This window comes from Panthera uncia, chromosome F1 (assembly GCF_023721935.1).
Source record: "Panthera uncia isolate 11264 chromosome F1, Puncia_PCG_1.0, whole genome shotgun sequence".
NCBI classification, from domain to species: domain Eukaryota; kingdom Metazoa; phylum Chordata; class Mammalia; order Carnivora; family Felidae; genus Panthera; species Panthera uncia.
Window position 1 is genome coordinate 16,633,333 of NC_064813.1, and position 71,269 is coordinate 16,704,601.

Sequence of the window (71,269 nt, forward strand, 5' to 3'; positions counted from 1 at the left end):
GACCGCCGGCCGCCTGGCCCACCTTGTAGGCTGTCGTGGGGACAGAGGGGGAGGATACGGATGTGAAGGTGGTCGGTAGCTCAGGGGTCAGATGAAAACCTAAGTGTTGTTATGATAAGAACACAACTTAGGATTGATTCAGGCCCTTGTCACCTTTTATGAGCTGAATTAGGAAGTAAACTGATACAAAGATGATACGTACCTTGGGGGAAATGGTAGAAATACAAGTCAGATGATTCAAGCGGATTTCCAGACAGATGTAATGAAGCACTGAACTGTATATATGTGCCAGGAGGGCCTGGGAAACTCGGGAGTGTGTGCTGGGAGGGGGTGTGGGAGGATTATTAAGGAGACCGACCCTTCCTCAGGAGTGGGGTCCAGCTGGGCTTTGAGGGGCGTTTAGGAGTTGGACCAGGGAGGGCAGAGGCATGGAGGGCAGACCTGTCTGCTGCACAAGCCGTGTGTGCCTGTGGGGACAGCGGGCCAAGAGATGGTGCGAAGGGTACAAGCCAAATTACAGGCTGCAAAGCAAAGCAAGGAGGAGCGGCTCCTTCCCTGTGGTGGGTGGTGGGAAGGACATTGACCTGAGAGCATGAAAGTGGACACTTATGCTTCAGGAGGCCGGGAGGGTTGTCGTGTTGATGCAGGCCCGAGGAGAGGAGAGCAGGCCGTGTGGCAGCCCCGGGAGTGAGGCCATCTGTGAGTGATCCTCAGGAAGAAGGGCTCCATAGAGGGGTACATGGGATTGGCAAATGTGGCTCGGAGTTCGAGGCTGGGGTGGCTAAGAGGATGGCTGAGTGAGGGCAGGGAATATGGGAGAGGGGTGGTCAGGTGCTGGGAGGAGAGCCGACGAGTTTGGTTTCAGATGTTTGGTTATTTTACATGACTGTGTAGCCTCTGAGTGAAAATGCTGGAGGGGAGCAAGCTCTTGGAAGCTATTGGAGAAACAGGCCTGAAGTTTGGGTGACAGGCCAGGAAGGAGAATCTCTTCATCTGTATCATGTCCTCACCTTGGCCGTTTTCAGAGACGAGTGATTTACCTGTGACATAAATGGCCAGATCTTTGGCGTTTTCATGCCCAGAGATTGTCCTGCTGAGCCCAGAGTTCCATCACCGTCTCAGCGGCCGAACTTCAACGTTCACCCCTCATCTCTCCTCTCCCGCAGGGGATGCTCTTACTTACCACAACGGATGGAAGTTTACAACTTTTGACAGAGACAACGATATTGCCCTCAGCAACTGTGCCCTGACACATCATGGTGGCTGGTGGTATAAGAACTGCCACTTGGCCAACCCCAACGGCAGATACGGGGAGACCAAACACAGTGAGGTAGGCGACAGGTGCACTTTTTTTGTTCCAAGCTCTGCCCAAAGCTTTGCGTTCCCAAAGTGACACTCTCCACGCTGGTTTGGCTACCTCTCTCCTTCTGATGCTCCCAGTCGGGGCAGTGGGGCTTGTTCTCCAGGCTCTATGGCCTGGAGGTCAAGGCCTCCCCTGCCCACCCGCTGCAGCCCTTCCCCACTCTGCATTCCTACCAGAGCTGCAAACTTAGTGTAGGTGGGTGGGAGCTCAGGCTGCCCACTGCTGGACAGAGACAGGTGACATGGATTATGCACCATCTGTTTCCGGGCCACCCATGGACACTGTCTTCGTAACAAAATACCATGGGCTGGGTGGCTGGAACGAGACACATTTGTTTCTCAGTTCTGGAGGGTAGGAAGTCCACGATCAAGTTGCCTGCTAGCAGATTCGGTTCCTGGTGAAAGCTCTCTTTCTGTCTTGCGGATGGTGGCCTTTACATTGTGTCCTCCTATGGTGGAGAGAGAGAGAGAGAGAGAGAGAGAGAGAGCGAGCTCTCATCTCTCTTCCTTTTCTTACAAGGGCACTAATCCCATCATGGGGGACCCCACCCTCATGATCTCATCAACCCTGATTACCTCCCCAAGGTCCCACCTCCAGAGACTACCACTTCGGGGGTTAGGACTTCAACATATGCCTTGGGGGCAGGTGGGGACTAACATTCTATTCATAACTTCAGAATTCTTTCTAGTTGTTCTCCCAGTGAAACCACAACTATTTGCCTCAAGTCCTTTGATCACCAGGAAAACAAGTTTTTTCTGTCTTTGACTCACTTTTGGGTCCACTTCATCCAGAGCCACTCAGAGTCTACCCAGAGTGTTGTGCTAAACTTCTCTCTCCGTTTCAGGAGGTGCACCCAGACTGAGTTCTTGATGGCTTCTCTCCCTTTCCTTGCTCTGAAACTTTCCTACCAGTGATTTCTCAAACCTCCATGACCTGTGGACATCATCTCGACTCCTTGCCAGGCATCTCCTGACTGCTCCCACACATCTTCTTGAAAATGGCGTCTTGTTGCCATGAGCTCCTCCCCACCTTGGGTTTCTAACTTCCCACCCTGGGTCTATTCTAGCCTTCAGGAAGCCACCGCTCCCCAGAACTTACCTTATAACCGGTGTCACTGTAAATATTAGCTCATCTCAAGTCCAGGTACAGTTTGATTACTTTGGCCCTGACCAGACCGGGGGGGGGGGGGGCTCCCAATCCTTGTGTGATTTTTCAAAGGGAAGAAGAAATGTTCCCCCAGGGAGGCCAAGGAGGGTGGGTCCATGAATCATGGTGGCAGCATGTGGGCTGACTCAGAAAGCCTGTGATCAGAGATCAAATATTTGAAATGAGCAGCCAGCATGCCCTAAACCATCCCCATATTTGCTAATAAAAGACATTCATCTGGTTAATGTGCTTTTCACAGTCTGCAAGGCATTTAGCTTCTTGTTTATTATTTACCTCACAAATTAAAATATATAAAATTGGTCACTTGGGCTCTTTATTGGCCAGGTTGCAAGGTTATTAAGTGAATTAAATATTATTACGCTCACCAGTCAAAAGACATAAAATGAAATTTAGTTTTCAGCAGGCTATTCGTTACCCCAGAGCTAGTATCTAAACAGTTTAAATTGAAAATGATTTTACACGATTGGCCAATTAATATGTTTATTTTTGCCTTTAATTTTTTGGAAAGGAAAAGAGTGAGGCAAAGATATTGTGCCTGTTGCTGGCCAGGTTGACCCTGTGTTAGCTTTGCTGCCTCGGGCTCCCCGGCCCCCTGGGCTCACACCCTATCCTCACACCCTATCCTTCCAACCACCAGGTGGAGGTGGTGGGGGGCTTCTGAGTCATCAGCCTAACTTCAGCAGAGGGCACATGTTTCTATTTTTTTATTAGTTTTTAATTTTTTATATTAAATATAATTTGTCAAGTCAGTTTCCATACAACAACACCCAGTGCTCATCCCAACAGGGAGGGCACATGTTTCTAGATTCAGCTGTACTTCCCTTATCATAACTACCCCAGTAACCACCTGTCTTCCCTAAGCAGAGAGGGTGTGGTCCTCCCCTCCCCTCCCCTCCCTGCAAAGAAGCGTTCCTTTGTACCTTGTACCTTAACCCATCCCACCCTCCTCCCTAGTGCCTTTTCTTGATGTTGGCTTTTTTTTCTTTCTTTCTTTCTTTCTTTCTTTCTTTCTTTCTTTCTTTCTTTCTTTCTTTCTTCTTTCTGTAGGGGGTGAACTGGGAGCCATGGAAAGGACATGAATTCTCCATTCCTTATGTGGAGTTGAAAATCCGCCCTCATGGCTACAGTGGAGAGCACGTCCTGGAGAGAAAGAAGCGGACACTAGGAGAAAATTCGAGAATGTTCTGATGGCCTATTTGAACAGTCATCACACGAGACAAGACCAGCCCAGGGTTGGGGCTATGTAGGCTTGGGGCAAGGTGGGTAGTGGTGACTGGTTAATGGAAATTTGAGGGATACTCCTGGCCTCTGGTTTCTGAGATGGCTGGGTAACCTCCAGGACAAAGTGTGTGACCAAACTTCAGACGACACAGGTCTCTGTCACCTGCATTTCTGCCCATCTGTATTGGGGACCTGCAAATCAACACAATAGTATATATGAGAAAGAACACCGGACTGCAAGTTCGTCAGTCTGTCTTCAGTAGCAAATATATGGGATTGGGGAGTAGGGGGAAGGGAAAAGAATCATCTAGCACTTCCCCAGTTGTGTGTGTGTGTGTGTGTGTGTGTGTATACAATCTTTTCTCTAGAAAGCCATACCAAGGAGGGGTTCTATTTGATGACCAAGGGACTTAACATAGTCTGATGCTTGTTACCTCCCATGACCACTGGGATTTGAGGAAAAAGGTATAAATCTTCACCTGTTTGAAAAATGCTAGATCAGGAGAAAGAATAAAGGGACCAAGACTGATTCACATCGAGCTAAGTTGTGACCAGTATCCAGCAGTCTGGGAACCAAGCTTCCGTGTTACCCCCCTTTTCAAGTTCCCCCTTCCCACATATTTGCATAATCACTTTCAGAGATCTGCATATGTTGTGAATAAATTCTCACTCGTTTCAGCTTTAAATAACTGGACTCTTTTGGTGATTGGTCCCTCCCAAAGACTCTTCAGTGACTCTCTTTCATGCCCTCAAGTCCTCAGCCCTGCCCCTTTCCCTGGGCCCCCACACTGTTGGGCCCGTGGGTGTTCTGAAGGTGCCCAGCAGAAGCTTCTTGTTTGCTCAGGCACTTGGCAGGTCGGATCCTTTGGGTTTACTTTCCTACCCCTTTGGAAAGTTTCTCTGTAGTGAAGTCAGTGATCATTATTAAAAGTAACTTACATTCTGATTCAAGAAAAAAAAACAACAACACCTGGTTTTTAAAAAATTTGCCTTGTGTTATTTAACTCACATCAGTGCGCCTGAATTCTAAATTCAACCCAAGTGCATGTGAAGGTACAACTTGTGCATCACACGGAATGCAGTCGGCCTGCCGTTTCATACTTGCGAGACGGCGAATCGTGGTATTTGGAACCCGGAGAGATGAGATGAGTGGGAGCTGAGGCATGTGCCCTAAAAGCTTCAGCGCCGCCCCAGGCCCGGGGAGTTGTTCACTGCCTCAGGCTGTCCAGGCTTTAACCTCCGGCCGAAGGCCAAGCTGTACTCCCCAAACGGGTTATGTCCCCCTTGTAGGCTTTCAGCACCGCCCGCGCCCCCCCCCCCCCCATACGCACAGTGCCGCAGTGCTGCTAGATCTGGTGAGGGCGGTCTAAACAGGAATTCGGTGAGAGTGTGTGTCTGCCTGCTTCTCGCCAGGGTGTGTGCTGTGCCCTGGGGGGGAGGGGGACACAGGTGAGACACAGAGGTGAGCAAGCCAGACGGCGTGTGGACTGTCATTCATTCATTCACTCTCATTGATTCCACAAAAGCTGACGGAGCCCTGTTGGGAGCCAGCTTCTGCTGTAAGTACTGGTGCCGCGGAAGCGAAGAAACTGCACTAGTCCCGCCCTCACCTTGGCGGTTCAGGAGCCTGGCACTCAACCCAGTGGGCGCAGTGGACCGAACCTCGGGGTGACTCCGAGCTGGGGCTGGTGCGTGGCGGGCAAAAATTCCCCACGTGGGTTGGTGAATGCTTGGTAAACGCGCTGGATAGAGCGCAGGTTGCTGAGCCTCATCCTTAGTTCTTGTGACTCAGTAGGTCGGGGCTGGGGCTGCCGCCAGATTGACCACTCTTGGAGTAAGCTCTGGCATAGGGGTAGCCTGCTGCTGGTCTCTCTGCTCTGGACCTGTGATGTCCCCCCACACACCTCTGTGTCCCCTGACCGCAGCATTTCTCCACGACCGGCCAAGATGAGGACTTTCCAGGACCTGGAAACTGCCGTGGGAGCCGTGCCGCCCGGAGGACTGGCAGGGGAAACCTCAGCTGACCCTTAAGGGTTCGCCATGGGGCAGAGAAGAAGTCGGGATGAGCTCATTTTTAAAGGCTGTTCATCTGACCGAGGAGAACGTTCTAGCCCTAAATGTCTGTGCCTGGCCTCACTGGAATGAGACCAGCTCTGGCAGCCCCCGCCCCTGGGAATGGGTTCCTGCACAAACCTGCTCTGCAGAGGCCGTTTTCCTCAGAGTCAGATTATGAGCCATCAGGGTTTTGAAGCTTAAGGGGCAATCCCTACCCTTTAGGACAAACCAAAGAAGACAAAGTCTGTCACCGCAGGGCCAGGCTGCAAGCCAGACAAGAGGGCAGAAGCAAGGACAGAAGTACCAAGCACGTGCTAAAGCTCCCAAGCCGTCTTCTGTCCCATGCAAACTGCTAGCTAAGCAGTCATGGACAGAGCACAGGCCCTGCCCTCCAGGAGCCCGTGGCGTGTTGCTGACGGTTGGAGAGCCGTGGGGACAAACCAGGGCAGCCGGTAGCACGTCGGGGAGAGTGAGTCAACAGGGGTATGGACTGTCACTGTGAAGCAAGTGTCAAGGACGTGACATCAGCATTAGGTCAGGTAGGAAGAGTCTGAGTGTGTCAGGGAGAGAAGAGAGGCCTGAGGGGGGCAGCGCACCTTGGGAAAAGGGAACTTGGTGGCAAGGATGGGAATGGGTGGGGTGTGGTGTGGGTGAGGGAGGGAGAGGAGTGATTGATGGGGAGGCTAGAGAGATGGCAGGGACACTTGGCCCTGTGAGTGCTGGTTCTCAGCTCGGTGCCTGCTTAACCTCCAGGGACTCTGCCTCAGTGGGTCTCAGCTGAGCCCTGTGCCTGGAGCCTTTCAAAGCTAACATGCAACCAGTCCTGACAACCTCTGCTAGGATGAACGAGTTGGACAGCAGAGGTCGCTCAGCGGTGTTTGAATCTTGCAGTCACACTGACAGTTAAGCTTGCATTTTGAAAATATCTGTCTGGAGACAGGATAGAGAATTGTGGGGAGCTGTTGAGGGAAGCTCCTAGGAGAGGGTGGAGAATCACAGACAGGTTAGGGCTATTGCAGTAGAAAACAGGTAATGGTTCTCTTGGTCTGTGGCAGAAATGGTGGGACAGGGGAAAGGGCACAGATTAAAGAGATATTTAGGAGGAAGAATCAGCAGGAACTGAGGGGGCTGGGTGGTAAAGGCAAGGGAAGAATCCTGTCGTGGCTGAGTTTAGAGCTGGTTTTTTCTCTGGGAACAGGGTCCCAGAGTTTGTTTGTCACAAGGCATCACAAGCTCTGCCTTTGAACTTAGAACTCTCAGGGATTCAAGGATCAGTAAAGCCAGAAAATGCTGAATGAGCCAGGGAGAAGGACTAAGAATGACTCAAGGGATTCTGAGCGAGGGGATGTCAGGAAGAACAAGGACCAGGTGTGGTGCATGAAAAGAGAATTCGTGGACGAGAAGACAAACAGCAGAGCAGGAGGCGAAACAAGTATAAATAACGGAAAGCTCTAGGCAAAACGCAGTCATTTGCTGGAAGAAGTCCTCTGCTAAAAAAAAATTTCCAAATCATTCCCTTAAGCCTTCCACCAGGGCAGTGAAAAGGATCAGGAAGGAGTTTCTGTCAATAAAGAGTGCAGATCAATCTGGTCAGGGCCCGCAGCCCTCTGCAGCAGACATGCTGTACCCAGTCAGGCCAGCAGATGGCAGTGTTGTCCCATTGGGAGCATCTCCCTTCAAGGCCATTTTCCAATCCTCTCTGAAGGGGTGTTCTGAGGTTCTTCCTTTTCTTCCTTCCTGGGTAACATGGCCTGGAGAATCAGCTTATGGGGTACGGCTCAGCATCCAGCCCGTGCTTGGTGGTTGTGCAGGTAGTGTTGCTGTTGGCCTAATGCACAAAACAGGTAACTGGGAAACACCTTGAAGAGATTACCTACTGAAACCTAGATTCTGTCCCCTGACCTGGTCTACCTGGCCGGTTGCTGAGACAAGAAGATGGATCCATTGGCACGATGAAAGGTGAAGGGGGCACCCCTGGAAGAGATTTAGGCAGTTCCTAGTGTGTAATTAAATCCACTTCCCAAAGTACTTCTGTTAGTCGGTTGTTTCTGTGGGGGAAATGTGGAATGGGTTGAATTCCACTTGCCACGTTATATAAAGAAGTTAGTTCCCAGGTTAGCCCATAAATGCCTGTTTATTCCATAATGCAGACCAATTTCAGGGCATGTATGATGACAGAAATAGAAAACACTGGTATTGCAGTGTTGTTATTTAAACAAGGGAAGGAAACAAAATGCAATGGAAATGGTTATTTGTGTAAGTGAAGAAAATCAGGTTTAATTAGACAAGGCTAAGGAGGCAGGTGAGGCTTGCTGTGGAGCACCTGAAGGAGACATCTGGGTGTTCTACAGCCTTGTGGGCATAGCTCTTGATTGTGTTCAAAAGGTTTCTGACTCAAAGTAGGTATCGCAAGTTAACAAGTCTTTGAGGAACCCAAATCCGATTAGGCTGGATCATGATGGCTGGTGTGTGAAGGGCCACTAGGATGGGATTCTGAAGACTTTGGTTTCCATCTCGGGTCTGGGTGAGTTACTTACCTTCTGTGGGGCTCATATTCTTCGTTTATAAAATGGAAATGACATCAGTCCCCGAGGTACTCCCTGCAAGAATCAAATAAGATACCGAAAGCACTCTTATATATATAACACTCTGGAATGGTAAGAGGGCTTGGATCTCTAGTCTTGATAACTTCAATCAAAACGTTTGGATTTTCTTTCTTCTCTCTCTCCCTCCCTCTCTCCCCCCCCTTTTTTTCCCCCTGATAGAGGTGTATCCCTAGCCAGCTCTAAGGTGTATGTGCTATGGATAGCTACCAGTGGGATTATTACAGCTAACCAACAGACAAAGGAGAAAAGGCAGAGTGGGAAGGAAAAGCTTAATGAAGGTAAAGGGGGATCCATCTTGTTTTGGAAAGGGTTTCCTTGGGGATGATATGAATTGAGCTGTACATGAACCCTCCATGGCAGCATTTCCAAAATGATATTCCTCAGAATCCTTGCTCCTCCAGATCTCCTAAAAGAAGAGGTTTAGTGGTCAAATAAACTTGGGAAAACTCTGAGGTAAGTGGAGTTATACTAGTTTCTTTACTAAAGTACCCGTTAGAACCTTTAATGTGATACGTGATTACAGATCTCAAGGAGGCAGAGAGGGGAAGTCATGGGCTGCAGTAGTTTGCAATCTTGTTTGAATGTAGGATTTTCTTGTGTTCTGAGTAGCTAATATTTCTCAAGGTGTGGTTCAGGGACCGCTGGCAATTACATAGAGTGCTTGTTAGAAGAGCGGGTTGTCTGGACTCACCCCCGACTTAACAAATCTGTCAGAAGGGCAGAGGGACTGGGAATCTGCACTTGTGAGAAACCCCCCAGTGATCTCTTTTCCTTTCCCTTTTCCCCCAGTCAACGCATTATTGAGCATATAGGATGCACTAGTTATTGGAGATAGGGTGGTGAGTGACGTAGTCACTCTTCAGGCCTCACAAAGGCTTATTCTAATGAGGGGATGGCAGGGAAGTGTGGGAAGACGGGAACACCCACAGTGCAACATAGTCTGATCTTACTGTGATCCAGAAGACTTGTGTGGTTAGGGAAGCTTTCTTGGAGGCAGTGATGTAACACATGGAACATTTCACCCCAAATTTGTTTGTAATGACAATTAAGACAGAGTTATGAAAATCCCTCATCTGTCAAATGGGCATGATGATTTTGACCCTGACATATTTGTCAGCATCACATAAAACCCAGTGAGTCCTGAGTCCATTTAGTTGGAAGCCCAGTAAGGAAACACTCCCAGGAAGGTGGGAAGATGTGGATTCAAAGTCTTTCTTGATCTGGCCACCAGGGGGCGCTGTCACGCAGGGTGGCTTGGTGTGGAGAAGAGGCTGAGGCAGGGGTGAGTACCTACCCCATCCGTCACAAATGCAAATTGGGAGTTTTGGTACTACTGTAGACCGTGCAGTGTATGGTGAAATTATGGACCACATCACACAAGGAGGAATAGAAAATGCACAGTATTGGGGCACCTGGGTGGCTCAGTTGGTTAAGTATCTGACTTCGGCTCGGGTCGTGATCTCATGGCCTGTGGGTTTGAGCCCCACGTCGTGCTCTGTGCTGACAGCTCGGAGCCAGGAGCCTGCTTGGGATTCTGTGTCTCCCTCTCTCTCTCTCTGTCTCTCCCCCACTTGTGCTCTGTCTCTCTCACTCTCAAAAATAAACAAACATTAAAATAAATTTTTTAATAAAAAAATAAAAAAGAAAATGCACAGTATTTTCAGTCCCTACCTCATTTGATCTGTCTGTATCATTTGACTCTATTGACTCTTCTTGAAAGTTTCTTCTCCTTTGGCTTCAAGGACACAACACTCTCATTATCTTCCTTCTACCCTTAATTACAACAACTAGCATTTACTGAGCATGTACTATAAGCCAGGCCCGATGCTGAATGCTTTTTATGCTTTATCTCGTTACTGCTGTGTCCCTGTGAGACAGGGATGGTCATTAACTCTACCATACTGGTAAGTCTTTACGGAGATTAAGTCGTCGGCCTGAATTCTCTAACCAGTGGGTACTGGAGTTAGCATCGGAATCGGGAAGCCCTTAGCCCTGAGTCCTGACCTGTCACACTCATGGTGGCCTTCACCAGGCTGTCCTCTGCATCACTGCTGCAGGCTGCACCCTCTGGGTGGAGGCAATACAAACGGGGTCCTCCTGTCCTTATTTCTTCCCTTGTAAGTCTCTAGATGGCTCCTGGGTGATCCCCCACGGGCTGTCCGGATGCTAGCTTTGCAGCCCCTCTGGGACAACTCTGTGTTGCTGGCACCTAGTGTGCTTGGCAAATGGTAAAGAGTCAAAAATATTAATGGAATAAGTAGCCTCAAAGAGGGAGTTAGATACATGCATGCAGGGCCATTCCCGAAGGAACGATCACAGGTATTTGAAAACATCCTTTTGAACCCATGACAGGGACAGACAGCCGTGTTGAAGGGACTCTCCCCCCCCCCCCCCAGTTATGTAATCCTGTGACTTCGAATTTGGGAAAGATACTAAAATCAAAGGGCAAGGAGCCAGCGCAGAGTGTTGTGGTGAGTTGAGAATGCGCATAGCACTCTCTGGGTCCACAGGCACACCGCCACGGGCAGGGCTGAGCCTGAGCAGGTGCAGCTGGTGGCTTTGGCTCTGGCACCCACCCCCCAACCAAGGTGGGCAGCGGCTGCCCCTGCCTTTGGTTGCTGGACAACGGTCCCTGGTCGACACTGGAAAGTTTTGGAAGTCCTGGAAAGAACAGAGACCTGCATGAAGAGTCTCTTCTTGGGCTGTCATGGAGTGTGTGGCAATGGGGAAGGGAGCCCAGGAACCAACTAAAACCACAGAAATGTCAGCCTACCTTGGGGGAAACAAGACGAAGGGGGAGCGTGTGCCATAGGCCTGTCTTCCTAAGCCCTAGCTGAAATGGAGTCAACACGGTGTTTTAGCAGCCTGTTTGACCACTTCCCCCATGAGCCTCTAGATCTGTGCTCTGCAGGATGGTAGCTGCTAGCCACGTGTAGCTACTGAGCACTTGAACTATGGCTGGTGTGACTCAGCTACTGCACCTTTAATTTTATTGAATTTTAATTAATTTAAATAGCTACATGTGGCTAATGGTACCATGTTAGATAGAGACATTTCCATCTTATCTACTCTGTCGGACAGCCCTGTTCTACAGGGCTTCTGCTGAACGGCCAGCTGAGCATCAAGGGAGGACTCTGGAGCATCTGAATCATTCCATTTCACAACCAATGCAAAGCCGTTGTCCACTTGAAAAGAAGATATGCGTTTTATACATACATACTATACAGACATACGTGTGTGTGTGTGTGTGTGTGTGTGTGTGTGTGTCTTCCTATCTGGCTATCCATCTATGTATCTAATAATGTAAATACATATCTATGTATCCATGTATGTATCTAACAATGTGTGTATATACACGTATGTATGTGTGTGTGTGTGTGTGTGTGTGTGTGTAGGTACCTACGTATTTAACAATGAATGTACCTAACTATGTATGTATCTATCCCCCCAGCAGCTACTATAGAGACTTCTGATCTCTCCCCTTCCCAATACTAGATTTAACTTAGAGGTCTATTTCTACTTAGTTTTTGCTATTTTCCCTTTTCCTTTAAGAAGACATTGACTGACCTCATCGAAGGGAACGCTCTCTAAGAGTTGCCAAGGAGCGTCAGTGTTTTTCCTGCAGCCAGCACCTCCGAGGGTGTCTAGTCTCTGAGGTGTCCTCTCTGGAGGCAGTGATGTGAGAGCCTGGTCCTGGTCCTTTGACCTATGACTCTCTCAGGGGGAAGACAGTGTCCAGGGACAGCTGGGCCTTTTGTGTCCTAGCGGGAGTCCATGCCTCTGTCATTTCTGAGTGATGTCTGGGAGAGGGAAATATTTACTGTCAAGAAAGTAACTGATGCCAGCAGGTAAGGAGGCCAGGCGCTGCTGTCTTCCAAATATTTTATTTAAATAAATTTTTCTTTTGCATGTGTTTGAATTTTCTAGAAAAAAAGTTCTGACAAACACTATACCGCTTGGACCATTTATACTCTTCTTGAGAAGGTGACTGCCCTTTCTCTACATTCCCCACTTCCCCCCCACCCAAGAAATAAAAAAGCCACCAGAATACATTGAGCAGCGGGGAGGAGGCCTTCTCTGATGACGGTGGATGAGTTTGGCTGGAGTTGTTCAGATCTCGGCCCGGGGACTCCTCCCCAAGCCTGTGTTGGTTGGGGAGAAGGAGTAAAAGTGAAGAGGAATAAGGGGTGGACCTGGGTTGGGGGTGCCGGGAGAAGCAGGAATGAGATGAGAAGGAAACATGGGAGAGGAAGATAAGGATGATGGGAGGAACAGGGAGTGACTCTAGTGACTTCACGGGGCTCCTTTCATGGACCCACTTACTCAACAGAAGTTTGGGGGCCTATGGCACCCTGGATGGTGTTGGGGGGACCCTGGTGAAGGCTATTAGGGAGGCGGCGGGGGTGGGGAAAACATAAGCCTCGTTCAGCATCTGGGTCTCCTCAGTCCTGGGCTATGGAAACAAGTGAGAAGAGAGCTTCTGGGTGTTTCGCGCCTGGAGGTAGTTCAAATCCATTTGATTAGGGGACAGTGGGGTGCTGCACCTGGAGACAGAGGCCTCGTCCCGGCAATGACAACTGACTGACTGCCGTCTTAATTCAAGCTAGCAGCCAGTTGCCATGGCAACCATGTTACTTGTGTGGTCCCGGATCCGAGCGATCCTTTCTCCTAGATCACATCTGACACTCAGCCTCAGCCGTCAGCTCCGTGTCTCCCCAAGGTCATCCGTCTTAGGGGGGCAGGAAGGGCGTGGGGAGGCATGTGCATTTGGTGTGGGGCGATGAGCCATCGTCCTGTGATGGGAAGGGGACAGCCAGCTGCTCCATGACGAGCCGTCCGTGTACAAGGGGACAGCCAGCCAGAGAGTGCTTCTTTCTCTGCTAGAAGGGGCTTATGACTAGGGGGTCTGAGCAGCCAGGGCATTTGGGGCCACCTGGTGTGAGAAGGTGGATGCGACTGGTTTTAAAACACGGGAAGGCCTGAATTCTGCCTCACAGGGTCGCCGGTTAGAAGACGGATGCAGCAGTCACCGTGAGACGCCTGCCCCCACAGGCCTGGAGAATCCCTGGAGGGCAGGTGAGTACCAGGCAGCCCAAGAGAGCAAACGGAGGACATTTTGCCATGAACACAATCCTGCAGAATTTAGCTTCTTGCTACTATAGATATCATAGTTTAGCTACATTGTTAATTAAATTGCAATTTTACTGCCTCCTAGAACAGCTTCTGTGGGAAAATATTTCAAGAGAGCTACCCAGCAGATTTGCAAGTGACCTTTCAGAGCACAACCCGCTTCCAATTTGGGAATTATACATCTTTGTCATACAGTCACAATACAATCAAAATACCAACCATCTCCTCACATATGTGGATTAACTCGGCCTCCCAACCTCAGCCTGGTGGGGAGACACTCGCCTCAACTCAGTCGTGGATCTCGGGGCGCACAACTCAATCGTGGATCTCGGGGCGCACAGTCGGTTCTGCGCATGCCTGTGAGGCACTCAATACCCGACTTCCATCCGTTGGAGCAATTAGTGGACTCAGAACAGAAGGTCACTCGGGGGGATTGGCGAGGTATTACACGTTGACCCTCAACATCATCACGTATCCAACAGCATCCACAGACAGTTCTGAGTACCTACTATGTGCAAGGCACTTGCCTGAGCTTCAAGATAAATATTAATAAACCTCTATATAGCTTCGCTCTGCTTTCATTTAAACTCTGTAACTTCTGTATCCCATCTGCAACATGCCACACATCCATTACAACCTTATGAAATTGTTTCCAGTGTGCCTTCCGCGAGACTGTACCGGATATTGCCTCAATTCCTTCCCTGCTGAGAAGCTTTGGTTACATAGGAAATCCCTAGGTCAGGTGTCTGTCAGATGTAGCATCTCCTTCCCGTCTGTAAAACATTGCACAGGCTCACAACTGCAGTTCACGGAAGTGAATGGAGTATCCTTGGTTTCCAGAACATTCTAGAAGTCACCACCAAGAGCTGTTAGTTTGTGCTTGGAGAAGGGCACCTTGCTGAGTGGTTCTGGGGGTAGCGTCTCAAAAAGAGGTCTTAGACAGCATTCGATACTGATCCATGGTGATGGGGACCTTGTCATGAGTTGCAAGATACAGCTTTCAATGGATTTTGATCCACCTCACTTGAAACTTTTTCTCCCATGTGAGAAACACAGGAACTTGGCGTGTCTGTATCGATGCACAACCTGATACAGTTGTATATTGCTGGAGTGCCCAAATACGAGGATTTCCAGTAAAAGGTTGTGTGGGGATAGGAATAGGAAAACACATATCTCTAGCCTGAGTGGCGTATGGAGTAGACAGTGGACAGGTACCTTATCTGGGTATGTAATTGTGCACGTGTGCCCGAATCCGGCCAGGCCTTCCTATGAGAAATTTTTGGGAGAGAAGATGATGTACTTGTACAAAGTAGGTCGTCAATGACCATTTGATGAACAGAATATATTTGCCCAGGTACCTGTTGCCTGAATTCACACGCGTGTGTATATGTGTGTGCATGTGGGCACTATTGTGTGCATGGTGGGCATGTGTGTGCATTTGGGAGACGTGTCAAGATGTATGGGCAAACGTTCCTTGTACTTTTGCGGATGGAGCTTGCGGGATGCAGGTGGAAAGGATGCCTGAGTCTGTGGTAAAGAGCATTGTTATCGGACACATAGCTGCCAAGACAGTGCCCAAGAACTGTCCATATTCTTTCTGGGGTGTCCTCCACGGGGACGCTCAGCCTGAGGTTCGTCCCTTGGTTAGTTCCTCTGTGGACACGAGTGCATCACTTTGGGCCTTGCTGCTCTCTAGCCCGTGTGTAGTTGGAAGGTGGCTTAGTCCCCGAGGAAGGACGCCTCTGCTCCCTGCCTAACTAGACAGGCAGTGATGGCCTCTTTTCCATCTGGAGAAGCTTGGGCTGAGCAGAGATCCAGAGGTCTTCCTCGGCCTTCCTCTTCTTCTTTTTCTTCTTCCCTTTGTTTCGCTCCGGCTGTGGGCCACTCTTGCCTGGCCGGCTCCAGCAGCAGTGGCAACAGATGAAGATGAATGTCATGACCACTAGTAGTGGCAGCCCCAGCAGGATGCCCAGGCAGATGGTGTTAAAGAGGCCCTGTTGGTGTTTGGTCAAGATGGTGTCCCAAATGATGCTGAAGAAAGAGCTGATCTTCTCCATGGCGCCGGGCTAGGCTGGGGCCACAGGAAACTCGTAGCTCACTAGAAAGTCCTGGGCTCAAGCTGAGACAGCCTTGTCCACTTGCAATTTATTCCTCTTCGAGCCCTGGGCTTGGGCATGCACCTGTTACCAGCTGAAGAGAGCAAAACAGACAATTCAAGAGAAACGCAATGGTAACGGTCTACAATTTTTAACAACGACGTATTTTTGAGGCTTAGGAAAAGGGACGGAATTGAAGATTTCCAGAGTTCGCTGAAATTGTATTGAAACCCAGTAAACAAAATAAATGCACACATTTAAGTAAGTACTCACTATTCTTGTACACGCTCTATTGGGGATAAGAATTGATAGTGTATCAGACCTGGCTCATCGCGGGTGCTCAGCATTTGGTGGATACGTGAATCAACGTGCGGATTCAGCGTTCTGGGTAGGGGTTGGCGCCTCTGTAGGAGCAGTTCTCCATCTTTTCACCCTGCAGCTCATCTGATGGGCGTTGAACCCATACTCCTCACAGGACAGCTGTGTCTCACTTTCTGTGAACACACGTGCCATTTTCCACACATACTGAAGCTTAAGCACAGGACGGAATATCTGAGTCTTGCCGCCTGTCACAGGGGCCTGGACCTTCCCCAGGCTATGAGGTCAGCAGTCCTTGTCCTGCCTCAGCCCTGACTTCTTTACTGTCCCTTCACGCTCTCTTCCCAGCTCCGTCTCCTCCCTCTTCACATCCCGCTCCTGTGCCCAAAGAGGACTCACCGAGCTTTGCGGTGGGGGACCATGTGCTGGTTCCCTCTGTTTCTCTCCTCGTCTCCCTCATCGCTCTCATCTCTGCTTCCTGTCCCCCAGCTGAATATTCCCAAGACTCCTGCCCTGCCTGTGCCTGTTCTTGGCATTGGAAAAGGAGTCCCGCAGGCTGCTCAGCAATGGTGTTTAAAAACTGGGATGGGGGTCCATACTTCCACCCTCAGCTCAACTATAGCCGGGACTGTTCCGGTTGTTTATACAGAGTGGCCCTTCTTCCACCGGTACCCTCTCCACCTCTCCACGTGTATCTTAAGCCTCAGCTCTCAAGTGTAAGGTCTTACAAGCTCCTTCAGTTCTGGAATCTACAGGTTCCTATGTGTAAACAAGACTTGGAGGGTAACATGGTTCAAGGCAATTCAAGAGGCCTTCTGGTACAAGACATTGTCTGGGACCCAAAGATCAAAGACCCGTTGATTTTCAGCTGGAGAACTTAGAGATCATTGCAACCAATGCTCTCACTGAAAGATTAAGACTCTGAGGCCCAGAGTGGGGAAGGGACATGCCTAAGGCCACACAGAGGTGCCACAAACACCCAGAGTTGGGGATAATGGGTCAGTTTCTCTTCCAAGGCTGCTGGGCAATCAGAAAAACCAGGATGATGTTACTTTATATTTGTGTTTTACTTGATACTTTTCTAACCACTTTCACATGAGTTATGTTTTTAAAGAGAGAACAGGATGTTTATGGAGAAAACTGCTGGGGACCCAGGTTCACAATCATTATGAAGTCCAGGTTTCATTCTGTCACTGGGACATAAATGTGTGGCCCCTCCTGGGGAGTGTGTTATACTCAGGGGTTGTCCACAGAAGTCTAATTCCTTGGATAGCACTCTGTAAGTTCCGCACGTACCTGTGTGTTCACTCAAACTTCACCCGAACTCAGTCCTAGCCTGCTGGCATTTGGGCTCATGCCCTGAGGACGTTATCTACACACTTTATGCAGTTGTATAAACGGGTGCCTACTGCTGTACCGCTTGGTCCTTGAAAGTGAAGTAATGCTATATAATGGCCCTGATATGCCGGTCACCATCCTGGGCACTCTACACCTATTGACCAATTTTGTTTCATTACAACCTTAGGAAGTAGGTACAGGTATTTTCCTCATCTTTACAGCTGGAGAGACAGAGGCAGAGGTCACACAGTGAGTGAGTGGCAGAGCTGACCTGACTGATTCTGGGGCGTTTGACTCCAGATCCCCACGTTGCGAGCCCTTCATAGGTGTCGCTCTGAGCCTCCTATTCCTTTGTGCAGAATTAACCCGTTTTGGCAAGTAGCCCAGGATTTATAGAATCTTACAATACTTGGCTATTCCCCAGATTGACTTAAAAACGTTTATCCCAATCTGTTGTGGAAGAAGACTGCACAGTGATTTATTTCCCACTGTTAGATACTTCACAAATGCATGAAGATACATACAATAAAAATCCAGTCCTGCTCAAGGGGAGGTTTATAGAAAGCATATGACTGCCTGAACATAAACTCAACTCGCAACAAAGAGAAACATTCTGAGAAGTCACACCCCTTTGCCAGAGGCTCCGTGTGAGCCCCTCAGAAGCCCTGGAACATCACGTGCCGTGGATATGCTCACACACCATCAAGCCCACAGGCTCTTTGTCGAGAAAAAGCACCCTTGGGTATCTTCCCCGCCCCCTGCCATCAAGGCCAATCCACTGACTTGCTCCTTCTCACACACTTGGGTCTCTGGATTTCCCTTCTTACTTTGTGGTCACCTTTGCTTTTACTTCAGCCCTTGTTTGGCCCCATATTTTTTTTTTTTTGGCCTATCTGGAGGGATTTCCATGCTCTCTTGAGGGAAGACTTTGGGGGCTTTTCACTAATTTGATCCACACATATATTTTCCTGGGACCAAATGCTCCTCATACCGTATTTCTAGGACTCACATTAGATACCACCACCACATTTGCTGACAAACTACTCTGTGTCAGATGTCATGCTGGTCCCTGCAGGGAACGTAAATGCATTAGGAGCCCACTTTTGGGTTCATCTAGGGAAAGAGAGGAAGGGCTTTGAGCCCTTGGAGAATATTAGGGCAGTTTTCATGAAGGTAGAGCCACCTGAGGAGGACCTTGAAAGATGAGCAGGACCTTGACAGGGAAACATGGGTAAAAGGATGTTCAAAGATTCTAGGCAGAGAAACTTCTAGAATATGGCAGGAGAACAGGCTGTCTTCTGGTGAGCCTGGGGTTCAGGGTGGGAGAGGGGAGGACTGTAGATTGTGGCCAAGGTAGAGAGGGCCTCCATAGGGTGTGTATTTATTTGGGGTCTTTATTTATTTTTATTAAAAAAAATTTTTTTTTAAATTTACATCCAGATTAGTTAGCATATAGTGCAACAATGATTTTAGGAGTAGATTCCTTAGTGCCCTTTACCCATTTAGCCCATACCCCCCTCCCACAACCCCTTCAGTAACCCTCTGTTTGTTCTCCATATTTAAGAGTCTCTTATGTTTTGTCCCCCTCCCTGTTTTTATATCATTTTTGCTTCCCTTCCCTTATGTTCATCTGTTGTGTCTTAAAGTCCTCATAGGAGTGAAGTCATATGATATTTGTCTTTCTCTGACTAATTTCTCTTAGCATAATACCTTCTAGTTCCATCTGCATAGTTGCAAATGGCAAAATTTCATTCTTTTTGATTGCCGAGGAATACTCCATTGTATATATACACCACATCTTCTTTATCCATTCATCCATCAATGGACATTTGGGCTCTTTCCATACTTTGGCTATTGTTGATAGTGCTGCTATAAACATTGGGGTGCACGTGTCCCTTCAAAACAGCACACCTGTATCCCTTGGGTAAATGCCTAGTAGTGCAATTGCTGGGTAGTAGGGTAGTTCTATTTTTAATTTTTTGAGGAAACTCCAAACTGTTTTCCAGGGTGGCTGCACCAGCTTGCATTCCCACCAGCAATGCAAAAGAGATCCTCTTTCTCCGCATCCTTGCCAATATCTGTTGTTTCCTGAGTTGTTAATTTTAACCATTCTGACAGGGGTGAGGTGGTATCTCATTGTGGTTTTGATTTGTATTTCCCTGATGATGAGTGATGTGGAGCATTTTTTCATGTGTCGGTTGGCCATCTGGATGTCTTCTTTGGAGAAGTGTCTATTCATGTCTTTTTCCCATTACTTCACTGGATTATTTGTTTTTTGGGTGTTGAGTTTGATAAGGTCTTTATAGATTTTAGATACTAACCCTTTATCTGATATGTCGTTTGCAAATAGCTTCTCCCATTCTGTTGGTTGCCTTTTAGTTTTGCTGATTATTTCCTTCACTGTGCAGGGACCTTTTGATGAGGTCCCAGTAGTTCATTTTTGCTTTTGTTTCCTTTGCCTCTGGAGACACGTTGAGTAAGTAGTTGCTGCGGCCAAGATCAAGGAGGTTTTGCCTGCTTTCTCCTCGAGGATTTTGATGGCTTCCTGTCTTACATTTAGGTCTTTCATCCACTTTGAGTTTATTTTTGTGTATGATGTAAGAAAGTGGTCAAGGTTAGTTTTTCTGCATGTCGCTGTCCAGTTTTCCCAGCAACACCTGCTGAAGAGATTGTCTTTATTCCTTTGGATATTCTTTCCTACTTTGTGAAAGATTAGTTGGCCATACATCTGTGGATCCATTTCTGGGTTCTCTATTCTGTTTCATTGATCTGAGTGTCTGTTTTGTGACAGTACCATACTGTCTTGATGATTACTGCTTTGTAGCGTAGCTTGAAGTCTGGGATTGTGATGCCTCCTGCTTTGGTTTTCTTTTTCAAGATCGCTTTGGCTATTCGAGGTCTTTTCTGGTTCCATACAAATTTTAGGATTATTTGTTCTAGCTCTGTGAAGAATGCTGGTGTTGTTTTGATAGGGATTACACTGAATATGTAGATTGCTTTGGGTAGTATTGACATTTTAACAATATTTGTTCTTCCTATCCAGGAGCATAGAATCTTTTTCCATTTTTTGTGTGTCTTCTTCAATTTCTTTCATTAGCTTTCTATAGTTTTCAGTGTATATATTTTTCACCTCTTTGGTTAGATTGATTCCTAGGTATTTTATGGTTTTTGGTGCAATTGTAAATGGGATCGATTCCTTGATTTCTCTTTCTGTTGCTTCATTGTTGGTGTATAGGAATGCAACTGATTTCTATGTATTGATTTTATATCCTGCGACTTTGCTGAATTAATGAATCTGTTCTAGCAGTTTTTTGGTGGAATATTTTAGGTTTTTATATAGAGTATCATGTCATCTGTGAAGAGTGAACGTTTGACCTCCTCCTAGCTGATTTGGATGCCTTTTATTTCTTTGTGTTGTCTGATTGCAGAGGCTAAGACTTCCAATATTATATTGAATGACAGTGGTGAGAGTGGACTTCCCTGTCTTGTTCCTGACCTTAGGGGGAAAGCTCTGTTTTTCTCCATTGAGGATGATATTAGCATTGGGTCTTTCATATATGGCTTTTATGATCTTGAGGTATGATCTTTCTGTCCCTACTTTCTTGAAGGTTTTTATCAAGAAAGGATGCTGTATTTTGTCAAATGCTTTCTATGCATCTATCAAGAGATCATATGGTTCTTGTCCTTTCTTTTATTGATGTGATGAATCACATTGATTATTTTGCAGATATTGAACCAGCCCTGCATCCCAGGTATAAATCCCACTTGATCGTGGTGAATAATTTTTTTAATGTATTGTTGGATTCAGTTCACTAATATCTTGTTGAGGATTTTTGCATCCGTGTTCATCAGGGAAATTGATCTGTAGTTCTCCTTTTTCGTGGGGTCTCTGTCTGGTTTTGGAATCAAGGTAATAGTGGCTTCATAGAAAGGCTTTGGAAGTTTTCCTTCCATTTCTATTTTTTGGAACAGCTTCAAGAGAATAGGTGTTAACTCTTCCTTAAACGTTTGGAAGAATTCCCCTGGAAAGCCAACTGGCCCTGGACTCTTGTTTTTTGGGAGATTTTTGATTACTAATTCAATTTCTTTACTGGTTATGGGTCTGTTCAAATTTTCTATTTTTTCCTGTTTCAGTTTTGGTAGTATATATGTTTCTAGGAATTTGTCCATTTCTTCCAGATTGCCCATTTTATTGGTATATAATTGCTCATAATATTCTCTTATTATTGTTTTTATTTCTGCTGTGTTTGTTGTGATCTCTCCTCTTTCACTCTTGATTTTATTTATTTGTGTCCTTTCCTTTTTCTTTTTTTTTTTTTTCTTTTTTTTTTTTTTAACGTTTTTTATTTATTTTTGGGACAGAGAGAGACAGAGCATGAACGGGGGAGGGGCAGAGAGAGAGGGAGACACAGAATCGGAAACAGGCTCCAGGCTCCGAGCCATCAGCCCAGAGCCTGACGCGGGGCTCGAACTCACGGACCGCGAGATCGTGACCTGGCTGAAGTCGGACGCTTAACCGACTGCGCCACCCAGGCGCCCCTCCTTTTTCTTTTTGATCAAACTGGCTAGTGGTTTATCAATTTTGTTAATTCTTTCAAAGAACCAGCTTCTGGTTTCATTGATGTGTTCTACTGGTTTTTGTTTGTTTGTTTGTTTGTTTGTTTTTTGGTTTTGATAGCATTAATTTCTGCTCTAATCTTTGTTATTTCCTGTCTTCTGCTGGTTTTTGGTTTTATTTGCTGTTCTTTTTTCAGCTCTTTAAGGCGTAAGGTTGGGTTGTATATCTGAGATCTTTCTTCCTTCTTTAGGAAGGCCTGGATTGCTATATACCTTCCTCTTATGACTGCCTTTGCTGCATCCCAGAGGTTTTGGGTTGTGGTGTTATCATTTTCATTGGCTTCCATGAACTTTTTAATTTCCTCTTTAACTCCTTGGTTAGCCTATTCATTCTTTAGTGGGATGTTCTTTAGTCTCTAAGTATTTGTTACCTTTCCAAATTTTTTCTTGTGGTTGATTTTGAGTTTCATAGCGTTGTGGTCTGAAAATATACATGGTATGATCTCAATCTTTTTGTACTTTCTGAGGGTTGATTTGTGTCCCGGTATGTGGTCTATCCTGGAGAATGTTCCATGTGCACTGGAGAAGAATGTATATTCTGCTGCTTTAGGATGAAATGTTCTGAAGATATCTGTTAAGTCCATCTGGTCCAGTGTGTCATTCAAAGCCATTCTTTCCTTGTTGATCTTTTGATTAGATGATCTGTCCATTGCTGTGAGTGGGGTGTTGAAGTCCCCTACTATTATGGTATTACTGTCAACGAGTTTCTTTATGTTTGTGATTAATTGATTTGTATATTTGGGTGCTTTCACATTTGGCACATAAATGTTTACCATTGTCATGTATTCTTGGTGGACAGACCCCTTAATTATGATATAGTGCCCTTCTTCATTTCTTGATACAGTCTTTACTTTAAAGTCTAGATGGTCTGATATAAGTATGGCTACTCTGGCTTTCTTTTGTTGACCATTAGCATGATAGATGGTTCTCCATCCCCTTACTTTCAATCTGAAGGTGTCTTTAGGTCTAAAGTGGGTCTTTTGTAAACAGCATATAGATGGATCTTATTTTCTTATCCTTTCTGTTACCCTATGCCTTTTGATTGGAGCATTTAGTCCATTGACGTTTAGAGTGAGTACTGAAAGATATGAATTTATTGCCATTATGTTGTTTGTAGAGTTGGAGTTTTGGGTGGTGTTCTCTGGTCCTTTCTAATCTTTGTTGCTTTTGTCGTTATATTTATTTATTTATTTATTTAATCTTTTCTCCCCTCAGAGAGTCCCCTTAAAATTTGTTGTAGGGCTGGTTTAGTGGTCACAGACTTGACTCCTTTAACTTTTGTTTGGCTGGGAAACTTTTAATCTCTCCTTCTATTTTGAATGACAGCCTTGCTGGATAAAGAAGTCTTGGCTGCATATTTTTCTGATTCAGCACATTGAATAAATATATCCTGCCACTCCTTTCTGGCTTGCCAAGTTTCTGTGGATAGGTCTGCTGCAAACCTGATCTGTCTTCTCTTGTAGGTTAAGGGCTTTTTTCCCCTTGCTGCTTTCATGATTCTTTCCTTGCTTGAGTATTTTTTTGAATTTGACTCTGATATGCCTTGTTGATGGTCAGTTTTTGTTGAATCTAATGGGAGTCCTCTGTGCTCCTTGGATTTTGATGTGTTTGTCTTTCCCCAGGTTAGGAAAGTTTTCTGTTATGATTTGCTCACATAACCCTTCTACCCCTATTTCTCTCTCTTCATCTTCTGGGACCCCTATGATTCTGATGTTGTTCCTTTTTAGTGAGTCACTTATTTCTCTAATTCTTTAATTTTTTTTTAACATTTATTTATTTTTGAGACAGAGAGAGACAGAGCATGAACGGGGGAGGGTCAGAGAGAGAGGGAGACACAGAATCTGAAACAGGCTCCAGGCTCTGAGCGGTCAGCACAGAGCCCAACGCGGGCTCGAACTCACGGACCGCGAGATCATGACCTGAGCTGAAGTCGGACGCTTAACCGACTGAGACACCCAGGTGCCCCTCATTTCTCTAATTCTTAAATCATGCTCTTTTGCCTTAATCTCCCCTTTTTTTCTGTTTCATTATTCTCCATAAGTTTGTCCTCTATATTGCTGATTCTCTTCTGCATCATCCATCCTTGCCACCGTGGCATCTATTCGAGATTGCAGCTCAGTTATAGCCTTTTTTGTTTCATCCTGACTAGTTTTTACTTCTTTTATCTCCACAGAAAGGGATTCTAATCTATTTTCGACTCCAGCTAGTATTCTTATTATCGTGATTCTAAATTCTGGTTCAGACATCTTGCTTGTATCTGTGTTGGTTAAGTCCCTGACTGTCGTTTCTTCCTGCTCTTTCTTTTGTGGTGAATTCCTTCACTTCGTCATTTTGAAGGGAGAAAAGGAATTAATGAGGTAAAAACATTAAAATAAAAAAATATTAAAACAAAAAAGGAAAAAAAACTCAAACGCAAAAAAAAATCGAATAAATGATGCTAGATCCTAGGTGTGTTTTGCTCTCGGTGTTGAAAGTGGCTTGATAGATTAGAAAAAAAAGGGGAAAGAAAAGAAAAAAAAGGAAATCGTTAGAAAATTTGAAAAAATGAATACACTGAAGTAGACTAAAATGAAATGATAGAAATAAAATAGAAATGAAAAATTTACACAAGAGTAAACAATAAGTAGAAAAAAATTAAAGAAAAATATTTTTAATAAAAATTGAAAATAAAAATGAATTTTTTCTTTTTCTGTATTAAAGAAAAAGAAGAAATAAAAAAAAGAAAAAAGAAAAAGAAAGAAAACTGAATAGATGGACCAGCGAACAGACTGAAATAAGACTCAAATTACTTTGTTTTCCCCTAGAAGTCGAACTATGAAGCGCCTTATAGTCCATAAAATAAGTAGGTGGAGAGCTGTGTTCCTGAAGAGCGAGGTTGGCCCAGTTGGGCGGGGCTTAGGGTAACGGCTCCGTTCTCCACTAGATGGCGCTGCTTAGCTTCCTGGGGTGGGTTGTTGTGGCCCTTGTAGGTGCGTATGCGCATGCGCAGGAATGGTAACAATGGAGTAACCCAGCTACCCGGTCTCGTGTCGGAATCCTGCTCTCCCCGATCGGCAATCGCGTACCCGTCCTTTGTCTTCGGCTTCTGTCTACTCCCCGCTTTTACACTGTCCGTGACCAAACAGCACCTCCCTCCTGGGTTTTGTCTCAGATGCGGCTGTTTTTCCCAACCCGTTATTTCCGAGGGACTGTGACTTTGATCCGTTCTGCCCGTCTGCGGGAGGGTCTCACTGAGCCACGTCTGGGTGCTGGCCGCACCCGGGAACGTTCGCGGGACCGTGCTACTGCCGACACCCAGAGACTGAGGCCGGGTGCCAGCCCACCCCAGAGAAAGTTCGCGAGGTAGTGTAGCAGCAGCGTTTTGGGGATTATGGAAAATCACAACACGCATCTGGCACCAGGCTTCACCCTTAATGACATTGTTCCAGCACCAGTGAATGTGGTTGTTCTCCCGGGTCCACTGGCGCCTTGCCTTTGGGGACCCACACAGACTCTACCAGGTGTCCTCCCAGCAGGGGAACCGCCTCTCCCCGTGTGGCCCGAAGACCCCCGGACTCCACTCTGCTCCTGGGGATTCGCCCTTCCTACCCGAGCACCGCCAGGTATGGAGCTGTGGCATTTCAGCCTCTGCGCTCCCTCTGTTACAGTCTTAATGGAATTTAAACCCTCTCCTCTCTCCTTTCTCCTTTTTGCCTTTTTAGTTCAGTCCCTGTGGCTGTTTCCACTTTTCCACTTTCTCTCCAGCTGCTTTTGGGGGGGGGGATGCTTTGCCTGTATCCCCCCGCCCCCGTCTCCATCCTCTCTCCGCACACAACAGTGGCCCCCTGCCCTCCGCAGCTTCTGTCTCCCCCAGTTCACCTTTCCGCACCACATACCTGCTGAGTTCTGTGGTTCAGGTTGTGCAGATTGTTGTGTTAATCCTCAGATCCGTTTTCTAGGTGTGCAGGACGGTTTAGTGTTGGTCTGGCTGTATTTCATGGACGTGAGACACAAAAAAAACTTCCATGCTGTTCTGCCATCTTGGCTCCTCCTCCTTTTTAAAAAAGTTGTTAAATGTTTATTTCTGAGAGAGAGAAAGAGCACAAGCGGGGGAGGAGCAGAGACAGAAAGAGGGAGATACAAAATCCAGAGCAGGCTCCAGACTCTGTGCTGTCAGCACAGAGCCTGATGTGGGGCTCAAACTCATGAACCGTGAGATCATGACCTGAGAAGTCAGAAGCTTAACCGACTGAGCCACCCAGGCACCCTTGGTGTCTTTATAATAGTAGGATGCCCTTCAAGAAAAGATAAGGGCCTGAGAAGCGCTGGAAAATGATTTAAGAGAGCTCTTCATCCATTTAACAAACACTTATTGAGCACCTAATACATGCCCCACACTGTGTTAGGTATTAGGATTCAGTGAGGAAAGCTAAAGACATGGTTTCTGGTAACATGGGGCCTCGTATATTCCAAGGAAGTTGTTATTATTGAGGGATCATGTCATAAAGGACAAATAAGCAAATTTCAACTTAGGTTGCTTAGTTGGCTGAAATAGAAGCATGCATTTGAATTATGTTTATCTCAATGTCTCAGGCCCTCCTACCCCTCCCAACCTTTGTCTCAAGCTCGTCCATCCTATTACACCTAAAATAGCCTTTGAATAAATAGATTTCTTTTCCAGCGAAAGCTAATTCGATAATTCACTTTTGGATTCCTGAAGGTACTTATTTGAGTCTACTCTCCATATAGCCAAAAAGAGTATTCATTAACATTTGGGAACCCAGTCTGGGGAAAATTCAATTAAAAAGGTATTCTTTATATTTTTTAATCTAAGAATTCTCTTCTAGGCCCCCCAGGTTACTTGCTGAGCTCTGCTAATCTATACTGTTTCATTAGTATTTATGAGCCTCTCATTGTTAGCATTTCCAGGAAACAATCAAATATCTCCTTGGTGGTATGAATTAAAAGTTTGAGCTTCCACAGAATGTTTTGTAAAAGGAGCCAGACTTCGGGCCTTAGAAATGCTCTCTGGGAGGCACCATTATTTTGTTGGATCTCAAGTATTGCTGACACTGTTTGAAAGATAATTCATCTATTCTTATAAAACCAACAACAGGCATTAACCAAACACGATTGTTTGATGATTGTTGTTATGAGGGTTGGTGAGAGGAAAAAGAAGGGGGGAAAGTTACTTTCAGTTTCCTTAAAACCAAAAATTATTCATCTTTATATCTTCCATAGTATCTCACTGGAGAGAGAGTCATTCATTCATTCTTTCTCCCAAGAAGCTTTGATCTGTCCATGTTGATGGCTAACAATGATCCCAGAGCCAGGAGACCTGGGTTTGAGCCCTGGGTCAATGTGTGTAACCTTGGTGAGTTACCGAACCTTAGCTACAAAATGAAGCTAATGAGCTTCCCTCGTAATGATGTGGTGAGGATTAAAAGAGCTCAATATATTTAATGCATTTTGTAAACTGTAAAATACTATAGAACATAATCTATGAAATAGTGAATTATCTCCAGATAGCAATGGATTAATTCTAGCCTTGAGCTTTCCTTTTCCCTCCCTTACCTCCATACCCAATCCTCATCATCAAAGAACCATAGGCCCCCACCCCATCAGATGAAGAGAACTTCACAGGTAACCTTGCTGCTTATGGTGGTCAGCAGGTCTGTGGCTGTAATTCTAGACTCTGGCATCCGTCAAGAGGGATGGAGAAGGGTTCTTTGAGGGAATCTGTTGGTGTCTAGAGGATTATTGATCTCATAAAGTAAGGCCTGGGGAAAATACCTAGCCCTCGGTGGGCCCAACCCCTCTCCCTGGCTTTGGAATCCCTGGAAGTGTACAGGGATGGGTCTTTCCACAGAGAGATCTGATCCATCCCTGAGAGCCAAGAGCCTGGTTTTCCTTCTGGAGCTCCCCAGCAGGGGGCAGAGCATGCTACTTTGCATTTAGTCTCTCTTTGTTCCTGATTGTTAGATGACATAATACATGTAAAGCTGTAGAATAGTGTCTGTGGGGTAGTAGATGCTTTCTAGAAATGTTAATGATAAAGATCATGATAGTACCCAGTTAAAATCCCTAAGAGCAACTCCACAGTGACCTCCAAATGGTCCAATTTTTTTGCCTCCTTTAAGGGGTAGGGTGAGGTGGGAGGTTCAGGTTTCTCTCAGAACCTTAAAAGATTCCTCTGCTCAGCTGCTGACTCCAGGGTGTGCATGGGGTGGGGAGGGGGGCGTCTTATAATTGAAAGTTGGCAGCAAAGACCTCTCCTTGGCCTTTCCTCAAATGCTTCCATTGACTTTTCTACCTCATGCTGTGGATATCACTGTGTTGCTTTAACTCTTCACCCAAGGATGGACTGCTAGCCAGGCTGGCTGCTTAAGAGTCACCTAGGGCATTAGTTAAGTGCAGATTCCTGAGCCCTGATCCTGGAGACACTGATGCAGTAGATCTAGGGTGAGCCCTGGAGTTTATGCTTGTAACAAATAGCCCGACGGTTTCTGGACAATTGTCAGGTTTAAAGGCTGTTGTATAAGCAAGTTGTTGCATCAGCATAGGAGCCTTGTGTTGAATGAAGGAATGGGTCATGGGTGAGAGGAGGTGGAGATGAGGTTTATGTTTGTGCACAGCAGCACGGTGGCCTGCTGTGGGGGGGCCTCTTTAGGCATTACCTCTTGCTCTCGTGTATTCAGAGCATCTGGGCCAAGACTGCTTTCCCAGAGGTCACAATTCAATGCGGTAAACATTCATTGAACACCCACTATGTCACCAGCCCTGAGAGCTTTCCAGTTGAGCAAAGAGGAGAGAGAAAAATAGCAGAAGTATAATGTGATGAGTCCTGTGGTCAAGTTCTGTGTAAAGGGACATGAAGACAGCCCAGGGGAAGGAGTAAACAATTTGGTCTAGAGAGGGTTACAGGAAAGAAATGAAAAGGAAATTATAATCAGGGCAGGTGTCTGCTCAGTGATTCCTTCAACGACTATGTATGGAACACCTGTTTCATGCTGAGAACTGTGTTGGGTCCTGGGTGACCGGGAACAAGCGGACTGGGTCCCTGTTCGGGTGCTCAAAGTCTAGTGTGGGAAGCAAACACTCATCAGAAAACCCCACATACAGGTGTGAAAATAGCATACGGGAAGTGTGACAGAGGAGAAGCCCATGATGCTTTCAAGGAGGTGGGGCAGGCTCTGGGTGGGGAGGATTCAACCACGATCTGAGCAAAAACATGGTCAATTACAAGAGCAACACATGGTCAGGGTGTCTATAAAGTCTTGAAACATAGAGTAAACTCATTTAAAGCATCTTCAAGTAATATGCTTGATAGGTTTTTCTTCAACCCTCAGCTACCTTTGCAGGTGAAGTGTCTCTAAATTGGAAGCCATGAGTTCAGTTGCTAATGAGTTATAAAGTGTCCCCCAAAAGTCTAGAAGTATGTGTATTTCTAGGGAAATATGTGTTTTGTGCCTTTTCTCAGTCAAACAGTTGGAGCCACTGCTTCTTCTGAAAAGGACGTGAAATGACAGTGTGGCTGAAGTCAGCAGCAGCGAGTGGGGGTGACAGTGGGGTGACATGAGGCCCACGAGGCAGGCGGCCCCCACACTCACAGGGCTTGTAAGCCGTGTTAGTGGCTGGTGTATGCTGCAAGAGCCATGGGGGGTAAGCAAACGAGGGGACATAATCCATATGTGTTCTGCAAAGAAGAGTATTGCTGAGGTGAGAGGGGACAGGCTGGCAGGGACAAGAGTGGGAGGCAAGATTACAGTTGTTCAGGGAAAATGGCAGCAGGGATGAGGGCGAGGGTGGTGGCGGAGGGAGGGACAGGTGGGCTGACTGGGGCGTTCTCCTATGGACGGTGGGAGAACTCTTGGGCAGAGGGGCATGAGGCAGTGTCCCAGGCCGTGCTCTGCTTTTCCACGCCCACCCCTAGTCCCTGGTCAGCTCTCCGAGTCTGCCGTGTTTTATTTTTTTCAATATGGGAACCTCATCCGTCTCTGCCTGACTCCCTGCCATTTCTCCTGGAGGTTTAGAACATCTTATTAAGTCCCAGCCTCTCCAACCCTGCCTGCCCAAACCTTGCCCCTGCAGTTCTTGCAAAAGCCCTATGGTTACAATAATGTCACACACTTCAGAAACCAAGGTGTGCTGGCAGCGAGGGCACTGAGTAGAACCTCAGTCAGTAGTTATTAACTCTGCTGCTCTGGATACAGATTTTCTTGACGGTTCTCCCCTTGCTCACCTGGCATGCTCAGATGCCTTCTAACAGATTTAAGTACTGTTTTGTACAAAAATGGTCAGATCACAGCAATAATCTGCTAGTGGAGAATTGTGCTTATAACTTAAACGTGGTTCCAGGCATGATGAAACAGATATCTGTATTTTCCCCAGTGTAATTAATGGCTTCAAGTACCTAGTTCTGATGCAAAGTTGGAGGCTCTTTTCTTCCCCCAACGTATACATTTATGGTATGTAACTAGATATTAAGTATTAGAAGAAAATAGATAGTATTTTTCCTCAGAATCAATGTTATAATTATGGGTGCAATTTTGAACAAGGGCACACATAGGTCATCAATATAAAAATGATTAAGGCACTATGATTATTAGAAATGATAAAATGATGCTTTATCATATAGACATTCTGAACTGGAAGAATCCAGATATGGGTCATTTGGTTGGGTATCCTCACTTTATTTGTAAGGCATGTGGGACCAAAAGGGGCTGTGATTTGCTGGAGGTCACACAGCTGACAACTGGTGGAATCAGGGCCTGATCAATGTCTTCTGACTCCCAGCATCACCTCCTGCCAAGGTCTCCCTTACAAAAGTCTTCACGAATAAGCATTAAGGCAGCTCTTGGCAACATGCCCACCATATCCTCGTCCTGGGCTGAGGCTAGACTACCCTTCTCAGCCCCCTTAAATAGTTGTGGGACCAGGTGACTGAGTTGTGGCTGAGGGAATGTGGGCCTGGCTCCTGAAACCTGTCCCAACATCCTCCACATTCACTCTGCTTGTTCACTGGCTGGCTAGGTGCAAAGGACCCAGCAGAGGACTCCAAGGCCGCTGGGATGGTACAGGAGAAGGTGTTTCGGAATGACCACAAGCAGAACACCCCTACTGACCACACTGAAAAGTAGAGTAAGTGAGAAATAACTTTTGTTGGGTAAAGCCATTGATTTTGAAGATTATTGGCTAAACCTGTTAGCCTATCCTGACTAACACGAGCAACAAAAAGGTAGCGTTGGGGTAATGATTATAACAAATATGCAGTGAGGTCAACAACTCTCCTGGAGAGTTTGCAGCTTTGACCAGAAAGGAGTTTAGCCGAGCACTTCAGAGTGCTAGTTCTGGGACCAGATACCCTGTGTTCAGATCCTGGCTCTGCTACCCACTGACTGTGCCACACTGGGAAGGTTACTTTCTGGGCCTCAGTGTTCTCATCTGTCAAATGGAGTTCACAATAGTAGGTTGTTGTGAAATCTAAGTGAATCAGTAGAGGTAGATAGAGCCTCTCAGAACTGAGCCTGGTGATAAATGTGAGTCCTTATTTTTCGACCCCAAACCAAAGGCTGGCCAAAAGAAACATCTCTCAGCTCCTCAGCTAATAATGATTTTGTCTGCCTTTTTAGAATTGGGAACGGTTCTGAAGTTATGACTTTGACTATATAGGTCTCCTTTAAGAGGCATTTCTCTCCCCATCTTTTCTCTAGTTTTCCTGTAGTAAAGAGATTTTTTTTAATGTTTATTTATTTTTGAGAAAGAGAGACAGAGCACAAGTGGGGGAGGGGTAGAGAGAGAGGGAGACGCAGAATCTGAAGCAGGCTCCAGGCTCCAGCCCCAAAGCGGGGGTCAAACTCACAAACCACGAGATCATAACCTAAGCCAAAGTTGGACACTTAACTGACTGAGCCACCCAGGTGCCCTAAGATATTCTTTCTAACTTATTCCACTCATCCTTCTTTTTCAAAGCAACCATTTCAGAATTAAAATATGCACAGGCATCACTCAGAAGCAGCATCATAAGGATGTGGATACAGTCTATTCACTTTCTCTCCATGGATCCCACCTCATGGGGCAGAGTGGGATGCGAGCCTCCTTCCTCACCCCCACACCAAACCATCCTTCATCTCTTCCCTCCCTCTTTCTTTCCTTCTGCCAGTGTATAGTGTATTTAATGAGCTCCTAGCATATTCTAGTCCTAGGCACCATGTTCCTAGGCACTGTGGATACAGTCATGAATAACTCAGATGTGGTCAAGCTATTTACTTTCCATGAGGAGAAGGGCAAAGTATGTTGTTAGTACTTTAAGGAAATAATTGGCCTGGCCTGTGTGGAGGTGACTTTGAATGGAGATCTGAAGAATGGCAAGGATCCAGTTGTGTGCAGAGCTTAGGAAAGGGCCTTCTGAGGGGCAGGACAGCAGGGTTAAGGCTCTGAAGGGGGAAGAGCTCGGCTGATCCCAGTAGAGGAGGAGGCCGGTGCCCAGGGGCCTGTGAGCACCCAAGGTGAGGTGTGGATTAAGCTGGGCAGCCCTGGCAGTGAGTACAGAGGACAAAAGGTGGAGAAGAAAAGAAAGGGACCTGAAAAGTTCAGACGCCCTTTTCTTTGTCCCCATTGTTGTCACATTTGTCCAGTTTCTCCTTCCTCCAATTCATCTTTCCAAAGTCTGGAAGTGGTCATGTCCCCCTGCTTAGCCCCTCTTTGACTCTTCATCGCTTGCAGGATAATCATAACTCCTTCGCCTCCTATCATCCCAGGCTCATCTCCTACCACCGCCCTTATTACTACATTTTCCAGAATTCTCCCCAACATTCCTGCTCCCTTCCATTGTTATGCTTCGGCACATGCTGTTCTGTCTGCCTGGAATGTCTTCTCACCTTCTTCCCTCTGTCCATTCACGGGAGAGCTCCTTGTCCCTCAAGCCTCCTCTGTGGGGGAGGGCCTTCTGGAACTATCAGCTCTCTACTCCCAAGCTTCCCCACAGCAATTTCTTTCTCTTCTGAGTTCTCACAGGGCCAATATCCTCCCATAGTTCTTATCTTACTATATTATAATTATTTGCGGTTTTTTTTGAGAAAATTATAAGAATACAGAAAAGTACAAAAAGTCATATGTAATAATACTTTATATGCATATATTAATATATACGGTACTTGTTGTCTCTTTTCTCTCACATTCACTGCAAGCTCCTGTATGGCAGGGATTCATACTCATCTGTGTAATCTGACACCGTCATTCAATGTCTATCACACAATAGGTGCTAATAAATGTTTGGTGAATGAATGATGTCTTTCAATGCTCAGGCTAAGCAGGAGACTGACCGTATCCGTGGTTCTCCCAGGTAAGGGTGGAATTGTGTCGCCTTCCTCACGTTTTTACGTCGAAGTCCTTACCCCGAGTATCTCAGAATGTGACCTTAATCGGACACAGCATTGTTGCAGATGTAATTAGTGAAGATGAGGTCAGGCTGGAGTGAAGTGGGCCCAGAATCTAATGTGACTGGTGTCCTCCATAAAAAGGGGAAGTTTGGACATTGAGACAGACATGCACAGAGGAAAGACACCGGGAAGAGAGAGAGAGAAGATGGCCATTTACAAGCCAAGGAAAGAGGCCTGCAACCCATCCTTCCTTTGTGGCCTTCAGAAGAATCTGACCTTGCCAACCTCTTGATTTCAGACTTCTTGCCTCCAGAACAACATGAGACAGATACATTTCTCCTGCGTAGGCCACCCAGCTTGTGCGTTGCTATGGCAGCCCCAGGAGGTTAAGAGGTCCCTTTTGCTTCACCCCCCACTTCTTCATCAGCTGGTCCTATGAGCTCTGTCTCCAAAATATGTGCCCAATCCAGTCACTTCTCCCCATTCCAAGATGAGGTCAACATCATCTCTCACCTGGATTACTGTGACAGCTGCCCAACCAGTGTCTGGTTCTCTGCTTCTGTCTCTACAGGCTGCTCTTTTCACACAGGCCAGATGATATCACCCCCCAGCCTCACACCTCCACTCCCCACCTGGCTTCCCAAGGCCTGCAGAGTAAAGTCTAAACCCTTAACATATCCCACAAATGCCTCCTTCATCTGGCCCTGCCTCCTCTAATCTCATTTTGTACCCCCTTCTCACTCACAGGTCCTGGATGCACCTTACTTTAGGACTGTCCACTCCCCTCATGAACTTCTTTGCCCCTTTGGTACATTTGTTCTCAGATCTTGGTGTGATTGACCACTTCATAACACTCAGGGCTTACCTCAAATGCATTTCCAGTCAAGTGTAACCTCAGCAGGAGGTTTTTTTTAACTAAGAAGCCCAACCCCCAATCAACCTCTACCACGCCATCATGTCTTACTGCCTTTGTAGTGTTTCCCACTCCTAAATTTCTCATTCGATATATGATGCTCTGGTCACTTTATTTACACATTTATTGACTGCCTTCCTGCATTAGAAATGAGTCTAATAAGAATGGGGCCCTTGCCTGTCTTATTCTGTTTGGATGCTCAGAGACTGGCATGTAGTTGAATGAATGAATGAAGTCATGCCGGCTAACCCAAGTGTCCCAAAGGAAAAGAGATTTTGAAAAAAATGTTAATCACTCAGCCCTGGTCATTAGGGAGAGAGACAAGGAGCAATGAAGAGCATAGAAACATGACCATCAGTCACATCTGTGGCCAGACTTTGATGGCAATTACCCACCATTTAGCCCACAATCCAGCCACATTCTCCAGCCAACTAACTCATTTAAGGAGGAAATAATGATCAAGAAAATTTCATATCACTGAAAGCAGTTGGGAATGTGTGTGGGGGGGTGTGCTTTATCAGCTCCTATATTATCACCTACTTTCCTTTTGCTTAGTTACAAAGAGCTCATTGTAGCTGGGACTTTCTGATAACAAGGGATCCTTTCCTAATTACTATATGCTCTATTTCAGGTTCAGCAGAAAAGACAATTAAAAAGCTCCATTTCACTCCAGGTTCAAATGAGTCAATCTTTCAATCAATCAAGTATTAATTAAGCGATGCCAGGAAATACAGGGGAGATAGAAATTCTCTCTCTACTCAAAGATGATACCAAGGAAATAATTAGAAAATAATTTAAGAACAATGAAAAGAGTTTAAAAAGGTTTTCATTTGGGCTTTCTCTGGCTTTCTGTTAGGGAATGCCTGGAATCTTTAGCCCCTTTATTCTCGTTTGCTCTTTCTCTTCCCTCTTTCCTTCTTTTTCTCTCTTCTCATGGCTAATTACACTGTCTCCAAAGGGTCCATGCTGTAGACCCCTAATTAGTCTTTTTCAGTCACCCCTTAGGATTAGCTACCAGCAGTCCTGTCTCTCTGATTCTCTGAAAATTCCAACTGTGCTAAATGGATTGAATATCATATCTCCAGCCTGTTAGCAAGTCAACAAGTTCCTACATATTCATGTCCTTGAGATCACAAGGGAATTTTCTGATTTTTCTTCCCCTAAACTAGAAAACATACAGAGAAGGATTTTGCCCTCCTCTGTGAGGATTCCACTGGTGTGGAGTCTGGGCGGCATTCACTTAAGTTCTTTGATCTTGGTGTTTTCTTCTATAAACAGAGATGTTAGCACATTTCTCAGAGGGTTAGACATTTTTATCCACTGAGCTACATCATCTTACCTTCCATACCTAGCACAGTGCCTGGTAGACAGTGGGCTGGCAATAAGTATTTGTGGAATGGATGAGTGAAAGAATGAATGAGTGAATGAGTGAATGAATGAATTGTTGGGAGCAATAAGATATCATGTGTGCAAAGCATGTAGCCCTAAGTACACTTCACACAGCAGGCACCTTAAATTGCCTTGAGAACCATGCAGCTCTGTGTTTATGATACTATTCATATTGTGTGAAATGTGAAAAACATCTCTGTGTTAAAGACTTATTTTGGAGGTGCCTGGGTGGCTCGCTCAGTCGGTTAAGTGTCTGACTTCGGCTTAGGTCATGATCTTGTGGCTGGTGGGTTCAAGCCCCGCGTCAGGCCCTGTGCCGACAGACCGGAGCCTGGAGCCTGCTTTGGATTCTGTGTCTCCCTCTCTCTCTACCCCTCCCCCACTTGCGTTCTCTCTCTTTCTCTCTTAAAAAAAAAAAAAAAAAAAAAAGACTTATTTTGTTCTAACCAGAGGTTGGTCAATTTTTCCCTGAATGGATTTAAAAAGCGAGTTAGCTTCAGATTTAGTTAGATTTAGATTCCTGAAGAATCGGGGCAGACACATTCACCGTCTTCCTGCTTTCTTGAGAATTTGATTTCCATTCATTTCCAGCTGCATCTCCCGCTTTCAGCCTTTCTGACCTCCTGGATCTAGTTTCTTAGGGGTGCCTTGTTTTGTCCATCACTATCAACTTTCACCTGCTCATTCAGCTAGAATGCTCACTTGTTTTTCTTTAACTGGCCTCTTTTGACATAGATACTTTAGGAGGCCAAAGCCGCAAAAAGAGGTTGGCAAAATGTCTTATCACCTTTCACAGAAACAGAGGGTGATCTGTTGTATCAAAAAGTCACCGTCTCTTATATTCTAAGTGCCGCGACTCTGGAGGTGGGTCTTTTCATCCTCAGGACACAGATGAAAAAACTGAGTCTATCAGGGATTAAGTAATTTGCCCAAGGCTACAGAGCTCCTAAAGTCAGAAGAGGTTGGACTCTGGTCCTATCTGAGTGTGAGAGGATCCTGCACGTGACCACAAGGCTGTACGGCTGCCATCCTCAGGTGACGCCTTCCACCTCTGGACATTCTCTTCTCAGCCGAGGGGGTGTTTACCGAATCAGTCATCCATCAAATGTTTGAAAGCCTGCCATGTGTGTCACACCCTATGGGTACACTCTTGACTGATTAAGGTGTCTTCTGGGTCTTCAAGGAGCTCACATTTTTTTTTTTTTTATGAATGTTTCCTTTTTTTTTCCAATATATGAAATTTATTGTCAAATTGGTTTCCATACAACACCCAGTGCTCATCCCAAAAGGTGCCCTCCTCAATACCCATCACCCACCCTCCCCTCCCTCCCACCCCCCTTCAACCCTCAGTTTGTTCTCAGTTTTTAACAGTCTCTTATGATTTGGCTCTCTCCCACTCTAACCTCTTTTTTTTTTTTTTTTTTTTCCTTCCCCTCCCCCATGGGTTTCTGTTACGTTTCTCAGGATCCACATAAGAGTGAAACCATATGGTATCTGTCTTTCTCTGTATGGCTTATTTCACTTAGCATCACACTCTCTAGTTCCATCCATGTTCCTACAAAAGGCCATATTTCATTCTTTCTCATGGCCACGTAGTATTCCATTGTGTATATAAACCACAATTTCTTTATCCATTCATCAGTTGATGGACATTTAGGCTCTTTCCATAATTTGGCTATTGTTGAGAGTGCTGCTATAAACATTGGGGTACAAGTGCCCCTATGCATCAGTACTCCTGTATCCCTTGGGTAAATTCCTAGCAGTGCTGTTGCTGGGTCTATTTTTAATTTTCTGAGGAACCTCCACACTGCTTTCCAGAGTGGCTGCACCAAGGGAGCTCACATTTTAATAGGACCCAAAATGTAAGAAAAGGAATACAATGCGATATCACATACGACAGCGGGTAACCCAAAGGCATAAAACTCCTTTGAGTGCTCTCTGGCAGTCCAAGAGCTATAACCAACCCATAGGCACTTTCATTATGATTTTATTTTTTCCCCTCCTCTAACTTCATGTACAATTACCAATTTTTAGCTAGTCCCCAGATTTGGCCACCAACCTATCCTCCTGCGTAGCCACAACCTGCTGGGGCTTTAGAGGGGCCTGTGTGTCCTCCTTAACCCCCATCCCACAGCCTTCCCCACCCTGCCAGCCTCACCCAGTCCCGTCACTGCATTTAAAGCCTGCGGGTCCCAGACTACAAACTGCATCCGGAGTAGGGACTAGGTTCCCTAGTCTTGCACGGTAGTCTACGTAGGGGAGAGTGAGGCAGGGGGCTTGAAAAGGAGAGGTGAGGACAAAAGGCAAAAGGAAAGCTGCCCTTTCCAGCTGAAACCACCATTTGGATCCACTGACATTGGTCTTTGGCTAATCAGACAAATAATAAGGATGAGGGCTGTCTGCAAGAGGAGTTAATGCGTCTCAAAATGTTCCACGCACAATACAAAAGGCCGGCAGAGGGGTGCAGTGGAGAGAACATCAAGCTGGGAGCCAGAGGACCCAGTTTTAGTCCCGATTCAGTTGTCTTCCAACCCTCTGACCTTGAGTGAACCAGTCAGGCTTTCTGAGCCCTCTCCTCATCTGAGAAATGAGGCCAGGAGCTGTCCCAGATATCTCTCAAGATTGTCGTGGAGAATAGCCAGGCATGTGAAAGAACACTGAGAAGGGAGGCTTGCAATTGAAATGCAAGGATCAGACTGGAGAGCTGAATTAAAGCTCAAGTGAGAACCCCCGAGCTTCCCTTCCTGAGGCAGCCCTCCACCCTCCCAACCCTGGCCCCATCCTTCCTGAATCAGTCATTAGGAGCTGTGTTTCCAGTTTGGAGAATTTACGGGCATACACACTGACAACACCCGCATTCATGTTTGCTGCCTGAATATATCTGATCTGACCACATCCTGGTATTAGTGCTAATAAAACCTGTAGCCATAGTTACTGTGAAATACCTGGCTTACTCAGCTCCCATTTTCACTTGCCAAAACTATTTGGTACATGATTTTGGAGCCAATCTTTGTGGGTGTGGTAAAGCACATAGGTACAGTTTTATTTTTGGAAAGTGTGAGCTTGGGGTCTGAGGTCATCTTCAAGTTCGGGGCCATTGAGGAGGGCGGTGCCTTCTCTGTCCTCCAGATGAAGGGAGCACTTTGTGGCTGACCCCGGCAACAGGCACTTGAGTCCTCAAACGTCACATCCTCTCCGAGGGAGAGGGTGTTTCTTGAAAAAGCAGGAAGACAATCCAGCACTTGTGTGAATCGGGGTCTCCCACACAGGTGGCAATCAAAAAATAGGCCCGAAAGCTGCGTAATTCTCTTTAATATTAGAGAACTTAGTGTTCTCACACCTCGCAGCCATACCTGCATGACGGACTGATTCGGTTTTCTCGGTGGTGGGGCAAGAGAAGTTTATAGGCTAAAATAGTTGAAAACTAATGGGGTGGCAAAAATACACAGGGATGCAACTCAAAAGCAGTACGGATATGATTTTATTTTCCTTTCCATTTTCTCCTTTCATAGGATGCTGACAGAAGTTCAGGGCAATTAAAAGTCAAAAGCTACCTTACCATAATATTAAGGCTTAAAACATAAAGGCCGAGTCATAGAGGGAGTGAGCAGAAATAGTCTCATTCCAATCATAACTCACCCCTGCGGAATGCACACTGTGGAATATTTCAGACTCGCCAGGCTTTGGGCCCCAGGCTCCTGCCTGCAGGGCGGGGTAGAGGCACTAACACTCCTAGAGGGCCAACCTTCACTTCCTGTCTGCAGGGGCTTAAATCTGCATCCCCAATGTCACGGGGATCATTGTTTTTTTGTTTGTTTGTTTTTTGTTTTTTGTTTTTTTTTTTGTACAGTTTTGCTAAATAATTCTTGGTGAATGCAGAGAATGTATGAGTTTGCTCATATATTTATGGAGCACACACTCAGGCAAGTGGCACCCTCTTCTTTTGATCCAGATGACATTTTCCAAGTCTCATCAAATGCGGCTTGGGTGCCTCTGTGCAAATAGATTGTTACTCCTAAACTCCTGTTACAGAGAAATTCTGGAACCGACGATGGCTTCACCCCACACCTAATCCTCTCAATTTGCCTGCCCTCGTCCCCAAATGTCTTTCTCTCCGTCCCTGAAATGCCCTCCGTAAGGGAGGCTACAGGTGCTACAAATATGTCATTTGGGAGCGTGGATTTAAGACACTGGCTTAAGCTGCGATTGTTGGCCAGGGGTGGGGGATGCCAGTAGATACTACTGCAAGCGCATGCGCACAGACACACCCTTCCCTTGGCTCCACCTCCACCCTCCTCCCCATCCACCACCTCTGCTCCATCCTTGCCTGGAGACCTCAGAGCTTTACGGAAGACAGCGGGTCTCCGGGAGCGGAGGACTGGTGGGAGAGACCCTGGACCTCAGACCTTGTCTCTGAGCTCTCCACCTGTGTCCTCAGGGCGGGGCGGCTTGCAGACTCCACACCAGCTTTTAGGCCTCATCTCCCATAAGCAGCCCAGAATACATTAAAAAAAAAAAAAAATCAGACCAACTCTCAGAGTGTCAGGGTCTTGAAGAAATAGGCCATTGCGTGGAAACACTTTGATAGAGCAAAACGACCTGAATGTTTGGCCATGCCTCTGCTGGTGAGAAAGGAGGAGAGGGCTCCCCGGGAAAGGAGCCGGCTCAGAGCAGCCAGAGAGGGGGGCAGGGGTCCTTGTAGAGGAGGCAGTTCTGCTCCTCAGTGGAGAGCCTGTGGGGCTCCAGTTCTGGCTTTGACTTTTAGGTGGTTTTATTTATTTATGCTCCTGTAGGTTTGCATATGAGCTGAATTCTTGGGAGGAAGACAGACTGAGAGTGTAGGGGAAGCTCCTAGATTGTGGTATGAGAAGTCAACTCACATTCTCACTTGAGACTTCGTGTGCATCCTTGAGAAGGTCATTCAGTTGTTTTGGGCCTCAGTTTCTTCATCTCTAAAATGGGGGCAAAATCTGGACAAATACTCAAGAAAGTGATAATATGTGTTGCCTCTGTGGAAGGACACCGGGGGCAGAGCTGGGAGACTGGCTTTTGTCTCGTTCCTTTGGTACTATTCTGAAGGCTTGGTCACATGCACATACTTTCTGAAGGAAACGAGTAACTAGCAGTGGACAGCCGCCTTGCAGGGTCCTGAGGTCAAAGCAGACAATGCATGTGAACATGACCCTAGGCTCTTAGGAACTGTACAAATATTTAGAGTCACAATTACTATCATTCCAGGCAGATGTAGGGACATGGCAAAAAATGTCACACCTCAATTCTTCCAGGTAGCGAGTGGCTTGAAATTCTTAATTTGCTCCCATGCTGGGAAGTTTTCCTGCCCCCAACCCAGAGTGGATGGATGGATGGATACCACCCCCACACCCCTTCTCCCCCAGGGGGGAGAGGGCTCTTTCACCTGGCTGTGCAGTGGTGCTGGGAGACCTGGATCCCCCGTGTGCCCAAATGACCCCTGCTTTTCAAGGGCTAGCCGAGCATGTCCACCCTGCCGAGCGAGTTCTGACAAGCACATTCCATCCTTTGCCAGGAGGCAGTGGGGCCTGGCTGCCTGGTGGGAGCTGCGGGAGTGGTACCTGCCTCTATGACTGCCCTGTGACTGACCCCTGGCTGGGAGTGGGGGTGGGGAGGTTTATACAGAATGAGTGCCAGTCTCCCTTAGGCTGTTTACTGGGTCACCATAATAAAAGCCATGCTGCAGGCTATCGTTCTTTGTATATGAAGAAGCTAATAGAACTAACAACAACGATTTCCATCAATAAAACCTGCCATTTGAATTACTTTTCCTGAAGTAGCACGTGGGTTTCATTTCAAGAAACACTAGTTAAGGAACTACTATGTGGTCAACTTGGTGCTGAGGGGGAGCCCAGAAGTGTAAAAAGGTTCCTGTCCTGGGAGAGTTCATGGAACATGGAACGCTGTTAGGTCCTGCCAGACGACAGTGCGGGTCCCTGCCTCTCCCCGGCCAGACCACAGGTTCCTCCCTTCTAAGATGGGAAGGTAATAATCACACTGACATCATCACCCTCAGCCTTGCTGTGGAAGTCAGACAATATACAGGAGAGTTCTTTATAAACTGAAAATGCCCTTCCAAGTATAATTTTCAAAAATAACCACGGCAGTTAGAGGCTAAGGTAAATATCAGAAAATGCCAAAGTGCACACACGATCAGGAAGGAGAGGAATCAATGTTGCCTTGGGACTTAAGTGGGAGGCTGCACGGCAGAGTCTGAGGTCGGATGGTCGGGTGGGAAAAGGGGAGCTGAGGTGAGCTGGATAGGATGGGAAGCCAGGGTGCAGGTCAGAGGCCAGCACATGCAGAGTTTGGGCCTGGGGTAGCAGTGAAGAAACCTCCCGAGGAAGAGTGAGGACCGAGGTAGTACAGGCAGGGCTGGTGAGATTACACAGGGCTTGGAAGGCTGAACATTGGTTTGGTGTAACAGGTGCCAGCGAGGCCCTGAAAGCTGGCGAACAGAAGAGACATAGCAGCGTCACTGTTTCAGAGGCCACATACTCTTAACCTGATCCCTCTTGTAATTCCAAGTGTGCCTTGGCCTGAGCTGGCGTTTATACAGCAGCAAGCCCCCACCCCTGGGCTCGGGGCACTCTGCCCTAAACAGCCAGGCTCAGGAATCACAAACCTTACAACTAAAAACACAAATTTTATTAATAGCGCTCTTGCCTCCTTACACAAAATCTGATTATGAACTGAAATGAAGTATCATCAACCCAGTCGGAAAGAAACTACTATTTATCTCGTGATCCTTTGGGAATGCAGGCAGAGGCTAAAAACCCTGATGCAATCACTTCTCCAGTCTTAACAGATGCCCAGATGGGCTTGCTTTTACTTATGATTGGGGGATGTCTGATCGAAGACCTTGCCCTCATAACACATGTTAATGTTTTAAGGGCTTCTGCAAACATTTCTTTACTCGGTCTACCATAATGTGAGGAAGGGAGAAGTTTCTCACCCTATTTCACAGATGAATGACCTAAGGAGAAGAAATTTGTTCAAAATTTGTTTAAAATTGCAAAGCTCGTGAGCTACCTAGGTGGCTCAGTTGGTTAAGCATTCGATTCTTGGTCTCAGCTCAGACCATGATCTCACAGTTTTGTAAGTTTGAGCCTCATGTCAGGCTCTGTGCTGAGCCTGCTTGGGATTCTATCTCTTCTCCATCCCAGCTCATACTCTCTCTCTCTTAAATAAATAAACTTAAAAAATAAAATTGCAAAGCTGGTTAGTGGCCAAGGGCAGAGAGGGTTCTAGTCATCTGGTTCCCCAGTGCAATGTTGTCTTCACTACATTATCTTCTACAAAGCAACAAGAGAGGAGCTAATAATGGCAATTCGTCACTTCTGCAGTTCACTCTCTCAGACTCCCTGAGATTTGTGGTCCCTCTCTTGCTCTGGGGCCTCTACAGGTTTCTCTGTCTGGAACCCCCCAGCTCTCCCCTAATCCCAGTCCAAACGCTAACACCGAATCTCCTGACTTCTGTTCATTTACATCTCAGAGAAATATGGGTCCCCTTGGGAAACCTTCCATGACCTCATTGATGTAAGAGCCCCTGCCCAGTACCCCTCACTGTCCTTACACTGCTACCATAGCCCATACCTGGTTGAGGCTAATTGTTTATTTAATCACCTTTCTTCCTTTCTAGACAGAATCTATTCCCATCCAGCATTCCCAGCATCTGGGACATGTTTGCTTTGGGAAAATACTTGCTGAATTAATAAATGGACATTTTTATAGATGAGGAATCAGGCCCACTGAAGTTAAACACCCAAGGGCTCACAGATGATCAAGAATGATGTGGTAATTCTTCTTCCCCTAAATATCCAGTGCTTGTTCCAGACTGCCATGCTGATTTCTGGGTTCACACACAGCACTGTGGTCAGATGGAAGAAGATGCTCTGAAGAAAATCCATCAACGGGATTTTCAATATTCTGGGTCTGGAGAACTCTTTCAACCTGAGCTCAGAGTGTACTTCCATGCCAGATACTCCTGGGCATTCCAGAGTATCGGCACACTCTGCTGGCCTCTTTTGGTGACTGGCTATTTCTGAACCTCCAGTTGGGCTGTAAGTGCCAAGAAACAGCGATGATAGCAGTGACAGCTTTCTTCCAAAGATCGTTGGCCTCAAATGGAGATTGCACTTGTTCTCACAGGGCACCATATTGAATGTTATGACCTGCCACCATGCTCTGGAAAAGCCTTGATTAGATGTCTTTCTGACACGTCTTGGTGTTCATGAATTGATACCATTTTGTTTGGTAATTTCTGGTTGCTGAGCCGACTGAGTAGAGTATGCGTGTGTGTAGCACTCACTACATACATCACTGTTATTACTGCAAAGGTCTCTCCCTGTTTCTTCCTAGAGGGAGGAACTCCCTTGGCTCGCTTTTTTCTTCCTTCCCTGAGCCTGGGTTGTTGCCACAATTGAGGCTGAGGGGGCCAAGAGCTGCCATCTCCAGTATCTGCAGTGGAGCAGCAGACGATCCAACTCAGTGCAAGTATGTTGAGTAACCACTGGGTGCCTGAAGCCCTTCTCTCTGTTCTAAGGCTTTCCCAGATAATGCTGCCTAGTAAGAAACAGAAACCTGCCAACTACCTGGGTAAGGAACTCCAAACTGAACTAAAGATGTAGACTGTGAACTCAAGGAATTTATTTTTTGTTGGGGAAATGGAGGAACATGAAAGAAGAACGATGAAGCATGACTAGTTAAGTGTCCAAAGGGAAATGCAAACACATGGTTATGGAAGCAGCCAGGAGGAAGCTGTTAATTCCAGTGAGAGATCTAGGCAAGGCTTCACAGAAGGGGTGATCAGGGTGGGCACCTACAGGGAGAACAGGATGATTAAAATGTAGGGAGAATGGGAGTAAAGGGATTCCAGCTGCTCTTGAAAGAATCTAATCAAGGTGGCCCAGATATGGAGCCTCCAACCCCCCCCCCCATTACCACGGCAACACGCCAACAACTCATTCCAGCCCTCCCTCCCTTAGAGCTCTTCCGGGCCAGCCACTCCAAGCTCCAGTGGGTGCCATGCCAGCGAGCTGCCTGGCCCAAGGTGAGGGTTCCTCAGGGTTGCGGCCTGAGGAGGAGGGCTGCCTACTGGGAAACTTACAATCTCCATCCCACACCTCCTCACCTATTATGGCTTGAATGCCCAAGGGCAACGCTGGGGGTGGCCGATGATGTGCTGGGCCCAAGGACCTCCAAGGGTTGTTTTCCAAGTTCAACCACGAAGGCAGATTGTTGTGTAAGAAAACTTGATGTGGCTTGTGGGTTTCGGCCTCCTTCCCTCTCCACTCCAGACTCTGTACTCCAGACACAATTTATTCCTTTCCATATTCTTTAATTTGGTACTACTACTGATTTCAAATCTGGAGTCACAAGGTAACCAAAGCCAGTTCCAGCTGGCCCAAGTTCAAAGGGATCTCTCTATCTCTCTCTCCCTACACACACACACACACACACACACACACACACACTTAGTAGTTAGCCTACCCCTGTAGCAATTCTGCTAATGTTTAATTTTTTTAAATGTTTATTTTTGAGAGAGAGAGACAGAGTATGAGTGGGGAAGGGGCAGAGAGAGAGACACACACAGAATCCGAAGCAGGTTCCAGGCTCTGAGCTATCAGCACAGAGCCTGATGCGGGGCTTGAACCCACGGACTGTGAGATCATGACCTGAGCCAGAGCCAGACACTTAACCGACTGAGCCACCCAGGCAACCCAATACTGCTAAACATTTATAGAAGAAGGTTTGTGGAAACCAAGTGGGATTTTTGCCCAAGCAGCCCAAACCCAAGCCACAGGCTGCAAACTGGAAGCCCATGAGGTAGATGTGACCAGAGACCAGTGACTGGATTTCTAGTTTCACATCACATCCTCCCCCCACCCCCATGCCACCTGCGTTACTCTTTTGGGTAGACCCATCTGGAGGGAAGTCTGCCCCTCCTCCATTCACTAGCTGTCTGACCTCAGAAAGTCCTCAGCAGTAAAAACAGGGTAAGAGTAGAATTGGGCTCATAGGTCCACTGTGGAAATAGGATGAGTTAAATAATCTGTATAACGTATAAAACAGTGCCTGGCACAAAGTAAATGTTCAATAAGTGTTAGCTTTGTCCACCAGGCCCGGAGGTATTTGAGCTTGTGATCCCCACAATGATTCAATGGTGGGGGGTTCAAGGGTGCGGAGGGACACGCAGGCCACGGTGTAGCATCGAAAAGCACCTCTTGCTATTTCTGGCAGAGCCAGTGAGGAACACTCTGGCCTGTTAAACTGCAAAGACTGACCTGTGTGTAGCCCCTGCGGGAGAGGGGTGACAGAAAGGAGGCTCTGGTGGCCTGGGGGCTTTTCTGGAATCCTGGTTTATATAGAGATCTATATCTCTATGTCTTCCCCCCGCTGCTGCCTCACCTGCCTGACAACCAGTGGAGATGATCGTGTACTCTGTACAGATGCTGTGCTATGTCTGCTTTCCCACGTGACTGTATTTGAGCTCTCTATCTGAGAGCTTTTCCTCTAGGAGTCCCCACTGCTTAGTGTTAGCACATAGTAGGTGCTCAGCGTTTGTCGAATGGTTAACAAACTGACTGCTTATGATTTTGGAGGATGGAAAAGAGCCAGAATTAAGAACGCCTGTGTGAAGGCTAAGGTGTTATCTCCTCTGGGCCCAGGCGCCCACACTCATCACTGGCACTGGAGCCCTGGTATCCCTATGAGCTTTGCACAGGCCTCTGCAGGGCCAGGCCATCCAGGGGCATAGCAGGTGGGGCTACAGCAGGTTGAGGGGTCCAGGACCAGGATCTGTGCGGAACAGGAAGGTCTTGCAGTGGGTGGAGCCCAAAGCAGTGGTTTCCAGCTTAGGCAAGTGGGTCAGAGCCTGGACAGCCAACCGGCCAGGGATGGAGGAGGTGGCAGAATATTGAGAATGGCGTGGTCTGGGCGATGGGTGAAGAGCTGGTGGCCCTCAAGAGCAGAGATCCCAGGACAGACTCTAATCCCAGGGAAGAGGCTGTTTCTCCCAGGTCTGCATGAGAGGGGCACTCGCAGGTGCCCACAGGTTCCTAGATGGAAGGTAGATCTGGACTTGCTGTTTTTTGGTTTTTTTTTTTTTAAATTCCCTGTGGCCTCTAGTGTATATAGTGTCATGCACACACAGAGTTTTTGAGAAATGTGTACGGAAATGCAGCTAGACGCACACTGGGACTGTTTCTGCCTTCTAAATCGAGGCCTCCAAGCCTCCTAAGAGTTTTTTACAATTTTCCTTTTGCAAAGAGGAGCTGAAGGTGCCTGACCAAAGGCAACTGAAGGTGGCCAAATCTCACTGACGATCTCCAAGACAGAGGAGTGAGAATTACTAACTGGGGGCGGGGGGAGGGGCAAGTCTAGATCTCTCCCCATGAAGCTGCTGTTTCTTGTACCTGCTGGCTGAGACCCAGCATGGCCATACGCTAGGAGTCTCTGAAGCAACAATACAATCTCAAGATGAATGGACAAATTTTGATTTTAGAAAGTGGCTTACCGGGTTCATTTAATTTCTTCTTTAGAATCCCATGCAACCCTAGGGCCTCCTCACCTGGGCATGCCAAGATCTCCTCATAATGCCCTTTGCATGACTTCCTGCCCCTCCCCCCACCCTTCCCATCTTCTCATGTACATGGTGCCCACGCAGATATCACAGAGAACCACACAAGCCATTGTAGGCCTTTTCTCACCTTCTTTCCCTGATGCCCGGGCCATATCTGAATTGAGAAAGCCTATGAGTTGAAATGCAGGCCCTTTTTGGAGTCGTGTTAACAGGGTGACAGGGGCTGGATGTTCCAGCTGCAGAAGCACATGTTTATTAACCTGTGTTTGATGAGCAGCTACCATGTGCCAGCGACTGCGCAGTGGGAATTTAATGACCAAGTGGTGGTGCCCAAGGGTGATGGCGGAGGGTCAGACCTTACCAAGGGTCACAAAAGTTTATACATAAAATAACACACTTCGATCTTATCTCTTCTGGGAAGTCTGTCACCTGAAGCTGGGCTAAGTGGTTTCCCTCTGGGTCCTGTGGGTCCCTGTTGTGACACCTCTCATAGCATTTCCTACACTGCGTCGTAATTGCCTCTTTATCTATCCATCTGCCAAAATAGACTGTGAGCTCCCGATTCATTATTGGTGACAGCTGCAGAGTTTTTTTGTAGACTAGGCTAATGGATGACCCTCTGGAGCCAAGGGAAGAGCACTTAGCTTTCAATAGAGACCTCAGTTTCCTCATCTGTAAAACAAGGAGAGTAAGTGCACTGTCCTGAACACTAAATGAGAGGAAGTAGATGAAGCATTTAATGCAATGCCCGGCACGATGCAGACTGTGCTCCATAAATGTTGCTGTTGTTATGTTACTTCCTACTCAGTCACACCAAGGAGAGTTTATCGTTTGTCCAAACAGTTTCTTTCTCAAGCAGACAAATAACCTCATCTCTAGGACAACAAGGAGCAGAGTTTGATATCCTTCATTAAAGCATAAGATCAAAGGTAACAAATAAAAGACTAGGGATAGGACAGTATGCTTACTTAATATGCATATTATCATCAAGAAAGGATGTTGATCAAAATGTGGGAAAAGGAAAAACAAAATGATAAACATAAAATAACCATGTGATTCAGCAATTATACTCCTAGGTGTGTACCCCAAACAACTGAAAACAGGCACTCAAACAAATCCTCGTACATGCACGTTCACAACACCAAAAGAGAAACAACCCAAATGTCTACCAACAGATGAATAGAGGGGCACCTGGGTGGCTCAGTCAGTTAAGCGACCAACTCCTGATTTTGACTAACGTCATGATCTCCCAGTTTGTGGGTTCGAGCTCTGATTCAGGCTGTGTTGACAGTGTGGAGTCTGTTTGGGATTCGCTCTCTTTCTCTCTCTCTCTCTGCCCCTCTCCCCCACTCTCTCTCTCTAAAGTGAAAATAAATAAATAAATAAATAAATAAATATTGAAAAATAAAATAAAATGGTTAATTGTATGTCATGTGAATTTCACCTTCATAAAAACTTGGGGGGGAGGTAAAGCAAAATTTCTTGAAAGCTCATAGATGGTAAATGGAAAACAATGATATAGTTCCTATTATTAATTGTTTAAGATGTATAAAATGGCATTGATTCTTTTTTTAGTGTGTATTTATTCATTCATTACAATACCAAATGTTGAATGATCACATATTTCAATGGTGGAGATTCCTTATTGAAGGAATACTGTTTTTTTTTTTTTTAAGTTTATTCATTTTGAGAGAGGGAGAGAGAGACCATGTGTGAGTGGGGGCGGGACAGAGAGAGAGAGAGAGAGAGAGAGAGAATCCGAAGCAGGCTCTAGGCTGTCAGCCCCAACGTGGGGCTCAAACCCACAAACCATGAGATCATGACCTGAGCTGAAATCAAGAGTCAGATGCTTTACCAACTGAGCCATCCAGGCGCCCCAGGAATAATGTTTTTAAACCACTGAAGACTTATTCCTGGAAAATGTCAGTCAGGAACATCAGACCTCCTTCCCCATGTGGCACATGCTCTGTGACTGAGTCCCTGTCCCTTGTCCCAGACAGGGTGGAGGGAAGACTCAGTGCCTCTGTCTGGAAATGAGATATTCCTTCCATGGCCAGCTGTGAAAATCTGTGCCATTTGTCCATTGGAAACACAGTAAAAATCATCTTTTCCTCAGAGGGGTCAATAATATCCTTGTGAAAACCTATGAAGAGCACGGTAGTTGGAAATCAGCAAAGTATCCTAAGGCACTCAGCACATCATTGTCTTTTTTCTGAATGAGGGAAGGCTCTGGGCCAAGTATCCCACAGAGCAGGAACTGAGTTTCTAATTCAGAAACCAGGAGAGCACCGGGCAGGTCATGTCTGGACGGTGCGGGGTGCAAACGTATTCCCCGCTCCCAGAGGAGGTTTCATTTTGGGACAGTGTGGGTCACACATGTGATGAGCCTGGAGGTTTTACTCTAGACCACCGCTGTGCTGTACTGGCAATTGCTACTCAGTAGATGGTGGGCCTTGGGCGGGAGGGAAAGTTTCAGGTCAGGAGTAGAAGGCAGAGAGAGAAGGGAGGGTGCAAGCCTCAGTCATTTACAAGAAAGGGGCTCCATGGATGGGGGAAGTCTGCAGGGCTGGCCTTAAGAGCGGTGTGTTCTCTTTCAGCTTTGCTACTTTTTGTCACATCGTGTTGGATAAACAATTGCGATGTGCTCATAAAACAACCTGCCGGGTGTGGGGATGGGGGGGGTGGGGGGGGGGGGGGAGGGGGAGTGTAGCATGACAGTCAAATTGCATGCCTCAAATTCTTAGCACCACTGTTGAACAAATGGCTACTGAGAGCCTAGCATGCACACTAGAAATCTGAAGGAACCGACAAAGGTTGGATGAACGTGTTCCGAATCATCGGGAAGGTTACTTTGTCCTATATGGTTCCTGGGTGATGTTAGGCCACTGGACACGAGTGGCCCGATGGAGCCTCCAGGCTATGGCCAGGGCTTTTACAGCAGAAGAGCTTCTGAGAGCCCACACTTTGTCCCACTGGTGGAGTGGCAGAAGATTCTAAGATTAGAAACCAGGGCCAGAAGGGCAGACTCAGGTCCTCACTCAGGTTGGAGAGGGAAAAACAGGTTCCTGGCTTGCACTGAAGCATTCTCTTCTCTTTCCACGGGGGCCATGGCCGCATGCCACGTAGGCTAAGACGTGTCCGCTGTGCGCCATTCTGTTTCCATAACACAGCGGCTAAGACAACTTTGCGTCCTCCATCGCTTCTTTCACTGACCTTAACCCCAGTTAAGGGGTTAACTTACTTAACCAACTTCCGCACCACCTCTAAACTTGTGTACCTTATCAGGATAACCTGAAGACTAAAAATACTATAATATGCAACTACCCTTCTTGCCGTTATATTTTTTCCCTGTCTTCTGCCACTTTTCTTTTGTGACTCCCTTGGGAAACTAAAGAAGTTGCTGATGCACTTTCCTGAAGCCTATCCAGCTTGAAATCAGGAGTGTATCTGAGGAGAATAAAAGTCAACTGAAAGGCATCCTAACGGGAAGAAACTGTAGATGGTTAAGAGCAAAGGCAAGTTCATAAAGGTTTACAATCACAATCTTCAATTTTGACCAAGAACGACAGCGATGATTAGGATTTCTTTCATCTCTTAGCAACAAACTCCATGGAGCAGCTTGCTTACAATCGTGGGAGCAAGTCTTTTGCCAGGGGCTGGGATTTGGTTTGGACACTGCTGTGGCCCCTTGGGAGTTGCCCCGAGAAAGAAATCTTGTGTTTGCGTGAGGTTCATTTTGGAACCAGGCTACGTTGAGGCCCACTCATGTCCCCAGGCGGTGCTCTGCTCGGATGGCGCAGGCCCATGTGGGGGGAAAAGTCAGAAACCTGAGCTGGTCTGTGGCCCTGGGGACTGCCCTTCAAAGAATTGGCTGTTGATTTTCCTCTTGCCGCATAAAGAGGGAAAAAGTCTATCTGCCTCTGTTTTCTCTCTCCTACAGTGCCCGTGATGAGTCTCATGAGCTTTTGTTACTCACCCCGGAGCCTTTCTCATGGAACGGGAAAGAGTAAATCAATATTGGGTGTTTAGTGCTGACCTGTCCGATGGTCTTGAAACCATCCTCATGACAAGTTTAATGACACACAAAAGGGGTTTCAGTTAATTTTGACACCCAGTGTGGTCTCCCTTTTTTGAGAGGTGTTTGGGAATTTTTGAGAAAACGTTAAGGATTGAAGTTGAGCAAACAGAAGTGTTGGGTATGGTACGGAGATGCCTTAAAAGAGGAGACCCGCCCCCATCTCTGGAAGATCTGCTCCTGGTGGCTGGAGCCTGCTGGAGGCTGCTTGGGGAGGGCTTAGCCTTCCAGCCTCTTCATTCTGCATCTCTGCCAGTGTTTGCGTGCCTGAGTGTGAGGTCCAGAAGGTCCAGGTGACGGAAACCCTAGAGAGTGTCTGCTGTTCCTGAACAGAGAGAGACAGAGCTTGGGTTCTGGTCGCTCCCTTAATCAGCTGTTGAGCTGGGGACACACTTCACCTCCCTGAACATCAGTTCACTCACTTGTGAAGTAAGGGGCGGGGCTGGCTTATTTCAAAGTGTTTTTCCATTTGAAGTTTTTGAGCCTGTGGTTATTTTTTTCTTTTGCTCATCAACAGCCATCCCTTCTCAGAAGTCTGTTTAGTTGAAAGTTTGGGTGTCGGCTTTACTGTATTGGGACTACGTTAGGGTTCCTTAGTCGGGACAGAAGAAAACCACAGATACACCCAAGCCATGAACCAATGCTCAGATTCAGGGTCAGTGCTGGTTTAACCAGCACCTTGGTGAGGATTGGAAAGAAAGCTTCCTTTCTGAGTGGGCCCAGTGCAAGCGGGGCAGGTCCGTGGCCCGGTAAATAAAATACTGGCTGCTTTCAGCCATGAGCTCCCAGGAATCCTTGTGCTGTGCATGACCTGCATAAACATTCACTTCTTTGGGCTCTGGCCACTGTAGGTAAGGAGTAAAAGGAGAAGTAGCCAGAGTAGATGCATGCCATTCATATGACGGAAGGAGGCTTTTATAATTGCTGCCTTAAAATATTTCATACAGTTAAAAAGCTGCAAGTCTGGGCCGAAGATCCTCCCCAGATCTTACACCTACACAGTCCAGGGTAAGTTGGTAGTTTCAAGAGGGAAGATTAGTAATAATAATAAAACAACTTACATTTTTATAGAACCTTGCAATTTATGGAGCACAATAAATGTAACTTTCTTTTTCAATTTGATTCTGATTTCTGATTCAATTTGCCCTGGTGAGTAATAATTATTCCCATTTCAAATATAAGGGAAACGAAGCTGGGAAATTCAAAGACTTGTCCAAGGTCAGCTAATAAGTGGTCAAGACAAGAATTGAATCCATGTCTGTCTACTTCCAAGTTCAAGGTTTTTGTTTTTTTTTTCCTTCCACACTGGGTCACATAATTTCCTGATCTGAGCCATGGCAGTCAGACCTCAAGTACTGTTCAATAAGGGTTTAAAATTTTCTCTGGCAAAGTCATCCTTCTTGTTTTAATGATGGTAGGACTCTCCCACACAGGTGTATTACTAAACTTGGGGTATGAGTTCTGGAGAGGTCTTGGCAGATCTCACAGTTGAACTAAAGTGTTCATTTTTCATATGATGAAGTGATTCCTAGGGATTCACTTGTTTGGTTAAATGCATCTGTGTGCCACTAATGCAGGGTCATCTCCAACATTTTAGAATTTTAGATATCACCTGCAAGGCATCCTGGGAAGGCCTTAGAAGTCTAGAGAGTCACCAGCAAGTCACCATATGGTATAAAAATAGTATCTCCAGGCCAGTGAGTACTGGCCAAATCCAAGATTCTTCAGTGTCAACATGGTTTCACGGATAGCGTTATTACAGGCTCCTTTAGCCACCCTTCAACACTGCTTTTATGCAAGTCAGGGATAGTTAGTTTTTTTTTTTTTATGCTTATTTATTTATTTCAAGAGAGAGTGTCAGTGGGGGAGGGGCAGGGACAGAGGGAGGGGGAGAGAATCTTAAGCAGCCTCCACGCTGTCAGCACAGAGCCTGATGTGGGGCTTGAAGCACCAAGCTGGAAGATCATGACCTGAGCTGAAACCAAGAGTTGGACACTTAATCTCCTGAGCCACCCAGGCACCCTGCTGCCTCCATCTCTCCCTGAGCCCCAGACCTGAATAGCTACTGCCTACCAGAAATCTCCTGGGCATCTCCTGGGCATCTCTTGGGTACATCCGTCCTAAATGTGTGTGAAGTGTTAATTGCCACAATCCATTTCTCAAGTCCACTGCTCCCTTAGTTCCTATGGTTTCCATTCTGGACATCACAGTGCACCCCCCCACCCCCAGCTCCACACCTTATAATCATCCTCTTTTCCGCTCACTCCTCCTCTACCCTGTTCACTTGGTCAGGATGTACTTTGACTCTAACTTTGTAAACATCACTAGCATCCATTCCCTTCCTTTAGTTCCCGCTGCCATGATCTTAGTCGAGGTCCTCCTTATCTCTGCCTCCCATCTCTCCAAGCTAGCTTGCATCTGGCCTTTAGTTCTCTTTCCAAACACAAATCTGACCACACCCTTTCTCTGCTTAAATACCAAAACCACGACTTCCTTAGTAGAGTAGTGTAAGTCCCATTACTCACAGTTCCCCCTACATGCCCTTGACTTTGAATATACTCTTCCCTCTGCCTGAAATACCCTTTCCCTAATCACTCCTAATCATTTCCAACACCTTGCTCATCCATCACTTCTGCAGTGTTGACTTCCAGATAATTCCTAGGGGAGTTTATCACTCTCTCCTTTGGGTTATTTCAGTGTTCTGTAGCTACTGTTACTATAATGTGTATTATTCTGAACCATATTTGTTTCTGTGTCTCGTGGCATTTACTAGATTGTGGGTCCTCAAAAGCAGAAACTATCTCATTATCTTTGGATTCCAAGGTCCTGGAACACTGCCTATCACACAGTAGGTACAGAAACTGCTGCAGGAATGGGTGGGGAGGGGAATGGATGTTCATCCTTCTTTGGTGAGGTCAGTAACTTAGCTTGCTGGGTGCCCATTATTCCCTTGAGTTAAGTATTCAGAGAAACAGGCAGAAATCATTCTGACTTTATTCTATAGGCTAGATATTGACAAAGCATGGAGGCTGGAGAAACATCTGTTCTGTCATGCATTCCTCTCCTCTATTGTATCTTGGGTGGGAATGGGGAGCCAGAATTTCAGAAGAAATGAAGGACTTGATCAGATTTTCCTGCACAGCTGGCCAGCACTGGGCAAAGGGAAGGCACATCAAACTAGGAGGTCGATGGTAAGATCCTTGCTGAACTCTTTGGGTGGAAGTTGACAAACCGTTTGTAAAAGGGTTAGGAACGAGACGCATCAGTGGTACTTTTCAGACCTGTTCCTTAGAACTCAAGGCTCTCCCCATTACCAACCGGACTTCAGAATGAGGGCTCCTTCAAATTAGCTTCAGATTCTTCCAAACTTTAGCTGAGTGAATGAACTGCACCAGCTTTGAAGGAAGGTGCTGCTGACATGCTCAAGTGCATTTACCGGCACCACCTCCTGTCCCCCCTTCCCCTTCCTTATTGAACAGAATCCGAGAAGCAGTCCTGCAAGGTAGCTAGAATGCGGGCCGCCAGCATTCTTTGTGAAATTAGGGCAATTCTTGCCTGCTTCGGTTTCCCTTTCGGTTAGGCAGGACTGCTGTTCCCACCAGCAAAACATCTATAGTTTATTTAACTCAATCACTACACAATGTATTCCTGCGAAGCTCTTGGAAATACTAGGGAAACAGGTCTTTTTGTGTCCTTTACCTTCATGGGTGGTCTGGGGGGGATGGGGTGCTGGGAGTAGGACCATTTAGAGACTCAAAGAAATTAGGAAGCAATCTGTGTCACAGTAAATCCCCTGGAGGCTTGGAGACTAGCAGCCAGGTTCCCACTCCACACCTGGCTCCACGCCATATTTTCGTTTTGGCCAGTTTCTTAGCCCCGTTGAAAATTTGGCTTCACTTAGCATAATTTAGAAACATCTAAGCGTGAGTGCGTTTTAGTGGGTTTCAGGCCTTGACTTTTTTTTCAAGTAGCAAATAGAATGTCCCCGGTCCCAAAGCTCCTACCGGCAGCTTTGTCAACTGGAGTAAGAGAACTCCACCCCAACCGCCACCCCCAACCCATGTGGACTCAGCCCAGAAGCAGATGTCAAGCTGCTGAGAATCCTCCCAAGAAGGGAAACAAACTAGAACCGAAGTTGTGAAGGGCCAAGAGGCTATTTAGAAACGATCCTGGAATCTCCCTGATCTCTGGGGCTGGTCTCCTCCTTGCAAAGAACGAAAGTGAGCGGGAAGTTCCCTTCCAAACAGAGGGCAACTTAAAACACACACACACACACACACACACACACACACACACACACACAGTCTGACACACACACACACACAGTCTGACACACACACACACACACAGTCTGACACACATACACAGTCTGGAGACTTACCTCGCAGTCCACCGGAGGGCTTCCTACAGGCGCGGTGGCGCAGGGGTCTGGCGCGGCCCGTCTGACAGCAGGGGTCCCGGCGGAGGTCAAGGTCCCTGTGCGGAAGCCCGCCCCCCTGCGGAGCCAGGTGCGGCGCTGAGGGGTAGGTGGGGGCCGGGCGCCGCGCGTACCTGCCCTCACCGCGAGGAAAGCCCCCTGTGCGTTCTTTGCCCTCCCGAGTCTGGAGCCTCACATTTCTGAGGTTTCGCTCCAACTCCGTCCTGCCCCTGATGTCAGAGACACAACTTCCTGAATCAGACGCGCCCTCTCTCCCGCCGCCTGGGCTCGGCCCCAGCTCCCCGCCCGGGGCCCACAGACCGCTGGTGCCCTTGGACTCGGCGCCCCCGCCCCGACGCGCCCTCCCCCCGCGGCCCCCGCCCCGCCACTACGTGTGGGTGCCCCACCGGTTCCGGAACACGCCTCCTACGGGACGCGCCGCTCTCCTCCAGAGCCGGTCCCCAGTCCATTTCTCAGACGCACCAGGTTCCCGGGGACTTGAGAGGATTCAGGGATTCAGTGGGGGTGGGGAACTTGGGCTGCTGTGAAGACAGCCCAGTGTTGCCTAAGGGAGCGGCCTTCTTGGAAGGGGGGGTGGAAGGCATCTGGGAGGGAGGCCCTGGGACAGACTGGGTGAAGGCTCCCATGCCTTATCTGGACAAACAAAGCAACCGGCTGCCCTAATCAATCGCTGCGTGCTTTGTGGGAGAGGGTGTACGCAGTCTTTGGGCCGCTCGATGAAGACGTTGAGGAAGACTGCACCATCACGAGTTGTCAGAGCAGAGATGGAGGGGGAAACTGCCTGCAGAAAATTCTCAGAGATTCCTCCCTCTCATCCTCAGTTGCCCTCCATCCAGTTTTAACTCTGACGTCCATGGGTCCGGTTTCGAGTACCTGGAACGCTAGAAAATGAAAGGGCCTATGCCAATGTTGGGTGAGGGACTCGAGACTCGAAGCTTCTGGTGACCCGTGGCAGGGAGCTTGTTCAGTGTCTCCAAGGTTACTGGGGGGCAGGCAGGGGACAGGGGTAATGCCAGGACCTGGCCCTGGAGGGGCCCTCTCTGAGTCATCTGGGTGAGTTTTTCCATGACATGTGCCTCAGGTGCTGCCCTCTTGACTGTATTTGCAGGTGCTCAGGGACCAGGTGCCAGGTGCTGAGCCGGGTTTTGCCCTCTACCTACTGTGCTTGAGGGCTGGTATTCATGTGGGCATTAAAATGACTGTTTTGCAGTTAACTATCTCCACTGAGGAACAAGAGATCCATTTGTGTGAGTACAGAGAAACCAAATGGCTCTCAGTTGAAAGGCCAAAGAGAAAACCCTGCCCTTTAGTCAGAAATGCCAAGAATGATTAAGGAAAGAGGGGGGAAATGTTTTCTTCCAATGGAAGGAGATTAGATGAGACTCTTTTCCCAGAAATCCAGGTGGAGTGAACTCAGTGTAGATCGGAACAGGAAGGGAGAAGACAGGTTCCAGAAGCAAGTGGGCTTAACAAGCAATTGGGTAGCATCAGCAGAAATGGGAAGATTGGGCTTGCAAGGTTGCTTGCAAGTGTCCAGACTCAGGGGCTTCCCTCAGTTGATGTGTTCCCCATGCTGTCAGAAGCTCCATCTGGAATCATACTTTGAGCCTGCAGATGTCTAAGTATGTAGAATTGATCCCTCCAACACTCCTGGAGCTTACAGCCAGGGTATAGAGTCCGAGGGTATTGAGGAAGACAGGAAGGGGTTGGGGGGTGGGGCTGGTAGTGAGGCCTTGAATGCTGGCCAAAGGATTGGAGAATGGATATTTCCTTCCACCTGCAGGAAGGACACAGACACTGTGCCGGGAGGTTTGCACATATCATGGAATCTTTCACAACGCATTTAGGAGATGTAGTATTCTCCTCGTTTTATGGGGAAACAGGTTCAGAGAAGTTAAGTAACTTCCTCTGCATCACATAACTAATAGATACTGGAGCCCAGATTTGAGTTCCAGTGTTTCCAAACTCCCAGTCTGTCCTCTTACTCTATCATCCAGTAAAGGAGGAACTCGCCTTCTGGGAAGGAAATTCATGCTTGCACAAAGGTAATGTTCAGGCCAGGAATGAGGCCTTTGGAGGGAAGGCTACACAAAAAGCTTTTCTGGATATCTAGAGCAATGTTACAGATTGGCTGTGGCCTGAGTGACGATTATTTAGGGTTGCCTTTAAGAAAAAACAGGAAGAAACTAAACAAGAAAAATGGAGGCAACTGACTTGAGCTGAGGGCTTCACAGACATGGTTGCCAATGGGAGAAAGAAAATCAGGGGCCTGTCCATTATGTGGTATCTCTGTGATATTTCAGTTAAACAAGGAAAGCCAACAGCTTCTGTGGCAGAGAAACCAGTGACTCATAGGTGAGCAAGATGGCGGACTGACTCACATTTGGTTGCCAAGGCTGCCCGGTCTGTTGAGGGACTGACTCTACTTGGAAGATGCAATCATGGCAGAAGAAAAGGAGTGGGCATCTGGCCAAATGTTCTCAGTCTGGGTGGATGATGTATCCCTTACTAAAAAGCAGGTTAGAGCACCCACATTCTATTTTATTCTCTTGGCAGTTAAATCCTAATTCTAATGAACTCATAAACGGCCCCAGGCAGCCACAGTGCTGTTTCCTCTTGCTTAATCCTCATTATTTCTTACATTTTCCATAAAGATTTTTGAAGGTGGTCAAGGGGTTAGTGGGCTCTAAATGGAGTGAAACAGAACATTAACATCTAATTAAAAAAAAAAAAAAGAAGCCAAAATAAGCAGATTATGTGAAGTGAGACTGAAAATTTGAGTGATCGCCCCCTACTAAGTTTAGCACATCAGTATGTTGGGGACAAAAGACTTCCCTGTCTGTGCTGTGAAAATCACTGGGGCATTTAGTATATAGCCATAGCCTGCTGTGAACATGAGGACTGACTACACTTGCTTTTCTTTCTTGGCAATGCTGTTTTAGACAGGTTGACTTGCACTATTGGCCAGCATCAATCCACTTTGAGCTGCCTGCGGACACTTTCCCATCGGTTTGCAAATGCCCTGAGTCTAGAAGACGTGTCGAATATAATACGTTTGTATATTTGGGCTACCCCCAATGGGCATGTTCTTCAGGTATGGAAAATATTAAATTAAGAATCTTATCTTGCTCTCCCCTCCAACTGTGGTGTATTCTTGCCTGTGACACTTGGCCGAGGATCTAGAATCACAAACGGGGCTATAGAAAGTTACTGAATGCCGGCCTGGATGCTCTGAGGGACTGACTAGAAAATCAGAAGGTCTGTTGACAAGGCACAGGCTGTCAGGAGGGAATGATCTGCCTATAAATGGCGTGGGTAAGATGAGCGCAGACTTGTTCATCAGATCCTGAAATGTAATAGCATCTTGGAATCACGAGAGAGGCAAGTTCAAGACAAGTCAGTGGAAATACTACACCACGCAGCAGGTAATGAATTTATGGACTGGATTATCTCCCAGAGGGGGCACAAGCTGGCAACATAGATGGATTCCAAAAAGGCTTGGACAGACGTGTGAATGGCAGAGCTGTAAAGGAGAACTTGAGGAAGCTAAGATCTGCTCCATGTGGTTGGGATTTCAGGGTGGCCCTTACACTGTGCATATGCGGGGTCTTTGTGGACAACTGTCTTGGCCTTGATAGAGCTTGGACTTGAGCCAGTTGGCAATGCAAATGTTACCTGCCCAATTGTACGGTCTCTGTGGCCTTTACCTCACGAAGGCAGCAAAACCTTGTTCTTTCAACCTCAGCCAAGTATTTTCTGCAGATACTGTCTATTATTTTTAGTCTCGTGCGTGTTCAGCTTAATTATAGCCATTCTAAGAAAGTATTTCCTCTGCTCCCCTTACAGCCCTTTTAAAAGGCACTGCTTTTTCATTTTGGCTTGGGACTTCTAAACAGATTTAGAGAGCCTGTTTTCATACCAGTTATTATATTTACCTCTTGTGATTAGATTTCTGTTCAGACTTTCCCTTCTAAACTGTTGAATTCTGACATAAGTTAGTCTAATTATGAAAGCTCCTCTAAAAAGAGCAGTGACAATATACTTTTCTCGGGAACTCTTTTCAATGCAACACCCAAAATGTCTTCAGTGCTGCATCCGGGTTGCCAGGAAAAATGTTACTTTTACGGCTGTAGCTGCAAATCTTGGCACTGGGGAAAGTTTAGGAAATTCTTGGATGTCTCCCTTGATAATCCACATGTCTCCCCTTGCATACGTGTCCCAACACTGCATGCGCTTTTGTGCTTTCTTCAGTGCTCCTGTAGATTCTAGAGCTACAGCACCTTGCCCAACCCCTTCCATTACTAGGGCTGATGTGGCTGGGGACAGGTGCTGGCTTGGAAAGCACTTTGTTTATACCTCTGGGGCATGAAGGGGTTCTGTTTTCGTTTTCTGTTTCTGGTGCACAGCCCCTCAGAATGTGTCTTGAAAGCTATTTTTATAGCACTGTCTCTGGCTGTTGCAAACTGGCCAGCACTACCGTTCAGTGCTCTTTCTGGGGATTCAGCATTGGCTTTGTTCAAATGTAAGCAGCAGGCCTCTGGATTCCATTTTCCTGGTAGGGGTCTCAGGGCCAGAGCAGAGCCCCACAGAGTTCTCATTCTGCCTCTCTTTGTGGTTCCCCTTGTCCTCCGCTCTTCTCTTGGGGACAGGTTTACGTATCGATTTACTGAGTGAGCCCATTATGTGGGTTTCATATAGATTTACATGCACTAGATAAAACATTTCTTGTCATTGTGTCAGCAAGACGTCTGGGAAACCCCAGCCTGCCCTACCCAGCACATTCATTCTGGCAGAAGTTTTTGTGAAGGCTGAAATTGTTTATTCCTCTTGCCTGGAGGGCCCATAAAGTAACTGTGCCTTTGAAGTTTGCTTCCTTAAGTAGCTCAGTGACTCAGAATGTCAACTTTGCCACCAACAAACTTCCTCTCCCTAGGCTGACTTTTCCATAACAGGTAAAAGGAAGGGCTGGCAGAAATATATAATAATAAGATAGTCTTCATTTACCAAGTTGCAGAAATACACTCATCCTTTCTATTTTAACTACCATTGACTTACTGCTTTCTTTGTGCTAAGTAGGATATGCACATTGCCTTCAAATTTTGCACAGCACTATGAGATACTATAATACCAATCTAATAGATGACATCCAAATTTGGGATTTGGAAAGTTAAACAATTTTTTCAAAGATCAGGTAGATGGTAAGTAGAGATTCCAGTAAACAGAAACACATTTATTGAGTACATACATGTTCCCAATACCTTGAGAAACATGAGATATACAAAAATGGATCAGTCCCTAGTGTGGTGGAGCTTAACCTAGAGTCAGACCTCAGCCCAGAACTTTCTGGATTCAGAGCTCCACTGCCCCCCACTTTAATCAACTGGACAGGTTGGGGAAACAGCTTCTGCATCTGTGGGACAAAAACAAATGAACTGATTCTGGGATGATAGCAACAATAATAATACCTTGTTCTTATATGCACTTTTCAGTTTATAAAGACATTTCACATGTATTATTTAATTTCAACCAATTACTATTAGGAGGGCAGGGTGGATGGGAAGCTAAGGCTTGAAGAAGCCAACTGTGGTTGCCCACCATAGTGCATAATTGGACAAGAACCAAGGTGTTCTGGCTCCTTGGTCAGTGGTGTCTACGTTGTTGTATGTGGGATGAGTGATACATTCCAGGAACATTTCTTGGTGGAGTATAACCTACTGGTCATCTGAAAGTATCTAGAAGCAAAGCCTAACATGATGAACTCAAGCAGAATCTGGATATCTGCCTTGGAGGGAATTCCTGCCCTTGAAAAAGCATGGGCTACGGAGTGCTTCTCAAACTTTTCCACCAGGGTGTCCCTAAAGGGTAGGAAATTGTTGCTTTAGGAGGACATTAGTTAATATCTTGTGGCTTCATATACACTTGACACACTTTTCCTATACCTCCAGGGATGTGCTCCCACCACCCCACAGTTTGAGAAGGACAGGAAGAGGTGACTTATTAAGCTGTGCTCTAACCAACTGAGCTAATAAACACAACTTAGTAGCATTTCAGCCATCCATCCAGCCATGGGCAATTGTTTATGGAGAATGTATTGTGCTAGGTAGGCACTATGAAATGGTCCTTAAGGAATTTACAATCTACTATAAAACTGACCCATGAAATGATTAGCAGATCTTAGAAAATTGCTTATAATGAAGTGCTAAGTTTTAACATTTGGATTTAAGGGAAGTAAGGGCTGGAGCATTCATGGAAACCTTTGTGTGATAGGGATGGGTTGGCCAGAATTTAGGAGATGCAGAAGAATCTGAAGACAGCAAAAGAGACTGAAACGTTTCTCGGTTGAACCCAACATGGACAAAGGTTTAGAGAAGGAATAAATGGTAGGACTTTTCTGTAAATAACATTATTTATTTGATGATACTTTCTCAACCTCTCTTTCTCTCTAATGCAGAAGTGTAGGGAAAGACTGAAAGTGTGAAGGAGAAAAACAAAATATCATCTGTAAACCTGGTGACCAAAGATAACCAATGTTACATTTCGATATGGGTTCTTCTAGTCTTTTAGCAGAAGATCAGAATTTGTATGTTGGTAGTTGGGGTTAGTGCAGATTTGGAACAATGGACAAATCACTCACAAGTTAAGCTGGTGGCCTTTTGTAGGATTTATTGCAGCGTAGAGAGACTGAGAGAAGGGAATCAGAAACTCCAGCCTGGTAGGAGGCCATTATATACTTTAGCTTCTGCCTTAGTAGCTAACTAACTAGCTAACTAGTTGCCTTGATCAGTGCACAGCTCTCTATCACTGGAACAAAATTCAAGTAGAGGCTGGGTGACCACCTGGCAGAAGTGCTGAGAAGGGGTTTCTATCTCTGGAGATGTAGTCCATATGATCTCTTCCAACCCCAAGTTCTAGGGCTCAAGTTTTTTTTTGTTTTTGTTTTTAAATTTTTTTAATCTTTATTTATTTTGAGAGAGAGACAGAATGTGAGTAGGGGAGGAGCCGAGAAAGAGAGAGACACAGAATCTGAAGCAGGCTCCAGGCCCTGAGCTGTCAGCATAGAACCCGATGTGGGGCTTGACCTCACTAACCATGAGATCATGACCTGAGCCGAAGTCGGACGCTTAACCGACTGAGCCACCCAGGCGCCCTTACACTGTTAACTGTGGAAATCCATGTTCAAATAGACTGTGATACTCTTTCTTATGATTGGACAATTGCTTTGCTCAGTAATGTTGTTGGGTAACAAGGTAAATATTATTGGGAGGTAGAAATCAACTATCTTTGTGGTTCTTGTATATTTTAGCCTTGCTATATGTCTTGCCATATTATTTGAGAGCTACCTTTAGATGAGTGGCCTTTGAAGAGAGCTCCTTACCCCTACCCAATCTCTATTTGCCTGAGTCCCAGCTCAGCCACTGTCTCCTCTGAAAACATCTTGACTCTCCAAGACTGAGGAAGAAGTGGGTCTTTTGTATTCTTTTTTTTTTTTTAATTTTTTTTTTTTAACATTTATTTATTTTTGAGACAGAGAGAGACACAGCATGAACGGGGGAGGGGCAGAGAGAGAGGGAGACACAGAATCGGAAGCAGGCTCCAGGCTCTGAGCCATCAGCCCAGAGCCCGACGCGGGGCTCGAACTCATGGACCGCGAGATCGTGACCTGAGCTGAAGTCAGACGCTCAACCGACTGAGCCACCCAGGCGCCCCAAAGGGTCTTTTGTATTCTTGAGGGACTCTGTGCTGACCCACGTAGAGCCTGCCCACAGTAATGAAATTACCTGTTTATTTGTTCCCCATTGCCAGTGAAGGAAGCTCCTCAGATGTAAGGCCACATCTGGGAGGCTGCGGAGGGGCTCCCCAGTCATGGAAGAGCATGGCACCCTTCCTTGCGAATTTCCCTCTTTGTGAGCGCCTGAAGTGTTGGCTTCTTTCCTTCCTCAGGACTGCAATTCTATCTCCTCACAAAGGGCTGAACATATAGCTGGGACTGTGCATGAAAAGGGACACAAGAGGGGAAAAAGAACATAAATAAAGGCGACATGGGGTCAAGGTATGGCCTGGCTAAAGAGATTAGCACAGGCAAAGAGACTTTCTTCTGAAATCAGATCAAGTGTACCCTTTTCCTAAAGCCTCTGTGACATTTATTCTAAGAAAAGGACCTTTCTACTCCTCCTCTGTGGCAGCCTTGAAACTAACTTCCTTCTTACAACATCCATTCCTGTTCCAGGGAAACAGAAAGGAGGAACTACAGCTACTATCATTCTCCACCTTCCCCATTAGGCTTGTCCTTTGTCAAGTTCCCCATGCTGCCAGCTGTCAGAGAGAACTGGGCAGGAGAAAACACTGCAGGCTCATCGAGAATTCTGGGCACAGTGGTTAAGCCTGGACCGTGCTGGAGCGGTGCTCCTATGAGATTTACACAGGTTCCAATGAGAACCTGAGTTAAGACGAAAAGGTCTCTACTTAGAATTGAGCTTACACTCCTCTGATGGAGTCACTAGGCAACAGTTTTCTGTGGCTCTAAAAACCCATGTGGGTAAAGGATTATTTATTTCTATATATGGCCAGAAAAGAGCCCAATCACAGGCTGGCTTCCTGGTTGACCCTCTTCAGTTTTTCCAGACCTGCAGACTCCAGAGACTTCCAGGCTGGACATTGGTTTCTGTGTCCTGTGTGTAATTGGGCTCAGCAATGGAAAATTTGGCTCCCAGTGCGACTGCCCCCAGTTGTCCCCATCCCCCACCCCTCCACCCTTGCCTCTTCTCCCTCAGAATGCTGCAGCTAAAATGCAAATAATGAAGCTCTCACAGCTGCAGCCCTGCTAAAAATAGAAAGTTTGTTTATTTTTATGTTCGTGAAGCCCTTTTCCTGCTGTTGCTGTTGTTATGAGCATAACTCCCAGGCAGGAATGGGAAGGACTCTGTGTGCTGGTCACCAGCCAAATGAATTCTGTCCTGCGTTGGGGGCTCAAATTAAAGCCTATTCGGGGGCCAGAGGATTCGGAATCTGTCTTCTGTTTTGAGCTTCTCTCTTAGCTGACACCTGCTCTCCAGTATTTGGAGTGTGGGTATCTCGGTTTTTAGATGATCTGCATGAATGTACTTCCCTTTCAGAGACAGCCTCCCCTTTTGTTATGATCTACTCATGGGAGTGGTGTGGGCAGAGGAGAGGACACTGAGCTAAGAGGCAAGAGACCTGGGTGACCTTGGGCAAGTCACAACCTCTCTGACCCTCAGTTTTCTCATCTATAAAGTGGGGGTAACAGAAAAGTTCAAGATACCTGCAAATGATTTGTTTTCTACTTTTGTTAAACAAACCCAGGCTTCTCAAGGGTGTCCAAGAGGTAGATATTCCCTTTGCCCCAAAGGGCTTTTGAGTGCCCCCTCTCAAAAGGAGTGAAGGGGGAACGAGAGAGCAGTACGTGCAGAGGTATGTTTGGATATTTCTTTTGAGATCTGAACAAAACAAACTCCTGCTGAAATACAGGTGATCTAGGCTAGAATAGAGAATCCTGGGTTAGGATTTCGCAGATGGAGGAAAGGGCTCTTCAACATTCTGTTAGCCTGCTGTGGGTTTTGGAGTAATGACTACCCTGCTGTGCTCTTATCTCCCTTCTGGTGGTGTGGAGCCGTTACTGATAGTCATCTCCCAGTGGGAAGGGATCTCTACTTGCTCAACCAGGATCACTTGGTTTATACCACACACGTGGAGCTTGTCACATGGTTTGTAGACAGTGTCCTGGGGTGTCATCATTGACACTTTCTCCTCAAAGATCCTAACAGCTGAGGGCACGGCTGTGCTGGGTGCATTTTTGACTCATCTGGAGCCACTGTGACTACTGTTATTTGCTTGTGTTTTTTTGGTGGGGAATCCTGGCATACTCAGGGCTGGTCTGAGGGCCTGCGTCACACTGGGCCCTATATTCTACAGGCTTCTCTGTTGTAAGCTTCTCTGTTGAAATAATAACTTTGGCTGAATGAAGTGAAAAAAGAATTTATTTAAATAAAATTTTAATTAAGTTTTAAAGTTAAGTTAAAATTAAATTAAATTTTATTTAAAATTTAGGGGCTCTGCCTGGGGCACCTGGGTGGCTCTGTCAGTTAGTTAAGTGCCTGACTTCGCTCAGGTCATGATCTCACGGTTCGTGGGTTCGAGGCCTGTGTTGGGCTCTGTGCTGACAGCTTAGCTGGCTTCAGATTCTGTGTGTCTCTCTCTCTCTCTCTGCCCCTCACTCTCTCACGCTCTGTATCTTTCTCTCTCAAAAATAAATAAACATTAAAAAAATTAAAAAAAAATAAAATTTAGGGGCTCTGTGAATTGGATGAGTCACGTTTTTGGGTTAATCTTTCACTGAATTCAGCATTTCCTTAAGTTTTGAACCAGGTATATGTGAATTTATTACTGTTAGAAATCATAGATGTATATATCCAAAAAAACTTTTTTTAACATTCTATTTTATTTTTTGAGAGACAGAGTACAAGCAGGGGAGGGGTAGAGAGAGGGGGAGACGCAGAATCCGAGGCAGGCTCTAGGCTCTGAGCTGTAAGCACAGAGCTCGACGAAGGGCTCAAATCCATAAATGCAAGGTTATGACCTGAGCCGAAGTTGGATGCTCAACTGACTGAGCCACCCAGGTACCTCCCCCTTGCCCCCAAAATCATAGATATTTTTAAGTCAGTTTCAGTTATTACAGACATTTCAAAGTGTTGTTTATGCTCATTACTACTTCTGGGTAAGGGTGGTTTATTAGACCCTACCACTAGATTTATTTAATGTACTAATAAAAAAAGCACACATATTATGCTATCATATATTTGCTTTAAAAAAATTTCTAACTATTTTTCAGTATTCTTGGTCATTATATTTTGTGCATTTAGAAACATTCTTCATGTGCTTCATAGGCTTTGCCAGCCCACCAAAGGGCAGTGTGGCACACAAAAGGTTAAGAAGTCCCTGACCTAAAGCTTGTTCACTAGCTCACAGCAGGATTGGCTTTACTTGCAGGGCCCTACACGAAACGAAAATATGAGGCCTTTTAGTCAAAATTTTGAGAATTGGAAGATGGACAGCAGAGCATTAAACCAAGCACAGTCCATGCTGAGCCTGGGCCCCTGTGCGACTACACAGGTTGCTGACCTGTGAACTGGGCCCTGGTCCTAGAATTTCCAGGAAGGTCAATGGGTTAGACTCAGGGGCTGTTCAGCCAGGGGAACTATCCAAATTGTGCTGGAGAACTGGTCTGCTCCTGCTGAGCACAGATAGTTGTCCCCATGCCACACCAACAGTAAATGCTGGAAATTGTTCATGGGTCTGTCGTAAACTGGATGGAGCTGTCTGCATTGCCAGAAGGGATTCTGTGTGAGTTCTGCTTTTTCATATGATTTGTTTCCAATTTAAGTCTGGACTGGATGTATATTACTGGTGGAGCCTAGTTCATGGTCATCCCTCCGGTTGCTGGGAGGTTAGTAAGCAAATATCTATCATTGCTCACCTCCATAGACCAGCTCTGGCTCACAGGGAGAAGGACTCCCCCAAAATAGAAGGGATTCAGATGCTAAGTGGCCAAAAAGCATGAGAATGTCCTTGAGAATGCCCACATTATCAAGGGTAACCTGACTGCTGGGTACTAAAGGAAGATCATGGGCTGGTAAGAACATGTGGCCACTTCTAGGTATATGAGGCTATCTGGGAGAGAATACATACTGAAACATTTTAAATTTCTGAGACATTCAAATGGTTGCTAGGTTAATAAGGCAGAGTATTTGGAATAGAGATTATTTAAGAAATGTACAACCTATGGGGGTAGAACATAAAAGCTTGGGACTGTCACCAATCTTCTCTATCTGCAAGACCAGACCAGACAAGACTGCCTTCCTGCAATGCCAGGAAGAATGGAGGGGCTCTACACTGTCACACAAAGCAAGGTCTAGTTAATTTAAGAGTTTCTTGGAGATAAGAGACAGCCAACATGGATATACTTAAAGTTGAGTCAAGACAAGGGGAGTGAGGGTTGCTCTAGAAATGAGCCTCTCTGTGATGTAGCATGATAACATTCTGTGGGGCAGGGGCTGGGCTCCCAAGCCTCAGCTTGTGGATCCTTGTTTCCCTTCTCACTCTTACCAAAAGCAACTCACTAAGTAAGCGATAGGATGTTCTGTTTCCCTATCCCCACTGAGTGATGGGTGGGTTGTTCTTTAGAAAGTAGTGCAAGGACAGAGCTACTCCCAGAGGGCCCGACAGGAGCCTAGCAGAGGACAAGCTGCTCTCTAGAAGGGTGATGGAGGGAGAGAGTATAGCTTGATGTCCAGGTGCTAAGCCATCCGGCAGGTCCTCCAGAGGCCAGCGACGTAGGGAGCCCTACTTGCCAACATGGAGGAGCCCTCCTTCCACCCAGAGGGACCACCTGTAACAATTTCCCTGAGGGATGACAGGCACTGCCTGTGGGGATGTCCTGAGAAGGAGTAAAGGGAAATAAATGCCCCCTCCCCAACTCCTGACCCACGTCAAGCGCTCTACATCCATTTTGTCCTTTTTTCCCAACATGTTACCTAGAGGGGAAAGGAGTTAGTCAACCATCTTTGCTTGATTTCTAGTAAAAAGCTGGAGATTTTTGTCTTTTAAATATACTTTTTACTGGGGAGAGAGAATAATAATCTCTAATCTTCCCACTCATCAAACAAAAGCTCCTCAGCAAAGAAATCTTGACTTACCATTATTATTGTTATTATTATTTTGCTACTTCAAAAATAAAGTTTTGAATAAACTCTGGAATAATTTTAGATTTACAGAAACGTTGAAAAGATAAATACCTTTCACTCAGTTTTCTCCTAATGTTAATATCTGTTGTAATTATGGTGCATTTGTCAAAACTAAGAAATTAGCATTGATATTACACTATTAACTGATCTAAGGAAACTTTGGGCCGTTTTTTAAAATTAAAAAAAAAATTATTTATTGTTCAGAGAGAGAGAGAGAGAGAGAGAGAGAGAGAACGAGTACGGGAGGGGGAGAGAAAGACACAGAATCAGAAACAGGCTCCAGGCTCCAAGCTGTCAGCACAGAGCCCGACGTTGGGCATGAATTCATAGTCTGCAAGATCATGACCTGAGCCGAAGTTGGATGCTTAACTGACTGAGCCACCCAGACATACCTGATCTAAAGAATCTTTAGATTTTACCAGTTTATTCTCCGATGTCCATTTTTGTTTGTTTGCTTTAGGATCCAATTTAGGATACCATGTTGTTTTGGGGAAACTTGAATTTGAAGAGGAATTTTAGAGTGCCCATGGAGGGTTTGACCCAGGATAGAAATGGTTTTATTTGTATTTTCCCTCATTTTTCTTACCCATGTGCTATGAACGTTAAGTGTTATCTTTGTAAGTTTTTAAAAAGTTTTTTTAAAAACTGATTATTTATTTTTGAGAGAGAGAGAGAATGTGAGCGGGGGAGGTGCAGAGAGAGAGAGGAAGATACAGAATTGGAAGCAGGCTCCAGGCTCCGAGCTGTCAGCACAGAGGCCGACGTGGGGCTCGAACTCACGAACTGTGAGATCATGACCTGAGCCGAGGTCGGACACTTAATCGACTGAGCCACCCAGGCGCCCTGAACGTTAAGTGTTCTTTAAAGTTTTGTGACTTCAGTGAACCCATAGGTGCTTCCCTGGGATGTTAATGCCAGACAAGCTGAAGCAGTGTGAGGATTTTGGAATGAAGACGCTGTTAGGATGTAAAATATTGTGGTCTTTGGAAATTTGGCATATTCAAGCCTGTTTCTTTCCCCAGGTTCTAAGTACTGAAACACGGTTGCTTTCCACATGGACTTCTACCTCATATTGTCCAGTCCCCTGACGTTGTACAAGTTTGGGCTCAGAGACTTGCTTTGTGCTGAGGGGAAAAGAGACTGAGACTGAACGTAGGTGGGGTATTGTGGGAACTGAATTGTGCAACTGGCTTCCCCGGGTTAGGCTATCCATTGTTCATAGCACCAGGCTTGTGCTGGCGGCCATTTCAAGTCATGGAGCGTTTTATGATATTTGGGCTTCTGCTTATTGATTAGGCATCCTTGCTAATGTAGTGTTTTCTTCTGAAATGGAACTAAAAATGACATTATAGTTAGGTATTCTTCAGTCTATGACAGATCCCTGTTTGTAGTCTACTGGTCTGGGCTCGTGGTGCTTTTGGAAATCTGTAAAGTTTCAGGAGGGGGCGGAGTCCCTGACATGGTTACATGGAACTGAAATCCCACAGAATATTGTGGGTATTAGAGCTATTTATGAGGTTTCATGGGATAGATTTGGCATAATCGTAAGTGCTCAACTGATAATTTAGCCCCCCATTCCCAATTCTTATCCACCATAATATAGAAAAAAATTTTTAAGTTTATTTATTTATTTTGAGAGAGAGAGAGAAACAGAGCACATGAGAGAGGAAGGGGCAGAAAGAGAGACTCCCAAGGAGGCTCCGTGCTGTCACTAGAGAGCCTGATGTGGCGCTTGAACTTACGAACTGTGAGATCATGACCTGAGCTGAAGTCAAGAGCTCGATGCTTAACCAACTGAGCCACCCAGGCACCCCTATCCACCATAATATAAAAATGTGGGTATATTACACAACCATAACTATAACTCCATCTATCTGCCCTTATAGCCCACCTAACTCTTAGAGCTTATTTTTCAAATAGTGATAATTGCTAATATTTGTTGAGCATTTACTATATTGGGAAGTCTGCTGTACCTTTTACATGTTTTCATTTTGTGTAATAATCCACAACTCTATGCAGTAAGTGCCATTATTTTGTCCATGTTTTGGATGAGGAAAATTAATTTAAGAAACTTAATTTCATCCAAAGTCACATGGCTAAGAAGTAGTGAAGCCAGGGCTTGACTCAGAGCTGTCTAAGTCTGAATCCAGTATTTTCTTAGCCACCTTGCTGCACTGAGCCAGGAGATATGGATAGTTGGTAAATAAATACACATATGCTTTCCCAGCCAATGACTCCATACTCCCCCCTTTAAGCAAAGATTACTCAGGTTCCAGAAATCATTAATCCACATCATTTATTGAATTTTTCCTGCATGCAGAGCTCTATGCTTGGTGCCAAAAGGAATGGAGAGATAAAAGAAAATTAACAAAGTACTGGGGTGGAGAAAGCCCAGGAGAATGGAATTCTCAACCCAGTGCTATCACTGATTCGTTTGGTCACATCATTCAACCTCTTTGGGCATCAGATAATTTCTCTGGAAAGTGAACAGGTGGGATTAGATAAACTCAAAGATCCCCACCTGTTCTTTGATTTTGTCCCTCCATCTTTGTGCCAGACATGGCATAGGATAATGCCAGATGTCATCCCAGCTCTCGAGAATCATGGAACAAAACCTTCAAACACATGACATGATTGGAGAACAGCAGGGTGGTGAATTGTCTACATAGGCTGTAAGCAATTGCTGCACATGTACTTACTCGAATCTCTTATGTACTCAGCAGTTTTAGGAATAAAAGACATATGTCATAATCTCTGCCCTTAATAAGGGTACCAATTAGTTGGAAAAACAGCACATAAGCACTTGGAACA

At 46.2% G+C, this 71,269-nt stretch overlaps 2 protein-coding genes across 5 annotated transcripts in view; one reads left to right on the forward strand and one right to left on the reverse strand.

Moving 5' to 3' along the window:
• The window catches only part of TNN (tenascin N), a 45,570-nt gene extending 41,136 nt beyond the window's left edge, over positions 1-4,434 (forward strand). The window contains exons 14-15 of the mRNA XM_049635322.1: positions 1,167-1,330; positions 3,578-4,434. Coding sequence (XP_049491279.1) covers positions 1,167-1,330; positions 3,578-3,718 — 305 coding nt within the window. The 3' untranslated portion in view covers positions 3,719-4,434. The remainder of the gene's footprint in view (positions 1-1,166; positions 1,331-3,577) is intronic.
• Positions 4,435-13,790: 9,356 nt separating this feature from the next.
• On the reverse strand, positions 13,791-56,693 carry KIAA0040 (KIAA0040 ortholog). 4 transcript variants are annotated; one of them, XM_049635184.1, is made up of 3 exons: positions 55,644-56,050; positions 25,787-25,944; positions 13,791-15,732 (listed from the first exon to the last, which is right to left on the reverse strand). In XM_049635184.1, exon 3 carries the CDS (start codon positions 15,597-15,599, stop codon positions 15,300-15,302), a length of 300 nt encoding a protein of 99 aa, XP_049491141.1. In that variant the 5' UTR covers positions 15,600-15,732; positions 25,787-25,944; positions 55,644-56,050; the 3' UTR covers positions 13,791-15,299. The 4 variants fall into 4 exon arrangements, 3 of the variants coding, with proteins under 3 accessions (XP_049491141.1, XP_049491142.1, XP_049491143.1); XM_049635186.1 differs by lacking the exon at positions 25,787-25,944 and adding an exon at positions 56,087-56,693 and having other exon boundaries at positions 15,599-15,732; positions 55,644-55,758; XM_049635185.1 differs by lacking the exon at positions 25,787-25,944.
• Positions 56,694-71,269: the final 14,576 nt, after the last annotated feature.

Coding starts and splice junctions, on each gene's coding strand:
- KIAA0040 (XM_049635185.1), bottom strand. CDS start 15,599: ATGGAGAAGATCAGCTCTTTCTTCAGCATCATTTGGGACACCATCTTG.